The sequence below is a fragment of the Chlorocebus sabaeus genome, chromosome 16 (genome assembly GCF_047675955.1).
Source record: "Chlorocebus sabaeus isolate Y175 chromosome 16, mChlSab1.0.hap1, whole genome shotgun sequence".
NCBI classification, from domain to species: domain Eukaryota; kingdom Metazoa; phylum Chordata; class Mammalia; order Primates; family Cercopithecidae; genus Chlorocebus; species Chlorocebus sabaeus.
The window spans coordinates 44,742,938-44,815,026 of record NC_132919.1 but is presented as its reverse complement, the minus strand read 5'-3'; positions in this window follow the sequence as shown (position 1 = coordinate 44,815,026).

The following is a 72,089-nucleotide window of genomic DNA, read 5'->3' as shown; positions in this document are numbered from 1 at the left end:
ATGGGGTATCACTGTGTTAGCCGGGATGGTCTCCATGTCCTGACCTCCTGATCCACCCACTACTTTGGCCTCCCAAAGTGCTGGGATTACAGGCGTGAGCCACGGTGCCCGGCCAATCTGTACCCTTTTTAAAAATGAATAGACTTAATCTTTTAGAGCAGCTTTAGGTTTACAGAAAAATTAATTAAAAAGTACAAACTTCCCACAGACTATTCATACTCTCCCCTAAGCACACAGTTTCCATATTATTAGCATTTTGAATTAATGTGGTATATTTGTTACAACTGATGAACCAATGTTGGTACATTATTATTAACTAAAATCTATAGTTTACATTAAGGTTCACATTTTCTATTGTACATTCTATAGGTTTTAACAAATATACCAAACACGTATCCATCATTATAGTGTCATGCAGAATAGATGCACTGTGCAATAAACATCCACTGCTCTGCCATTTGTCCCTCTCTCCTGCCGCATGATTTCTTAACAAGTAGTGATCATTCTTCTGTCCTCACGATTTTATCTTTTTCTTACATTGGTTTTACACAAATCCTTTCTCAGACTCTGCTTTGGGGATAACGTAAAGTAAGTGTATATGTTCAAAAAATATTGGAGAAGAAGATAACTAATTAGTTGCTGGGGTTTTAAATTTTTTTCTGGATACATAGAAGGTGATATATATTGACCCAGTAAATGAGATGTTTTAATACAGGCATGCAAAGCATAATAAACACATCATGGAGAATAGTGTATTCATCCCCTCAATCATTTATCCTTTGTGTTACAAACAGTTAATTATACTCTTAGTTATTTCAAATGCACAATTAAATTATTGACTATAGCCACCCTGTTTTGCTATCAAGTAAGTCTCATTTATTCTTTGTAACTATTTTTGGTACCCACTCACCATCCTCATCTCCCCCCAACTCCAACCCCAACTACCCTTCCCAGCCTCTGGTAACCATTCTTCTCTTCTCCATGTCTTTGATTTCATTTGTTTTTATTTTTAGATCCCATAAATAAATGAGAACATGCAATGTCTTTCAGTGCCTGTCTTATTTTACTTAACGTAATGATCTCCAATTCCATCTATGTTGTTGTAAATGACAACAATTATGTCTTTTTATTGACTGAATAGTACTCGATTGTGTATATGTACCACATTATGTTTATCCATTACTCCGCTGATGGCCTATTAGGTTGTTTCCAAATGTTGGCTAATGAGAATACTGCTGTGACAAACATGGGAGAACAGATATCTCTTCCACGTAGTCATTCCCTTTCTTTTGGGTACATGAGTAGCAGTGCGATTACTCTATCATATAATAACTGTATTTGTAGTTTATAGGGAATCTCCAAACTGTTCTCCACCGTGGTTGTACTCATGTACATCCCCACCAAAGGTGTACATGTATTCCCTTTTCTCCACATTCCCTTCAGCATTTGTTATTGCCTGTCTTTCAGAAATTAAGCCATTTTATTGGCTTTATTGGGGTGAGATGATAGGTCATTGTAGTTTTGATTTGCATTTCTCTGATGAGTAGTGATGTTGAGCACCTTTTCATATACCTGTTTGCTATTTGCATGCCTTCTTTTAGGAAATATCTATTCAAATCTTTTTCCCATTTTTTTCAAATCATTTCTTATTCACATCTTTGCCCAAAAGCTAATAATTGGATTATTAGATTTTTTGTATGAGATTATTTGAGTTCCTTATATATTCTAGTTATTAATCCCTTGTGCAAAGACTCCGAATAACCAAAGCTATGCTAATAAAAAGAAGAAAACTCTTCTTCATGGTATTTAAAAGAACCTCCAAACTGTTCTCCATAGTGGTTGTAGTAATTTGCCTTCCCATCAACAGTGTATGAGGATTCCCTTTTCTCCACATCCTCTCCAGCATTTGCTATTGCCTGTCTTTTGGAAATAAGTCATTATACCTGGGGTAAGATGATACCTCATTGTAGTTCTGATTTGCATTTCTCTGATGGTCATTTATCTGATGACGATAACTACCCTTGTCACAAATATAGTTAGCAAATATTTTCTCCCATTCTTCATTAAGTCCCAGGGGATCTTCAGTCAGCTTGTGGTGAATGCTACCTGGCCTGGGACTCACCCTTCAGAGCAATGGGCTCCCATCCCGCGCAGTACAGGTCTACAAAGGCCATCCGAAAATCAAGTCCTAGAATCAGGGACACCAAGTGTCTGCTCAGTGCTCTAACCACTCCCACCCCCATGGCCAAGCTGGTATCTAAAACCACCAAGTCTCAGAATTTCACCTAAGGTCCTCAGCGTAGTACCTGGCACTGGTTATTCAGGGACTGAGGGCTCTTCAGTTAGCAGGTGGTGAATCCTGCCAGGACTAATTTCTTCCCTCAAGGAAGTGGGTTCCCTTTGAGCCCAGGGAGTGTCTACATATATCCATGAGCTACAGCCTGGAAAGGTGGCCTTATGACTCTGACCTGTGCCCTATCCTGCTGCGACTTAGCTGGTATCCAAGATGCAAAACAAAGTCCTCCTCACTCTTTCACAAGCAGAAGGAAGGGATCTCTTTTGGAACTGCAAGCTGTGCAATCTAGGGTTAGGGGAGGGGTGATACCATCACTCCCTTAGCCACCCCAGTTGGTGTCTCAGTAGGTCAGGTGTCCCCACAGTCCACTGTCTCCCAACCTCGTTCAATAGTAAACACTAGGACTCCCCTAGGATTTGCATTCCTTGTGGCCTAGACCGTCTTTCAAGTTTATTTAGAGCCCCAGCGTACTTTACCATACTTTACCCAGTGATGAGGTTTGCTGCAACTCCAGTTCCGACCTCCGGAATCGGCAATTCCCCGCTGGCCAGGGCTGGTCTAAACCCTCCTTCTGTAGGTGAGTGTCAGCTGGGTTTAGTCCAGTTCTCCTTTCTACTCTGACAGGATAACACTGAGTTCAATGCCTCACAATTACTGAACTCTCCCTTCCCCAGCAACAGAAATAGTCTCCTCACCATGCCTCTGCTTCCAGGGAGCGGGGGAGGGTGGTGTTGGTAATTCAAGAGTGTTTTTTCTACCTCTTCAGTGCATCTTTCAGCAATACCAAGTTAAAGCCAGGTACTATTTGTGCTCACCCAATGTTTGGTTCTTATGAATATAATTTTCTTGTGTGTACATAGCTGTTAAATTGGTATCCTTGTTGGGGAGGGGTACGATTCGTAGAGCCTTCTATTTTACCATCTTGCTTCGCTCTTCTCTACCTAATTACTTTTAAAGAGCAAATCTAACACACACCTTTACTCAGTCTTCTTTCCAAAGATCCCCAAAAATGATTTGTATACATGTCAAATAAGAAAGAAGACAATGTCAACATTTCAGAAACCATAAAACAGCAGGGACAGAGCTAACTGACTTAGCAGTGGGGAAGCAGAAAAGTAACTTCATTTGCAACACATGGCATCAAATATAGCCTGAAAGAATACCTGAGTGATTTCCTGATATTATTCTCTAAAGACTGTAAAACAAAAATCTCTAGATTAGGGTACAGCAGGTATAGTGGAAAGCAAGGGTATAATACTAAAACCAGGTGGCTGAGTGAAAAGTAATATATCAATATTGGGAAATCCAGAATTTTTCTTTACTAGGCTTTTAGAATGCAAGTAAGCATGCTTACATTCCCTAGATAAAATACTGAAAGATAGCATAAGTGGGAGAAAATATTCAAGAGATAGGTTTGAAGAAAATCTTGACAGAATCTCTCAGGATAGTAGACAAAGCGGCAAAGAGATGGGAAATAAGAGAAATGATGAGAACATTGGAAGTTTAGGAGAGGCAATATCTAATTAATTGTTTAGCAAGTGATATGGTTTGGCTGTGTCCCCACCCAAATCTCATCTTGAATTGTAGTTCCCATAATCCGCACATGTCATGGAAGGTACCCTGTGGAAGGTAATTGAATCATGGTGTGGTTACCCTCTTTCTGTTCTCATGACAGTGAGTGCTCACAAGATCTGATGGTTTTATAAAGGGCTTTTCCCCCTTGGCTTGGCACTTATCCTTCCTGCTGCCATGCAAAGGACATGTTTGCTTCCCTTCCTGCCATGATTGTAAATTTCCGGAGGCCTCCCCAGCCATGCTGAATTGTGAGTCAACTAAACCTCTTTACAAATTACCCAGTCTAGGGTATGTCTTTATTAGTAGCGTGAAAATGGGCTAATACAGTAAGTCTCATGGACAAGTTGATATCATTGGAACAGAGGTATATTCCCCAAATGAAATCATCTTAAATCACATACAAGTGGGTGAAGATATAAAATTATTCTACAAGAAGGGGCAAATAATTGGGAATAATAATAACATATCTCACATATTACAAATCAGAAGTTTTGGAATATAGTTAAAGGGATCTTAAAGAAGAAAACGTATCTTTAGAAAGAAGACAGATTAAGAACAAGTAAACTCTACAGGCAAGCAAAAGAGCAGAAGGATAAACTCAAGGAAAGCTAAATCAAACATAAAGGAAAAATAAAGAGAATCAATAAAATCAAATTGTGATACTTTAAAGAACAATTAATTAGTCAAACCTTTGTCAGTACAAAGTTGGGGGAGAGGGGAGCGGCAGGAGGAAGGATTAAAAACAAGTATTGTTGAAAAAGCTGAATATAACTATAACTACAATCCAGATTTTACAAATAATGGAACTATAAATAACTTAATGCCAATAAATTTGACAGCTACATAAAACATATAATTTTGAAAGAAAAGACTTTCAAAGCCAAAATTTAAAAGTTCTGGAGAAAAATAAGCAAAACTAGTAGTTATGGAAAGTCATGATGGGGAAAACGATTCTCATTTTATGATTATATAAACTTTTCTGTAAGTGTAAATATCTTATTTTTATTATTTGAACAAAGCTATATGTTAATGTTAGGCAAATCTTATAGAATAAGTCAAAAGTAGAAGATGTAAGAGTTGGAAGAGAATTTAAACATCTTGATATCTAATACCATATTTTTATGGGTAAAAACTGTAGTCAAAACCGTTAATGCCTTGATTAAATTCATAAATCTAGTTAAAATCAAAGGCAAAATTGCAGCAGTATTCTGTCACCTCCCATTCCTATAATCTTTCCACTGTTTCATGATGCTTCATCCTTTAATTTTGACAGAATTTCACTTAAACCATTTGACCAGATTTGGAAAAGGGGAAGTAAAATTACCTACCTGTTCACAGAGTTGATGATCTCTTACCACACATCACATGACTCAGAGTAAAATTGATGGTTGCTTCTCAGTATTACCAGACTGTGGCATAATCACTTGGACATCATGTGATATGAATGCTACATATGAAAACTAAAGAGAAACACTTTCTTTGAAACCTTGTAAGGTTTTCTTAATAGCATACTTATTCAACAACAGAACAATCATTTGCCACTCACTTTGATAGATGCCCCCTCCCAAATTTACCACATAAATTTGCTAAGATAATTTGCTCACCTGATATTTGCATGATTGTCTATACATTAAAATGAGAATGTATGTTCTAATTCATATATCACCCTACAGAAATAAAGCCATTTTCTTCTTGCCACACCATGCCCCAGTTATCTGATAGAAGTATGACAGCAATTTGCATGCATGATGAATTAAAACTGAACCTCAATGGCAGGCCACCTTAAAATGGTCACTTTTATGACCTTATCACAGGGAACACCTATCCAGTATCTCTTCATACTGACTCCTTCACCCAATTAAAGAGGTAATATCAGCACTTCACCGCATCTATTTAATCAGTATGTCCATAGCCTAGATACTCACTTATTATGTGGAACCAAGGTTGAGATCTACTTTTCTGGGCACCTTTTCTTTTGCTTTTGCTTTTGTTTACAGAATTATTAGAGCTCAATGTGACTAAAAGATGGTAACATTCCTGACTTCTTCCTTTCCCCTTGTTTACTCCTTATTGAAGACAGGCGTGAAGAAAAAACAATAACCTTGGGTCTATCTCTCTTTTGTTTTTGAATCTAGAAGAAAAGGAGGTACTAATTAATAGGATCCTCTAATTTCCAAAAATCTAACCTGTGACCTTTGTCTATCTCATATCAATTATGTTGGCCATTTGAGTGGAACATTCTGATTTCCACATCCTAGCTGATGTTTCTATCCTGGGAATATGCTTCATATGTAAAGCACATGGAACAGGTTCTCCTCGTGAAAGAAAGATTCATTACCACAAGAAATAGAAAGTTATTCTGGCCAGGCAGGGTGGCTCACACCTGCAATTCTAGCACTTTGGGTGGCTAAGGTAGGCAGATCGCTTGAGCTCAGGAGTTCAAGACTAGCTTGGGAAACATGGTAAAATCCTGTAGCTACAAAAATTACAAAGAAAATTTAAAAATAATAGCCAGGAGTGGTGGTGTGCACCTGTAGTCCCAGCTACTTGGGAAGCTGAAATGGGAGGATGGCTTGAGTCTGGGAGGCAGAGATTGCAGGGGGCAGAGATGCTGCCGCTCCACTCCAGCCTGAGTGACAGAGCAAGACCTCTGTCTAAAAAATAAAAAAAGAAAGAAATCTACTCTGAAAATGCTAAATATTTTGAGCATTCTAAATCAATAGACTTCCATTATGATTTCCAATTACTTGTGTGCATGTTTAAGTTATTGCTAGCCATGCTGATATAGGAATGAGTTTCAGAAATTCTACTACTACTCAGTGTGCTGACTCACGCAACTGCATGAAACAAATACAAAATGAGATGTGCAATATGAGCACATCTCATATTAAGCACATCTCATATTAAGGCTCTCAGCATTAAAAATATCTAGATAATGGAAAATAAATTTGCTAAAGTATTACTTTTTTCCCTATTATCTCTATAGCAAACAATTGTTGCCAATAAACAATTATTTTATAGTAAAAAAAAAATTATTGCCATGTGAAAAGTTGCAGCTGAAGTGCAAACTATTCAGCCAAAATATTTTAAAAACAGTATATTACAGATTTATGCCAGGTTGTAAATTAATAAATATAGTATTTTTATTTAGATTTTGTGATTTTTGTGGTATATGATAGCTACTTAAAGTTTATAATTTGCAGGGGTTTATTTCCTCCTTCTAAGTAAATATTCACTTCTTCACTTAATTAGAAGTCACTACTTCGTACTCTTGGGTGTTATATTCATGTCTCTTAAAACCAGATCTGTTCCCACTGCCTAATCAGAAGGATGACAGGAGGACTCTTTTTTAATATTTGTTTGTTTGATTGATTGATTGATTGATTGATTTAATTTCAACGTGAAAGATTATTCTACGAGAACAGTGATTTTTCAAAGAAGGGTAAATTTGCTCTCCAGAAGACATCTGGAAATGTTTGGAGACATTTTGTTTATCACAACCGAGTGGTACTCCGTGTGCTACTATAACAAAGGTGTAGAAGCCACAGATGTCACTAAACATGCTACAATGAAGAGAAGAGCCCCCACAGCAAATAATAATTCATCCCCGATTGTCAAGAGTGTTGAGGTTTGGGAAGCCCTGATTTAGAGCAAATAATTTTAGCAAGCCAGATTTAGTCAGGCTTGATCTCAGGATCCTAACAATATCAATGCATGAATTAAATGAAGATCTATCAGCATTGGTGTTTTTTCTTTTAAAGACTGTGCTAAAGTATGATTGAATTTTCTCCAAGGAAAATTTTCAGTACAATAGCATAATTGAGGGAAGGGAATATCTTCAAAGGCGATACTCATTTTGGCCTGTATATGCCAGCATGTTTTGTAAATCTTGCCATGTTACTTCAAAATGATAACTAATCTAATTGGTCCTGAATAAATTTTGTTTTCTGTATTTGAATATGATTGTTTGTGACAGTCTTGGAGCCTGCTTTCACCAAAGAGCTGACCCTGCTAGTATCCGTGGGTGTTGGCAAGCCATCAAATTTACCCGTCATGCCCTGCCCTACTGAACTCCTCCCAGAATCTTTTGCCTTAGTGAGAATAGACTGTTCTCTCAGCCTAACATAAGTGTTCTACTCTCTACAGCTAGGAAATTAATGGAGTTTTTTTTTGTTGTTTGTTTTGTTTATACAGATTTTCTCTTTATGCAAATAGGAGAGCAAGTTAAGAGGCCAACAGAAAAAGTGTTGAGAGCACTAGATCTCAATAAGGCCAATAGTTTAGGTGTTAATGATTTATACCTATTGCAGTGATCACTTCGATGCCAATAAAATCGTTTGTTAGTTTGTACATCTGCTGGCTTTTCCCCTGTGCCACCATTGCTCACTAAAAACAGTTGCACAATTGGAATTGACCCGGTCTATAACTGAGTCAAGACAATTTAAGCCAGTAAGGATTTTATGATAGTTCTTTCCAACGGGATGTAGAAATACAGAAATAGAAGTCTTCTACCTTAGATTTCAGGGTTAAATCACTTTTATAAGGAAAAACATCAGGTGTTTCCAATATAACAAAGAGGAAGATTCTTAATTCAATCTATGCCAATATTAGTCTTCCTGGAAACTCCTTCTTTCCAGATCTCTGCTCCCTGAACATCTGAGGGCTAGAGCCATGTATAACTTTTTGATAAAGCAGTGATGGAGTCTCTACTGCTATATTAAGTGAATTGTTCTTTATTTTTAGTCTTTCATTCCTTTTTTATTGTCTCTAGCAAACAATGGAGACCAACAGCCATCTGAACACTTGATACCATGCTCCATTCACTCTGATCTCATTATCTCTTACTTTTGAGCCTTAATTCAGAAAAATAAACGTATGTTCTCTGCTCCCTATTTTTCAGTTTCAGCTATCTCTGCCTCCCCAATTCTGGCCTACTATCAATTTTAAACAAAGTAAATACTACTCACACACACATACATACACACAAACACGCCATGGTTGACCAAGAGTCTTTGTTAGCCTGAGATACAGAAGTTTCCCTAAACCTGAACTTTTAATGTTAACACTAGAAAAGTCCCAGACAACCTAAGACATAGTGGTCTTCATATATAAATTTTCAACAAACCTTGTGTAACCATGTTTTATGATGATATTAAACTTAATGATTTATGTATAACTTAATCATAACTGAGCACTGACTGTGTCATTTATAAACTGTATTATATACTGGGAGGTTTGGGATGAAGTATGAACAAATAAGATTCTGTCCTCGGCCGGGCGCGGTGGCTCAAGCCTGTAATCCCAGCACTTTGGGAGGCCGAGACGGGCGGATCACGAGGTCAGGAGATCGAGACCATCCTGGCTAATACAGTGAAACCCCGTCTCTACTAAAAAATACAAAAAAATAGCCGGGTGAGGTGGCGGGCGCCTGTAGTCCCAGCTATAGGGAGGCTGAGGCAGGAGAATGGCACAAACCCGGGAGACGGAGCTTGCAGTGAGCTGCGATCCGGCCACTGCACTCCAGCCTGGGCGAAAGCGCGAGACTCCCTCTCAAAAAAAAAAAAAAAAAAAAAAAGATTCTGTCCTCAAAGTTCCAGAAAAAGTACACTTATTATATCTATTGCTCATGGTCTAGGTAAAATATATGATGCTTTATATTTTAAAATATTTAAATATTCTAAAGATTTATCAGATGAAACATTATATGTGGTTGCAGAAATTCATAGAAGATTTCATGAGCATCTAACAGATAACTGAGCTTTACATGCAAGTAGGAAGGAAGGGTTTATGAAATCTGGAAGAGATGTCTGGAAGTCAGTTGCAAATATGAAGGAAATAGATACCATTATATTGTACATATACAGCTGGTATCTCAGGCAGAGGCTATTGCTAAACAAAGAAAGAAAAAAAGTAAAGGTTAAGAAAAGAACCTTTGGAGCGCTGAGTTTTAGATGGAAAGAGATGAAGAAAATACTAGAAGACAAGACAGAAAGAGAAAAAAGCCAGAGCTATGTAGAGGTAACTCAAGAGAGCAATGTTACAAAGGTCGAAGGATGATGTCCACCTAAAATGGGCACACGATAGTGACAGAAACTCAAGAAAAGTTGGGTTTCTGAACAAGGAGGACATTCAACTGGAATTGATGATAAAGAATTATATACGTCTGCATATAAAGGCTTCCCTCATTTTACATTGATAATTTACTTCTCAAAATCAGAAGTTCTCTATGAAGGCACTAAACAGGAACTTCTATCCCATAATTTTAAATATGAAAGAACATAATGTTTAAACAATAAACAAAAACTTAACAAGTTCTTAAAATGTAACTAAAACACAGTAAAACACACACATGTGTGTATGCATATGTGTGCGTATTGGATACAAAATATAGCATATTATATTGGAAATATTTTATCTTAATCACTGAACAGTTAGTACGATTGTTAGCATACATAACATTTTGTATATGTATAGTTTCTACATTGTTGTCAATGTTGCATTTCTGCTGTGACATGCTAAATAACAAATAACACAAATGTGAGAAATGTGGTAGGATAAACAAAAGTAAAACTTTAATTTGGCAGCTTTTCAGTGCAGTTGTCCTCCATCACAAACTGCAGCCTCCACACATGCCACCGTAGCATGGGAAAGTAGGTAGGCGACACAAACAATTCACTGTCAATCAAATCCTATTGTCTCAAATGAGTCACAAGGCCTGCCAAACTGCAACACAGCTAGGATATCTGGGGAAGCAAATGATTGTATTTTATTAGTAAATGTTCCTTTGCAGAACCAGTATGTGCATGTATACATTTTTCCCATAGATTTATGAGAGTGTGAACCAAATTGAAGATTTATTTAAGAAAAGTAACTTTATATTTATATATTTCAATATCCTTTTGAAAAAAGTTTTCTTCCCAGCTTTTATTTTAGGTTAAAGTGGTACATGTGCAGGTTTGTTACATGAGTAAATCGTGTGTCATGTGGTTTGGCATACAGATTGTTTTGCCACCCAGTTAGTAAACCTAGTACCTGATAGGTTGTTTTTCAATCCTCACTCTCCTCCCACCCTCTACCCTCAAATAGGCCCCACTATTATTGTTCTCTCCCTTGTGTTCATGTATATTTAATGTTTAGCTTCTACTTATAAGTGAGAACATGTAGTATTTGGTTTTCTGTTCCTGCATTAATTCGCTTAGGATAATGGCCTCCAGCAACATCCATGTTGCTACATAGAGCATAATCTCATTATTTTATAGCTGCAGAGTATATAATATATGTACCACATAATATATAATATATGTACCACCTTTCCAGTCCCCCATTGATGGGCATCTAGATTAATTCAATTTCTTTGCTATTGTTAACACTCCTGTGATAAACATACATTTGCATGTGTCTTTATGGGAGAACAATTTTGATTCCTTTGGGTATATACCCAATAATTGGATTTCTGGGTTGAATGGTAGTTGTGTATTAAGTTCATTAAGAAATCACCAAACTGGTTTAACTAATTTACATTCCCACCAGCAGTGTATAAGCATTCCATTTTTCTCTACAACCTCACCAGCATCTGTTATTTTTTTTTTGAATTTTTAATAATAACTATTCTGACTGTTGTGAGATGGTATTTCATTGTGGTCTTGATTTGCATTTCCCTAATGATCATTTCCCTATTGAACATTTTTTAATATGCTTCTGGCCACATGTATATCTTTTTTTGAGAAGTGTCTGTTCACATCCTTTGCCAATTTTTTAATAGGGTGATTTGGTTTTTCACTCATTAATTTTAGTTCTTTATGGATTCTGGATATTAGACATAGTTTGTACATATTTTCTCCCATTCTGTAGATTGTCTGCCTACTGTCGTCACAATTTCTTCCCCAGTGCAGAAGCACTTTAGTTTACTTAGTTTTCACTTGTTAATTTTTGTTTTTGTTGCAATTGCTTTTGGAATCTTTGTCTTGAATTGCTTGCCTGGGCCAATGTCCAGAGTGGTATTTCCTAGATATGCTTCACTAGTTTTTGTAGTTTTAGGCTTAATATTTAAGTCTTTAATCCATCTTGAGTTGATTTTTGCATATGGAGAAAGATGTGGGTCCAATTTTAATCTTCTGTGTATGATTAACCAGTTATCCCAGCAGCATATATTGAACAGAGAGTCTTTTTCCTATTGCTTGTTTTTGTCATCTTTTTTAAAGATCACATGGTTATAGGTGTGTCACCTTACTTCTGGGTTCTCTAACCTATTCACTGGTCTATGTGTTTGTTTTTGGAACAGTACAATGTTGTTTTGGTTACTGTAGCCTTGTACTACAGTTTGAAGTTGGATTGTGTGATGCCTCCAGCTTTGTTCTTTTTACTTAGAGTTGCTCTGCTATTCAGACCCGTTTTGGGTTCCAAACAAATTTTACATTTTTTTTTCTAATTCTGTGAAAAATGTCATTGCTAGTTTGATATAAACAGCATTGAATTTGTAAATAGCTTTGGGCCGTGTAGTATTTTAATAATATTGATTTTTCCTATCCATGAGCATGGAATGCTTTTCCATTTGTTTATGTCATCTCTGATTTCTTTTAGCAGTGTTTTGTAATTTTTGTTGTAGAGATCTTTCACCTCCTAACCTAGCTGTATTTCTAGGTACTTTATTCTTTTTTGTGGCTATTGTGAATGAAATTGCATTATTATTATTATTATTATTATTGCTTTTTTTTCCCCACAAGTTCTCTCTCTTTCACTCAGGCTGAGTGCAATAGCATGATTATAGCTCACTACAGGCAATCCTCCCACCTCAGGGTCCCAAGTCTCTCAAGTAGCTGGGACTACAGGTATACACCACCATGTCCAGCTAATGTTTAATTTCTTTCATATTCTCTGTGAGATGGAGTCTCACTATGTTGCCTAGGCTGGTCTTGCACTTCTGGATACATGCAGTCCTCTGACTTTGGCCTCCCAAAGTGCTGGGATTACAGACATGAGACACCACGACCATCGGGGTTGCATTTTTAATTTGGATTTTAGCTTGGATGTTACTGATGCATTGAAATGTTACTGATTATTGTAAATTGACTTTGCATTCTGAAACTTTGCTGAAGTTGTTTATCTGATCTAAAAATTTTTGGGCAGAGACTATGAGGTTTTCTAGGTATAGTATCATATCATCTATAAAGAGATATCATTTGACTTCCTCTCTATTTGGATGCCCTCTATTTATTTATCTTTCCTTATTGCTCTGGCTAGGACTTCCATTACTATGTTAAATAGGAGTGGTGAGAGAAGGCATCTTGTATTGTTCTGCTTCTAAAGAAGAATACATCCAGTTTTTGCCCATTCAGTATGATGTTGGCTGTAGGTTTGTTACAGATGGCTCTTATTATTTTAAGTTATCTACCTTCAGTGCCTAGTTTCTTAAGAGATTTCAACAGGAATGGGTGTTGAATTTTATCAAAGCCTTTTCTGGGTCTGTTGAGATGGTCATGTGGTTTTTGTTTAGTTCTCTTCATGTAATGAATCATATAGATTGATTGTCATATATTGAACCAACCTTGCACCAAAGGATAAAGCATACTTGATGATGCTGGATTAGCTTTTTGATGTGCTGCTAAATCTGTTTTGCTGGTATTTTGCTGAGGATTTTTGCATCTATGTTCATCATGAATATTGGTCTTAAGTTTTTCTCTTTTTTTCCTTATTTATTTCTGTAGTTTATTGGGGAACAGATGGTGTTTGGTTACATGACTAAGTTCTTTAGTGGTGATTTGTGAGATTTTGGTGCACCCATCATCTGAACAGTATACGCTGCACCCTATTTGTAGTCTTTAATCCCTCACCCCCTTCCCACCCTTTCCCCATGAGTCCCCAAAGTCCATTGTGTCATTCTTATGCCTTTGCATCTTCATAGCTTAGTTCCTACTTATAAATGAGAACATATAATGTTTGTTTTTCCATTCCTGAGTTACTGCACTTAGAATAATAATCTCCAATGTCATCCAGGTGGCTACAAATGCCATTAATTAATTACTTTATATGGCTGAGTAGTAGCCCATCATATATATATGTATATTAAATATACATATATATGCTATATATATATATCTCTCTCTCTCACAGTTTCTTTATCCACTCATTGATTGATGAGCATTTGTGTTGGTTCCACGTTTTTGCAATTGCAAATTGTGCTGCTTTAAACATGCATGTGCAAGTATCTTTTCCATGTAATGACTTCTTTTTCTCTGGGTAGATAGCCAGTAGTGAAATTGCTGGAGAAATGGTAGTTCTATTTTTAGTTCTTTAAAGACTCTCCACACTGTTTGCCATAGTGGTTGTAGTAGTTGACATTCCGACCAGCAGTGTAGAAGTGTTCCCTGTTTACCACATCCACACCAACATATACTGTTTTTGATTTTTTGATTATGGCCATTCTTGCAGGAGTAAGGTGGTATCTCATTGTGGTTTCGATTTGTATTTCCCTGATAATTAGTTATGTTGAACATTTTCTCATATATTTTATTGGCCATTTGTAGAGCTTCTTTTGAGAATTGTCTATTCATGTACTTAGCCCCCTTTGTGATGTGATTGTTTGTTTTTATCTTGTTGATTTGTTTGAGTTTATTGTAGATTCTGGATAGTAGTCCTCTGTTGGGTAGACTGTTCTGTAGATATCTGTTAGATCTGTCAGGTCAAGTGTCACATTGAGGTCCCAGATATCTTTGTTAGTGTTCTACCTTGATGATCTGTCTAATACTGTAAGTGGGGTATTGAAGCCTCCTACTATTCTTGTGTGGTTATCTAAGTCTCTTCATAGGTCTCTTAGAACTTGTTTTATGAATCTGGGTGCTGCAGTGTTGAGTGCATACGTATTTAGGATAGGTAAGTCTTCTGTTGAATTGAACCCTACATCATTATGTAATGTCCTTCTTTATTCTTTTTGATTATTGTTGGTTTATAGTTGGTTTTGCCTAAGAACATTGACTCCTGCTTCTTTTTGTTTTCTGTTTGCTTGGTTAATCTTTCTCCACTCCTTTACTTTGAGCCTATGAGTGTCCTTGCATGGGAGATGTATCTCTTGAAGACAGCATAGAGTTGGGTCTTGCTTCTTCATTCAACTTGCCAGTCTGTGCCTATTATGTAGGGCATTTAACTTATTCATGTTCAAGGTTAACATCAGTAAGTACAGATTTGATCCTGTCATCATGTTGTTAGCTGGGTGCTATGTAGACTTGGCTTGTGTACTTTATAGTGGTGGTGGTCTGTTGTCTTAAATATGTTTTTGTAATGGTCAGCAGCAGTCTTTAATTTGCAAGTTTAGCCCTCCCTCAATTATCTCTTGAAAGGCAGGTCTGGGGGCAATAAATTATCTTAGCATTTGTTTGTCTACAAAAGATTTTATTTCTCCTTTGCTTATGTAGCTTAGTTTGAAGGATATGAAATTTTTGGTTGTAATTCCTTTTCTTTAAGGATGCTGAATATAAGCCCCCAATCTCTTCTGGCTTGTAAGATTTCTGTTGAAAGTTCCACCGTTAGCCTGGTGGGTTCAATTTATAAGTGACCTGCCCCTTCACTCTAGCTGCACTTAATATTTTTTTCTTTCATTTCAACCTTGGAGAATCTGATGACAATGTGTCTTGGAAATGGTCACATTGTATAGTGTCTAACAGGGGTTCTCTGAATTTTCTCAATTTGTATGTCAACCTCTCAAGTGAGATTGGGGAAATCTTCATGAACAATATTCTCAAATATGTTTCCAAATTTCTTGCTCTCTCTCCCACTTAAGCACCCAGCAGATGGTGCTTAATCATAATCACAGATGAGTAGGCTCTTGCTCAGCATCGCAGATCCTTTGTATTTACTTGCATTTGCAGCCATGCTACCTATCAGTTTTTTTAGGGTGTGAGCTCCTCTGCCACTTGAGTACTGGCTGCAGATAATGGATTTATCCTTTAATTTGCTAAACAACCATATGTGTTTTTTTACTTTAAATAAATCAATAGAATTAATCCAAAAATCAAGAATATAAATATCATTTGTTGCATTTTCTTTAAACATCAATATTTTCCATTATAAATATTTTATTAATGAGTTTTCAGAGTAGAACTAAAAACAGTAAGATTATAAACTTGAAAGCAGGGAAAAATAATTATTTGAGAAATAAACAAATGTGATTAATATAAATTATAAGTTTACAAATTTTAACAGTGAGCTAAAAATAGAGTGATGCTTAAAGGAAAAGGATGATTAAAAAAGAGGTTCTTCCCCTAACCCCCCAAGCATTAGGAGAAATACCTAATGTAGATGACGGTTGATGGGTGCAGCAAACCACCATGGCACGTGTATACTTATATAACAAACTTGCATGTTCTGCACATGTATCACAGAACTTAACGTATTAAAAAAAAAAAAACAAAAAAAAAAACAAGGCTCTTTTTTGGATAGGAGAGATGATACTTAGAAGCAGGAAATAATGTTTTAGTAGAGTGAGTAATTAAAGATTGGAAATATAAAATGATGATGTTTTTATGTTCAAGAAAATAAAATCTTTGACAAGAAATCAGAAACTATAAAAAGTGTTAGAGACAAAAAAAACCTCTAAACAGTAATTAGAAAACCAGGCCAGGTGCAGTGGCTCACACCTGTAATCCCAGCACTTTAGGAGGCTGAGGCAGACAGATGACAAGGTCAGTAGTTTCAGACCAACCTGGCTAACATGGTGAAACCCATTTCTACTAAAAATACAAAAATTTAGCCAAGTGTAGTAATGCATGTCTGTAATCCCAGCCACTTGGGAGGCTGAGGCAGGAAAATCGCTTGAACCCAGGAGGTGGAGGTTGCAGTGAGCCGAGATCAGGACATTGCACTCTATCCTGGGCAACAGAGCAAGACTCCTTCTCGAAAAAACAAACAAACAAACAAACAAAAAAGAAATTAGAAAACTGAAAAAAATGTATTAACAAAATTAACAATTCAGTAGGTGGGTTCAGCAGGAACTTACAGCTAATGTGAAATGAGTGAAGTATAAAATAAGTCAAAATATACGCAAAAGAAACAGAACTACAAAATATGGAGAGTGGAGAAAAAGAGGAAGAGAGTGAGTATGGTAACAAGTGCTTGTGTGTGTGTGTGTGTGTGTCTGTGTGTGTGTGTGAGAGAGAGAGAGTGCAAGAAAGAACAGTGAGAAGTTACAACTGGAATCCCCAAAAAGAAAAAAGATAAATTCTTTTGCAGGAAGAATATTCGAAAGGATAAAGGCAGAGATTTTCCAGGAAATGTGGGAAATACTAACCGACAGATTTAGATGACTCAACAATCCCAGGTAAATGAGAAAATAAATCCACACTCAGATATAGCATAGTGAAATTATGAAACAGAAAAATCAAATTAAATAAACTTAAAAGCATACTCAAAAAAAAAAAAAAAAAAACCTCCTTCAAAGGAGAAACAAATGAAACACTTCAAACTACATTTCTATATCCAACTAAAATAACCTTTAAGAATAAAGGTAGGCCAGGCACAGTGGCTCATGCCTGTAATCTCAGAACTCTGGGAAGCCGAGGCAGGCAGATCACCTGAGGTTGGGAGTTCAAAACCAGCTTGGCTAACATGGTGAAACCCAATTTCTACTAAAAATACAAAATATTAGCCGGGCATGGTGGTGCATGCCTGTGATCCCAACTACTCAGGAGGGTGAAGCAGGAGAATCACTTGAACCTGGGAGGCAGAGGTTGCGTTGAGCCAAGACTGTACCATTGCACTCCAGCTTGGGCAACAAGACCAAAACTCTGTCTCAAAAAAAAGGAAAAAAAAAAAAAAAGAATAAAGGTAAATCTTATTTAATCCAAAAAACATATGCACACTTCTTAGCTTTTACTTCTGCCTTCTGTTTATCAGGAATTACTTCTATTTACCTTTCTATAAATCCAAATGTTACTATTCTTTGAAGGCCAGACTTGCAGACTGGCTTATGCCAATTGAGTCATTCTTTCTGATAACTAAATGGCAGAAATTTAAAAGTGTGATAACCATAGGAAAGCAAGTCACATAACAAATTCTGTCACATAAAATTATTTTAAAAACATTTGCTATCAAGTAAGCACAAAACAGTAAGCATAATCTTTCCATGAACGCGATATAATTCTATCTCTTTGTTGCTTTGTTTCTGTTTTTGTTTTTGAGATGGCGTTTTGCTCTGTCGCCCAGGCTGGAGTGCAGTGGCATGATCTTGGCTCACTGCAAACTCTGCCTCCTGGGTTCAAGCAATTATCTGCCTCAGCCTCCCGAGTAGCTGGGATTACAGGTGCCCACCACCACGCCTGGCTAATTTTTTGTATTTTTAGTAGAGACGGGATTTCTCCATCTTGGCCAGGCTGATCTTGAACTCCTGACCTCGTGATCCACCCGCCTTGGCCTCCCACAGTGCTGGGATTACAGACATGAGCCACCGCGCCTGGCTGCTCTTTGTTTTTAGGTTACACAACTACATCAAAAGATTCACTCAAAGCAGATGCAACAATATTCAAGAGGTGATCGTTCTGATTACGGCATTCAAATTCACCTAGAATTTGGTGTAAACTTAACTAATTCATTAACTCATACAGACCATGGCAGTGTCTATATTTAAGTATTTTTAAATAAATTGCATGTGTCTATATGCTAAGGATTCCAATAATTATTAATTTCAAGATGAATTTAACTGAAACTCCCCTGGATTTCAAATTAATATGTACAAATGGATATTTGTAAATTACTGATTTCTGAAAGACACAGGGAAGATGAAAGCGCTGGAGGAAGAGATCAGCTGGTCTGTGAGTCATTACTTCATATACACAGATGAACACAGTTCCCAGAAGGATTTCACTAAACCTCCCTTTTTCCAAGAGGCAGGGGCCAGAGATGAAAATAGCCTATTAAACAATATTGTAGAAAACAAATCTCAATCTTAATAACGATTTCAGGGTTCAAATTCTGACTGGGGAAGCATGAAAAGCTTTAGGCTAACTTACACTTATCATTAATTCTAAGCTAAGCCCAAGGACTTTGGTAAGAGAAGTTGTACTTAGTCATCACACTGTAACAGAGTTTTCTCATGTTTCTAAGAGATAGAGAATGAGGGTTTTTAAAATTATTTGTTTGACTTTTCTTTTTTCTCCTTTTGCTTTGTTCCCCACTTCATACTTAGCTCTTTACAAATGCAAATATAACCTTTTAACCTACCAGACACTCCCTACAAGGCAAATTCATCTAACTAGGAGCTTAGAAGCTCCAGAGCAGAACTGCTTCCCACCAGGAGATTCCCTTGAGAGACAACAGTCAATTTACAACCCAAAATATGCTCGCCATCAAATGCTCTCCCATCTGGAGAGTTTCGGCCACTTTTACAACCTAGTTCTGCCCGTGAAGGCGCCAGCTCGACCACCTGGTAGATAAAGCACCAAACAGAGTTACATGAACCCCCTACTTGCTTGTTCCTTCCACTGCGTGCCATGCATTCCAAGCCCCCTTACAAAATCCTCACTTTCTGCTCCAAAGGCAAAGTGGTAACCTTAAGTCAGGAATTCTGTACTTCTTCTCTTAAGCTAGTTTTGGAATAAAAAGTCACTTTCTTTCTAACAGTCCTGACTCTTGTCAATTAGACTCTGAAAGTGGAGAGTAGCTGAACCTGTGTTTCAGTTACAAGACCAAGAACAAATATTTATTCAATGTAATAAATTACTATTCATGGATTAATGCCTGTTTTAAAAGTATTATTGTATCTAGGTTCACAAATAAATTTGGAATATGTCAGGCCTCTGAGCCCAAGCTAAACCATCATATCCCCTGTGACCTGCACATTCACATCCAGATGGCCTGAAGCAACTGGAGATCCACAAACGAAGTGAAAATAGGCAGTTCCTGGCTTAACTGATGACATTCCACCATCGTGATCTGCTCCTGCCCCACCCTAACTGATCAATTGACTTTGTGACAATACACCTACCCCACCCTTGTGATAATGTACTTTGTGATATTCCCCCACCCTTGTGAATGTACTTTGTACGATACACCCTCCCCACCCTTGAGAAGGTACTTTGCAATATCCTCCCTGGCCCTTAAGAAGGTACTTTGTAATACTCTTCCTGCCCTTGAGAATGTACTTTGTGAGAGCCACCCCCTGCCCGCAAAAAAGTTGCTCCTAACTCCACTGCCAAACCTCTAGGAACTAATGATAATCCAACAGCCCTTTACTGACTCTCTTTTCAGACTCAGCCAGCCTGCACCCAGGTGATTAAAAAGCTTTATTGATCACACAAAGCCTGTGTCGTGGTCTCTTCATACAGATGCATGTGACAGAGTACACTTTTCCTTTCTTGTATGGTCTTTGTCTTTGTTATCAAGATTACACTGGACTCACCCAATGAGTTATGAAGTATTCTTTCTTTTCATACTACCTGAAATATTGTGTGTTAAATTGAAGTTTTCTGTCTTCAATGTTTGGAAGTTATTGACTGCAAAACTCTGTAACGATGATGTTCATATGTATATTTTTATGACTAACTTTTTGACTATAGAGTCAATGTCTGTAATGACAGAACTTACATTTAGATTTTCTTTTTCTTGGGCAAGTCATTATCAGTTGTATATTTCCAAGAACATGTGAATTTTATTCAAATTTTGAGAATCATGAAATAAATGTATTTATATATTTTTGTAACTCTCTATAGCTTGGTTTCCTGTTCCCACCCTAATAACATATTCGTGCCTCTTTGTTATTTCATTATGAATCTTAGATATTTGACTATTTTGTGAGTCTATTCAAAGAATCACATTTGGGTTTACTTGATCATCCAAATAGTTTTATTGTTTTCATTTTCAGAATATTTGATATTTGTTTCATTTTTCTTGCCTTATACTTTACACTTGATCATTTTTTAGTTTCCTGATTTAAACAATTAACTCATTCATTTTCAGTCTTTCTGCTTTTCTGCTATAGTTACAGTTATAAATTTTCCTGTTTTTACTGCCTTATTAGTTTCCTCAAATACTTAAATGGGTATCTCTATATTATTCATTTCTAAATATTTAATATCCATAATATTATCTTTTCTAACCCATTGCTGGTTTTAAACTATATATATATATGTATGTATATATGTATGTTAAAGATTTCCAAATATCTAGCATGATTTTTCCTTTGTTATGAAGGAAATCAAAGTTTTGATTTCCTAGAAAGTTTTGAAAATCAAAGTTTTGAAACCCTAGAAAATGTTTATTTGACACTTGATCTTAGCCAAAAGGCTGAGAAGTGATGAATATGTTTATTTGAAATATTTTGAAATAGAAGCAAACAGAAGTGGCTTTGCAAAGCTGTCTTTCGTGGAGGAAATTTGCATCTGTAGATAATCTTCATGAATGCAGCCTGGATGTTCCTTTCCAGGCATTTCCAGGATCTAGGAAAGACTGAGAGTTTGACATCTTTACATGTCTGAAAGGAAATATTTACCATCTATTCTCTTTGAGGGCTACTGCCTGTGAGGCTTCAGTCACATAACAAGGCCACCTTTGCCAGCCAACCCTCTCTGCCTTGGTCATGCTCTGAGTCTGCATTCTTTCTGTAACCTCAGGATGCTATATAAGCTTCTGTACCTTGTTGGGGATTGGGTCTTCATCCAAAGTTTCCCCTGTATACACTTTAAATAAATTTGTATGCTTTTTTTTCTTACTGCCTTGGCAAGTTGATTTTTCAGAGGCCCTTCAGAGGGCCAAGGAGAAAGCCCTTCCTTGGTCCTCACAGTTATATTGCCATTCTTTTTCTAGAAAATATTAGAGGGGAGGGAGCTTTGACACAGGAACTGGTCTGTATGACAGATACTATTTTGTGTTTTTGATATATTATTTTTGGCCTGATGGAAAGCCAACTTTGGTAAATAATCCATGTGTGCTCAGGAAGAATGTACATTTTCTTATTACTGAGTATGTGTGCACTTGTATATATATAATAAAAATATGTATTATAAATATAAAATAAATGTATTATATATATATGCACACACATATGTATGCACGCACACACACACACACATATATATATGTATGCTTATTCAAGCAAGCATAATAGTTCTTTGTTCAAACAGTCAATAATCTTGCAGCCCTCAGAATCACAGCAGATTCAGGGACAATAATTGCTAATTGTTGGTTTTACATATCATTTACTTGGATAAGATTTCCTAGTGTGAGTCCATTGTTTTTATAATTGCAATATTACCAGATTCATTTCCTGTATTTGGATGCAAATTTACATGGTTCTTATTCACTCAGGCTTTAAAAAATTTTGTCAATATAATATATCTTTCATTCAGTTGTAGAAATGTGTGACCATGAGGACCCCATAACCTATGAATGACATGCTGAGACTGGAAACCCTTAAAATGATGGTAACTGAGAGTGGTGCTAGGACCCTATGTTTTGATCACTCTCTCACCTACGTGAGGACCTTAATATAAAGGGGGAATTTTTTAAAACAAAATTATGGAAGGCCATTATTTTGGATTGAGCTCACACACTAGGCCCCAACAGACCACACCAAACAGAAATGGAGTTGCTCGTGCTAAATGTGACGTAATCAAACTAAGACTTTAAGGAAACACATAAGACCTAGTGCAGATTGTTAGGCAGGAATCTAGACCCAACATGGCGGCATTACCCCGCTTAGCAGGCCTTTTGTTAAAGATTTCCTTCACCCTTGTACACACCCGCAGACTTACATGCATCAGAGTTCCGGCTGGGCAACCACACTCCCCCATGACCTGCAGCTCACCTGCATTCCACAAGTTCGTAAACAGCAGTTTCGGTTAACAGTTTCCAAAGACCCCTTACTCAACTCCTGCCCTAGTAGTTTCAAGACCCCCCAGGCCCTGTTTGCATAACCAGCTTCCCTACCTCTCACGCTATAAAAAGCCCCTACACTCCTCCCTCAGCGCGACTTCCTCGACCCACGCCTTTGGACCGAGGAACCTGGCCCACAAGCCCTAATAAAAGCTATTCTCACTGCCATTTGCCTTGTGTCTTCGTTCCGGGTTTGGCTCCAGCCTCAGTTTACCCTTACATAGATCAAGTTTTGTTTTTCTCCTGTAAGTGGGACATTCCAGCAAGGAGATACCTTCTACTCAGTCCTGTTTCCTACCTTTGCAAAACTCACTGTTCTGCTGTTTCCTATTGGGTTTCAATAACAAGTAAGTATATTTACAATGGTAGTAGTGACATCAATGACTAAAACTTCTCAAAGTTGAGAAAATGACCAAAAGAGGGAAATTGTTAATGCAAACTGAAATGGCCTGAGAGGGACTCTCTACTTTTATATTAGAGTCTTTGCGGATGAACTACAACCTAACTTAGTAGGTAGACAAGATTGAAAACCTAACTTAGGTGTGTACACCTGCAACAATAGCTGAGTCTTGGCCAATCTCAGCAGCCATAGTTCACCCACTCATACACTGCTGAGTGTTCAAATAAGGCAAATACCATGCTGTAACCAATCCAGTTGTTTCTGTAGCTCATTTCCGATTTATGTACGTCACTTCCCTTGTTTTGTCTATAAATCTTTTTCCACCACATGGCTGCACTGGAGTCTCTCTGAATCTGCTGTAATTTCTGGGGACTGCCCAGTTAGCAAATTGTTCATTGCTCAAACTACTTTAAATTTAAATCAGCTGAAGTTTTTCTTTTAACAATATCTTTTCCTATAAATTTACTTTCAGCTTTTATTTCTTTAGGTTTGAAAATTGTCTCTTCCAAGGAGCATGTAACAAGATTTTATTTGTTTTTGTATAACTTGAAAATTTATGGTCATTAATTAACATGTTTACTTATTGATATACATGAATTTTTTTTTTACCTTCTGTTTTTTCACTTTTAGTTTACTGTGCTTTTTCTTTACTTTTTTTATTTTCATTTTTTATTGTTCTCATTTTCTCCCTTTATTCAATTACATTTTATTTTCCCATTCATTTTCTATTACATTAGTTGTTTGCTGTACTTTTGTTGTTGTTACTGATTATTTTAATAAGCCTATTTGTCTTAACAGGGTCCAAAGTTAATCACTAACTTCACCCTCTTGTTCCTGGAACATACAGTAGTGAATTTGAAATACAAATCTCTGTAGGGATTAGACCTGTGGGTGCGACTTCTCTGAGAGGATTTTGTTGTATGCAAAAACGTGGTTAATGCAAATAAATAAGCAACTGAGTTTTTTTACTTTTCTTGCTGCTGACAGATCGTTATTAGTGTATCTCTTTACTTCATGTGTTCTAGCTAGGTGTAAGGGCCTTAATTCCCAGACTCAAACTCTTTTATACTTGAGATTAACACAATCTCTTTCCCTCACAACACACACACACACACACACACACACAGAGCAACTGCAGCGTGTACTCAGTTTTACAATTCAATTTGTGATTCAGTTTCATTGCCATGACTTCTAGATACTTCCAGCATCATACTTTCTTGGAACTCACATTTGTATTTTAATTACTTTTGTAATATTTTATGTAGTAATTTCATGCATTAACAGGAAGAGTGTTTTAAAATTATCTAGTATATAACATAGATAGAACTAAAAGTGCTTAGTCACTAGGATTATGCGTATTAGTGATGTTAATCTCAATCCCTATGGTGTTAAATCTGATCAGGGGCTACTCTGTAATCTTTTCACATGAGCTATCAACAGCATTCAAAGGCCTTGACTTTCTTTTGTCCCTTCCTGAAACATTCCTTTCTTCATGTTTATGAAAATGCTCTCTCCTAATTTTCCTTCTCCACTGGTACCTTTTTCTCAGTATCTTTTGTCAATGTCGCTTCTTTCTCTACATTCTTACCCAAGTTGATAATATTCATTTTCATACTTTAATGTCTTCTGAATGCAGATAACTACCAAATTTACATGTTCAACACATTTGTCTTCTATGAGGCCAGACTCCTAATACTACTTCTCACTTTATTTCATAGGTCCTTCTACCTGAGGACCTATTGTCACCACTCAGTTTAGACTTCCCCTTTCTAGTGAGTGATATTACTATCAATGCACTTCATTAAATCAGAGACCTGGGATTCATACATGGTTTCCTTTCCACTTCATCTGTGTTTAGGTGATAAGTATGCCCGTACTTATCCATTCGTTTCATTCACATTACTTCTAAGTCCATCATTTAGACTTTTGTAATTTGAGGCAAAGTTTTTTGAAAAATGCAACATAATCTACAAATACATTACTTATGTCATAAAACATAGCATTATACACAGACATGCATAGGTTAAAAAAAAATGGCAAGTAAAATTATAATCTTAGTGATTAGACTTCCAGATGATTTGTATTTTCTTTTTGGGTTTTTTAATCATTATATAATTATAATCAAGAAAGCAAGTGATTAAAACAAATTCAAAACTTTTCTTGATACCACATATGCCAAGGATCATTTTCCTTGATAATTTAACCAATTTCACATAAGTTCTCTGGCTCAATTGGGCTAATGACTAGGCACATATAAGGAGAAAAAAATCATTTTTTATTTTCACATGTGAATTGAATATGAAAAGAGATCTAATAATAATTTTCAAAATTTGGGTTTAGTAGTGTAGACAAAAAAAGGTTATTTGAAAATCAGCATTGTGACTTATATGTGATTGGCTACATACATGTGACTAAAACATTGAGAATCATGAAATTGAATGAATTACAAAATCAGATGCGCTTTGTGCATTGCTTTGTGCTTCAGTTATGTCGCTAAGATTGCATTCCCATCTGGTAGTGGTCTGTCTTACTTATATTTATGCATGTTAAGTTTGAAGGGCCAATGTTGATTCTTTCTATTGCCTATAATGGTTTTTTAATGAGATACATTAGTTTGAATTATGAGCAATCTAATATATATTTTGGAACGTGTTGCTTTAAATAACTGCTAATAATTCTGTGAAAGTTTACCTCAAAGACTAAAATATATGACAGTTATGTTACAATTGAGCAATATTGCAGGCACTTTATAAGTTTATTAAAAATATAAAAGCTTGGATACTAAGTTATTGATTAAATAATTCACTGAAAGGGGTGAGCCAGTGTTGAAGAATGAAACACACAAAGACTTTGGCAAAAGACAAGTCTGAATTTTAATCTTACCACATACTGTCTGTGTAACCTGAAGCAGTTTACTGAACCTCTCTGAGCTATCTATACAACTTGGAAAATCTTACTTTGCAGGATTGTTGTAAGAATCAAAGAAAATTCATATAAAATGCCTAGCTTAGAGTAATTTATATCTTCCTGACTACTGCTGCCTTGTAAACTTAAATGATGTGATACTTGCAAGTCTGCTGCTCCAAAATCACCTACTTCATTGTTAGATGAGCATAATGGTTGGTTAGTCAGCATCATCGGCTACGTTGACACCTGACTCTCCTGGGGGCTCTAATACTGCTGTTCAAATAAAGATTGTACTGTATATTTGAGAGAGGGAAAACAGAGAAGTACACACATAAACATACTCAGCCCAGTTAATCAGGGGAAAGCCCAGTGTAATCAGGGCGAAACTTGTGTGTACTCAGGATCCTTTCTACAAATCCTTCACCAATCTGTAGAGTTATATAACCTTGTCTCTGCTCATAAAGATAATACCAAGCATGCCCTCTAGAGCAACCTGACTTGGCCTTGTTAGTCTCATCTGTCTCATACCTGCTGCCTCCCCCTAAAACAGAAAAATCAGTCTTTTCCTATTTCCCAAAGCAACACCTATTCTTGCATTGGCATTGCAATCATTTTTCTTTCACGACATTTAATGCACTCATTTTCTTATTTATAACTGCCTTTGTAATCACTCCCCCAAATAACGGTGATCTCAGAAAGCAATGTGTCTAGGCAAAATGATAGTGACAATTTTTTATACACTTTACAAGAATTTAAATACCTTTATGATTTTAGAAGAAACAAATTATTCCACCCCACCCTAAATTACAAGTTTCTTCAATTCTTTTTTGTAAAGATGACAATTTACAGACTAGATTATCTGCAGTGATTCTAACCACTCCGGAGGTAGTAAAATGTCATCTTTACTATAATGTGCTGGGGGTAGCCAGGGTGGAAAGGAGGGAGTGGGAGGGGGCTATATGTAAATCTAATAGAAAGCATGTAAATATTTCACTAAAATATGCTGCTCAATTAGGAAATAATAATGGGGTAATAAGTAAAGTGAATGCAATTTTAACTATCTTGGGCTTCTTAGTTGTTATGTAAATGGTGGGTTGCAGATAGTTAGCCCAGAGACCAGTATCAGTTCTTCTTATGACAGCTTCAGTCCCTCTCCGAATGATCAAGCTAAACAAGGAGATCAGCACAAAAAATCTGCATTGGAAACACAGGAAGAAGAATCTGAAATAATTATTGATCAGGCAAATATTCATCATAGTTATTTCAAAGTACTTCAAAACATTTGAGAATGTAAATTATTCCATTTCATTATGAAGGTATACAATCCAATCAATAATATACAGAGATTTCTCATTTGCTGGTAAAACCTTAAACATAATGGGAAATTTTTAAAATGGAACCAGAAGAGGCATTTAAATGGTGAATATCATTTTTGTTATTCCCCTGCTACAGGACTGACTTAAGTCAATTTACATAGATCATTATTGATTCTAGTTCCACAAAATGGGAATGAAAAAATTAGATCTGACATATTTTAAAGTCCACAAAATGCCAATATTTTTTCTCCTCTATATAACCTTAATCTGTGGAAATGCAAGAATGTTTTGTTTCAGTCTATATTAGACACTTCAAATTAAGTTACAATCAATAGTATTATATAAAATCCAGGGTAAAAATGTATTTTCAAGCTTCAACTTAGGACTGACTAATAATAACAATATGGGTTATATTAATATTCTACCCCAAGCAATGCATAAACAATTTATTGGAGTTCTTTGGAAATTCCTCATAGCACTGTCTAGAGGTAATCATTATTTATATTTTTATTATGTATTCTTCCAGAGCTTTCCCTATGCTGTATTTGGTTTTCATACATTTTATAGAATGTATACTGTATTTATTACTTAAACTTGTTTATAGCAGTGGTGCTAAAACTCAGTATGCATACATTGTCACAAAATAATAAACCTATTTAAAAGCCTATTAAAAAAGTATATCTCTATGAGCTTTACACCTGCTCAGCGACTCATTGTCATCCATCCCAAAGATTCTGATTCTACAGAAGTAGGATGGAGGCTAGGAATATAAATTTTAAAAATAAAACTTAATGTAGTTCTGGGGAAAGTAGATTGTAGTATTAAAAAACACAGGCCTATAATTTCCTTTTTGTGTTAATCTTATGAGGAGAGTGCATCAAGATTACCCTAGTTTGTGATGATACTTTGTTAAGAGATTCATCTTTTTCAGAGTTTGAAAGAATCTCAATGACAGAAACTATCTGCTTGATAGAGCTTTCAGAGGAAATCAGCATTATTTGGAGACTTTTGAAGGACATGAATAATTTACTAACTTTTCAATTCCTTCCACAATTATTTTTGTATCCAGGTTTTCTACCTTTCCTTAGACAATTTTTATAGGTAATGTTTTTCTAGAAAATTGACCATTATATTATAAAATGTGTTGGGAATGAAGTTTTTGGTGTCACAAAAAAAGAATGAATGCTGAATTGCTGGAACAAATGATATCTCAGCAAGGCGAGCTTTACTTTCTGCAGAAAGGGTGCTACTCAATAACTGTTCAGCCATGAGAGCACACTGAACAAAACAGACAGAGTTATTTATAAAATGTATATGTATTTTTGTATCTACCCTGCTGCTGTCTCTAGTTTCCATTGACTGGAATAGGATCTCACATTTTACACTTTACCCGATTGGCTATTAGTTTAAAACTTTCTTAATTAGGTAAGGGGAACAGAAGAAAGAAAGAAAAGGAAGTTGCCCAAGGATAGTTAAGGAAGCATCACCAAATAAGGAATGGCATGCACTATGGGTTGGGGCTTGTCTAGTTCTGTCCAGGCATGCCGGAGCAAGCTAGGACAGCTGATTTGGAGTACATATGTACACACACACACACACATCTATATACATACTAATAGTGGATAGCAATCTTACAGTAAGAAATTGTGACTTTTTATAATCTTTGAATAGGAACTTTCCCTTTTCTCACAAATGTATTTGTGTTTGTGAAATGGAGGACATTATATTCAATTAGAACAACTCCAGCTTTTCTCTTTGTCTCTTCTCCTTCCTTTTGTTTATTCCTTTCTATGCTTAGCCTCTTCAATTTCATACTTAATTTTTATTTGACTTAAATTTTATTTTTATAGGTTAATATCTCCTAAACATAGGCAGAATTGAACTCTGTTTTGATTTAGATCTACTTCGATGTCTTTCAACAATGCTTCTTTTTCTTTTTTCTCTTTAGACCTCATTTTCTAACATTTATTTTTAGTTTTCATATATATTTCATTGCTAACATCAATGGAATCATTTCTTAATTTCCTATTTTATTGTTAAATCTTTTTATTATACTGTGAGAATCCGGATTTTTATACACCGATATTTATGTTAGTATTTTGGTTTCATGCCTAGTAACTTAGCTGAATTCTTGTTAATTCCAGTGGTCTGCCAATGTTCTTGGATTTTTTTTTTTATGTAGACAATAATACCATCTAAAAATGATTATATCCTTTTTTTCAAGTTTTATTTTTCTCATTTTATATTTCTTATTATTGTTTTATTCTGGCTAAATCCTCCAGTACAATGCTAGAAAACAGAAGTGAGGAAAGCCAGCAATTTTATCAGGTATCACTAATGGTAAACTTCTAAAGTCTCACTATTAATATTGTATTTGTTGTAGTATATTTTACAAAAAATAACATGGGCTATTTTTCTGAAATGCGTTTATAAAATAAGAATCACCTATTCCATGAAGTTTGAATATATTTGATTTAAATTGCCTTTTAAATCAGCTAGGCTTGGCTCTCTCTGATATTTTGATTACCAATTCAGTGTGTTCTATCTCTTTACTTCCAACTTTTCTGAGTGGTTCTGTATTAAATATATGTCTTTTAACGATGATCTACCTAGATATTTATTTTACTGTAGTGGGATAGGTACTTAGTAAGTCCACATGTGTTTTAATAACTGATACATTTGCATTATATCTACCATTTCATTTCTTTCACCATCCTTTTTCTTAGTTCTATTTTTAGTCTTCCCTTGCTTCTCTTGAACCGATACAATTTGTTTATTTACTTTTTTGTGGTAAGTTGGCAGCAGTATATTAGCTCTTTCTTTTGGAAGCTATCCTTTAAATTGTAATACATCTACCCAACTGTAATTTACTTCTAGAAATGTATAAAGGACTCAGCATTTCTATCTCTTAGACTGTAAGGCCTTAACTTTCTCTTTCAAATGTAAAACTAAACATATTTTCATGTTCAATAATCAATGCATTTTCCCAATATAGCTTATCAATTTTTAGGGCCTTCCATTACTTCTTGGAACCTATGCCTTCTCTGAGTGTATATGTTTTCTGTTTTTATTTTTTATCTGTTTCTTTTTTTTTTTTTTTGAGACAGAGTCTCATTCTGTCACCCAGGCTGGTGTGCAGTGGCATGATCTCGGCTCACTGCAACTTCTGTGTCCTGAATTCAAGCGATTCTTCTGCCTCAGCCTCCCAAGTAGCTGGGACTACAGGCGTGTGTGCCACCACACCCTGCTAATTTCTTGTATTTTTAGTAGAGACGGAGATTCACCGCGTTAGCCAAGATGGTCTCTTGTACTCCTGACCTCGTGATCCCCCTCCCTCGGCCTCCCAAAGTGCTGGGATTACAGGCATGAGCCACCACACCTGGCTCTGTTTTTAAAAATAATTTATTCATTGGGGTTTGTTGAATTCATTTTTTTAGTCTTTGTATGAAGATATCAGGAAAGCTTTTGTATTAACTTATAAATTAGAGTTGCCTGACAGCCAAGTGAAAGAATCTCAGCTCCGCGAAAAAGACAAAACAAACCTCAGTGTAAAATGACAGTTGATAATCTAGCTGTAGGATGATCAGGCATTCTTCCAATTTTGCAAACCCAAGTAATCTGGAGTGCTAGATAGTGGAAAAACAAACAAACAAACAAAAACAAAAACAAAAATATTAGACAGTTTGTTAAGTAGCCAACATTCAACAGGTGAATTCTGTCAACAGGTATCAGGACTCCAGCATCCATTAAGTGGGGGTTTATGGACAGGACTGTTGAAAGCCAGGCAGCGTGTCATACTCAGAAGAGCCTGGGGAACCAGGAAAGCTATCCAAACAGTTCTCAGAAACAGAGATCCATGTTAAAGCTCATTTATCAAAGGAGAGCATAGGTTAATGTTGCTGTAAAACATTGATGAGATGACGTATTTCTAAACTGCAACTACAGAAAGTCTAGGGCATCAAAAAAGATGATCATTTAGGCACCCAAATATGGGAATTAAATAATCTAAGTAAATTAGCTAGGTGCAAGATAAGTTTTGGAACTAAAGACAAATATCCATATGATTCTGTCAAAGGCCGTTTTTAATGTAAAATTTCATTTGTGGAGCACTAAGACATCCACTTTGTGGTACAACTTTACAACTGCAGGAAAGTCTATTAGATTAAAACTGAGTTTTTTAGGCCATTTATGTTCATTGAACATGCTGCATTTGAATTTGCAGCAGTCTCCTGAAGATCTAGCTAAAATACCAATAATCTATTTCCAAGGCAAAGGCCATAATTTAAGATTTTATTTATCTTTTTTCACAAAAAGAATAAATCTAAAAGTGTTTGAACATGTATTTTATTCCTAGCATGGCATAAGGTGCTTTACATATGCGTTTTGAATGTAATTTTTAATGCTAATCTAAGAGAAAGTCTAATTGCTACTAGTCTGCAAATGAAACCAAGATTGAGAATTACCACATAACTTTCCCAAGGCAATGTAACTCATGTCTGACAAACCCTGGAACTCTTATTATTTTTACTCCTCACAAAGTAATAAGCAAACCACATTGACATGTCTGAGCCTTAAGAGTTAAATCCTCTATTTGAAGAGATTTATGTCTTAAACATGAACACAATTATATGAGCCATAAGTAGTTTTAATATTACACTATACTCTTACCTTAAATAAGTTAATTTGCATGTAGAAAAGTTACTATTCACTGCATATGAAAATAACATGCCATTATATATTTTAAGCAGATGTGTAAAGATAATATCCATCTATCTAAAATTGGAACAACTCATTGAAATCAATACGTTTTTCATGTAAATTCTACTTAAACCTGACATGTTGATGGTTAGATGTTAAGACCCTATATTGACTTTTTGAAAAACCATAAGTACCTCTGGGACAAACCAACTGCCTCCAAGAGTTTTCATACAGAATATTGACCATTAACACATGTATCTTCACAGTTGAGAATATTTAAGGCTTTTATCCCCAATTAAATTAAAAATAATATATTCTATAGTATTTGACAGTAACATTGCTTCTAAATTTCAAATCGTAGTAAAAGATGTGGTTTTGTATGAAGAGGATTACTTTGCATTAATATTCTTTTAAACTTCAAAGACATGCGATCTCTTCAAAACAGCACACGATTTAGGTTTAAAAAATTCTTTTTAATCTTCCATAGTTCTGCTAATCAATATCTGTAAACTTAGCATAGTGCAAGAAAACTCAGTGTTTAAAAAGAAGCATGAAAATTAATAAAGTTGATGGTATTCTAAAGTTGTGTCCATATCTCCAACTAAAACAAAATCATTAAAATTTGGAGTTAATGTATGAATACAATCTACCACAGTGTATACATATACTTTGAAGGCACTGCTTAAAACATTCTCTTCAGGAAATCATTCTATTTTCACTTTCTTTTTCTTTTTTTCATAATTTCAGTAAAAATTTACTATAATTCTCTGATTTGCTGACAAAAATATATTAGAATGTTGAAGCATTTCTTATTTCTTGAGGAATGAAAATATTGGGGGTCAGTATTTTCATAGTGGGACCTCATTTCTCCAAAATAAAGAAAATTAAGCCAGCTTGGTGGCAGGCAGCTGCAGTCCCAGCTAATTGTGAGGCTGAGGTGGGCAGATGGTTTGAACCCCAGAGGTCGAGGATGCAGTGAGCTGTGATTGTGCCACCACATTCCAGCCTGGTTGACTCACCAAAACTCTCTCAAAACAAACAAACAAAAACTCAAAAAAAATACTGATGGTATGTGTAAAGGTAAACTGAGGCTGGAGTCGAACTGGGAACGAAGACACAAGGCAAATGGCAGTGAGAATAGCCTTTATTAGGACTCGCGGGCAAGGTTCCTCGGTCCACAGGTGTGGGCCGAGGAAGTCGCGCTGAGGGAGGAGGGTAGGGGCTTCTTATAGCCTGAGAGGTAGGGAAGCTAGTTGTGCAAACAGGGCCTGGGGGGTCTTGAAACTACTAGGGCAGGAGTTGAGTAAGGGTCATGAGGAAGGGGTCTTTGGAAACTGTCAACCGAAACTGCTGTTTACAAACTTGTGGAATGCAGGTAAGCTGCAGGTCATGGGGGAGTGTGACTGCCCAGCTGGAACCTCTGGTGTATGTAAGTCTGAGGGTGTGTTCAAAGAGGGAGAGAAGTCTCAAAACAAAGGGCCTGCTCAAACAAAGGGTCTGCTACGCCGAGTGGCGCCGCCATGTCGGGTCCGGGTCCCTGCCTAACAGTATGTTCATTCACAAATTATTTCAGTAATTCAACCATCACATTACACATTAAGTACTATAAATTCAATGATATTTCATTAGGTGTGTGAATGGTTTAAAATATCATAGATATGATCTATGGTTGCAAGTAAGAAAATTCCATTATTTTCAATTTGTCTTAAATAAATTACCGTGTTTAAAGGATTCTAAGATCCCATCAACTGCAAAGAGGATGTCTTTTGCAGGATACTAAAATATGAAAACCTGAACACCTTGGAAATGATGTAATGTGGTGTAATATTGTTAATAATTTGTAGAGTGTAGAGATCTAAAACCAAATCTCACCTAGGTTTTTGCTATCCTCTTATTTTACTTAATGATATACTGCAACAGACCAGGCACAGTGGCTCATGCCTGTAATCCCAGCATTTTGGGAGGCTGAGGTGGGTGGATACTTGAGGTCAGGAGTTTGAGATGAGCCTGGTCAACATGGTGAAACCCCGTCTCTACTAAAAATACAAAAATTAGCTGGGTGTGGTGGTGCACGCCTATAATCCCAGCTACTCAGGAGGCGGAGGCATGAGAAGAGAATGGCTTGAACCAGGGAGGCAAAAGTTGCAGTGCGCCGAGATCACGCCACTGCACTCCAGCCTGGGTGAGAAAGTGAGACTCCACCTCAAACACAAAAACAAAACAAAACAAAAACATATTATACTATAAGACTTTTCCTAGACAAATGAAAAGTCTTTGAAAATATAATATTAATGACTCCATGTTAATCTATGATATGAGCATGCCACGGATTATTAATAAGATTTCTAGCTGTGCACGGTGGCTCACCCGTGTAATCCCAGCACTTTGGGAGGACAAGGCATGTGGATCACCTTAGGTCAGAAGTTCGAAACTAGACTGGCCAACATGGTGAAACTCCTTATCTACTAAAAACACAAAAGTTAGCCATTCGTGGTGGTGCACATTTGTAGTTCCAGCTACTCGGGAGGCTGAGGAAGGAGAATTGCTTGAACCCGGGAGGCAGAGGTTGCAGTGAGCTGAGATCACGCCACTGCACTCCAGCCTGGGCAACAGAGCAAGACTCCATCTCAAAAAAAAAAAAAAAGCCACATGCAGTGGCTCACGTCTGTAATCCTGACACTTTGGGAGGCTGAGGCAGGTGGATCATCTGAGGTAAGGAGTTCGAGATCAGCCTGGCCAACATGGTGAAACCCCATCTCTACTAAAAATAAAAAAAATTAGCCGGGTGTGGTGGCAAGCGCCTGTAATCCCAGCTACTTGGGAGGCTGAGGAAAGAGAATCACTTGAACCTGAAGCAGAGGTTTCAGTGAGCTGAGATCATGCCACTGCAGTCTAGCCTGGGTGACAGAGGGAGACTCTATCTCAAAAACAAAAAACAAAAAAAAAGAAAAGAAAAAAAAGATTTCTAGTCGCTGTTTTTCTTTCTCTATTAAATATTGTTTTCTTGAACATCATTTTCACCACTGAATATTTTCTTATAATGAATTACATTTTTTGCTTATTAATTTTAGGTTACTAGTATCATAACATGATACTCTGAGTTGACACTTACATATTTTTACTCCAAAACATTTTTGTTGGTGTAAATTATATAAAATACTTTTGTGTTTTTTTTTCTTTAGAGAAAGTATTTAGATAAGGCTGAAGTGCATTTAGATGAAATCTGAGCTATTTTACCTACAGAGTTCTTAGGTCATATTTATTTTTCCTCTGTGAATGTTACTCAGTTTTTTTCTGATATTAATCCTTTAGATTTCCCAGGCCAGCACCATTTCTCTTCCTTTTATTTACACGTGGACAATTTTGGGCATTCCTACAGTGCCAGAAGCTGGCAAACAGAACAGCAGCAAAGATGGCTGGGTCATCTCCCACATGGATCTTTCTGTCCCATAGAGTCTAAAATTTTAGACAGTTGCATTTTTCAGCCTATGTGTTTGGAGAAATAGTATTTCCTTGTCTTTTATTCTTAAGTTTTATATTAAATTCTGAATGGTGAGCAGATTTCATCTAATCTTCCAAATTGGATAGATTGCTAATGGCTGCCTCTGAGACTGCGTAGAAGAATACAAAATTGAGTTCTAGTTCTTTGGGAAACAGTTCCATGATGAGTCATAGTAATATCTCTCATGCCCATTGAGTATTTCCAAGTGTAAGTTAAGGAGGGATCTCCTTCTCAGTAGTTTGCCTGGATGTGGGTGATCCATTTCAACTTTCAGGTTCTTTTTTTCTTCAAGTCAGCCCTGCTATTATTTCTTTCACGATCAATTCTTTACATTGGTGTTCTTTCCTTTGGAAATATAGAGTCTAAATATATCAAATGTCTATAATGTGCTCACCATCTATTTCATTTTTTTTTCCTATTTTTATCTCTATCCCCTGCTTATGAGTTTTGGGAAAGATTTCCAAATTATCTTCTATATTCAATGAGTTTTCTTCTCATTGTAGCCATCCACTGCGATGACTTCTGCTTTGTTAGCTTGTTTGTTAATTAAATACTTTGTGTCTTAGTCAGCATTGGCAGAAAATGCATGTTCCTCTCAAGTTAGAGGGACTATATACGTAGATAGGGGCTGCTTATAAGGATGTTACAAAGGAGAGTTGATCACTCTAGAACCACTGATACCAGCATGCTGTTCCCACCCCAAACTTGAAATGAAGCATTAGTTCCCAAAAGCTGGAGAAAGGGACAGCCACATGGAGTGGCCCACCTGATATTAACTAATAGTTAGGAGCAGCAGAAAGCCCATATCAACCCCACAGGGAGACAGTCAGAGAATAATGAAATGCAAAAGTCATTTAGAATACAAATATAATCTTCTCTATTTACCAAGGTAGTACAAAAAAATTTAGAAGGCAAAGAAAACAGGCTAACAGTATGAAATAACTTTATATTAATAAGTAATAAATAATAACATGATATGGCAGAATTGAGACCAAACATATTAACCATCTTAGTAAATCTAAATGGATTCACCTTGCTTATTAAGAGAAGATTGTCTGATTGGAGTATACAAATCAAAACCCAATTCTTTGCTGTGTATATGAGGCACAATTAAAATTAAAGTGATTCAGAATGGCTAAAAAGAAAAGGATACAAAAGCATACCAAGAAAATGCAATAAAAAGAAAGTGAGGATAAGGTTTCTGATATCAAGCAAGGTAGACTTTAGTCCGATAAGCATTAAATAATACAAGGGTAGAATTGCCAGATTTAGCAAATAAAAGTATTGAAGACTCAGTTACATTTGAATTTCAGGCAACCAGTGAATATTTTAACATACTAATACTCAAGCATCATTTGCATCAATATACAAAAATTAGTGACTTTAGATAAAATTGAAATTTAACTAGGATTCGTTTTTTTAATGTGACAACGCTATTCCTTTCCCACTAAATAACGATTATCCTGAGCAAGCAAAATCCATGGAATGTAATTGTAAAGCAACTTTATTTTTGTCTCTCATTGTCCCTGTAAATCTACTGTTTTCTGCCAGGTGTTACTCCTTGTCAATAGCATTTCTAACTTCTCCAGGGTTGCAGCATGGGGAAGAAGGATTTGTAAGGAGAGAAGAAAGTTCTAACTTGATTCATAGTGTTGTGGTTATTCAGAATACCAATCTTCTTGCAATGTGTTCAAAACTCACCATTTCCTTTGACATTTATTTCATGGTTTCTTTGGAGACCCTCTGGCCATCTCTGGGGATGTCTGCCTTACAGTGTTGTTACAGGTGAAGACACCTCACTTTTTGCTGGATGTACCCCTTCCTAGCTTTGTAGCAACACAGCACTACCTTTGGGTTATCTCTGCTGATTTTGCCTTGTTGCTCTAGGTGGTCATTTTGGATAGGACCCCATGTAACCTTGTGTGCAAGGCTGATGTGTATTCACAGGAAGCACTGATACATTCTTTGCTCCTGTTAATTTTGGAAGGTTAGCCCCTGCTACCACCTCTCTTTCCCCAACCATCAAAATAACTCCTTAGCTCATTTCCAGTCCTTTAGATTTTCGAGGGAGAAACATACATTATCTTCTCTGTCTTAAGTTGCAAGGGACACATATTATGCTTTCTGAGGCCATAAGCTTCTAATTCTTTAGAATTCTTCTCTGGTATCTTGCCTATTAAAATATATTTGAAACATATGTAACATTTTTAAAAACCTATACAAAACACTTAAAATACAATATACATTTTAGTAAATTAGCAGGAACGAAATGATACAACCTCAAATTACAAATTCAAAGACATATACTGAATAGCTTATAACATGGTTTGATAATGTGACCCAATATTTCCAATCTTTTGAAAGAAAGACATGCAAAAGATCAAAGCATCCATTACAAAGTTTCAGCTTTCAAGTATTTTTTTTGTTGTGAGTAAAAAATTTGTTGCGAGGTAAAGTGTTATGGGCTATTTTATAAATATTATTTTATTATGAACATTATATATATTTCTTATAGCAATATGAAAATACAAGGAGTATAGAAATATATATACATACATATACTTCTTGTATTTTTTTATTGCTATGAGAAACATTCATAATTTATTCATAATAAAATACACACATATATGTGAAAAATATGGATAAGCAAAGCAGGAAAACAAAAATACACGTACTTAGAGATAACACTTTAGCTTATATATTTCTACTGTTTTTCTAGGTACAATTGTATATATAATTTTATACAAAGGTACACATACAGTATATGTGTTATGGCCTGTACTTTTTTCACTAAATTATATAGCATATTTTCTGTTCCATTAAATATTCTTTTTCATTGTATTACTATTTTAATATATAGCATCCTAAAATGTATTTGCTCATTTCCCTTTGTGGGGACATATTACAAATAATCTTGTAATACACATCTTTATATGTAAATTAATCGTGCAGTTCATCTTGTGGTATACCCGTGTCCAATGCTTAGAAGTTTCAAAACTTCTGACATATATTGCCAAATGGTCTTCCATAAGGATTATGCATAATTGCAGTAGTCATCAGCAATTTATTTTTTGCTACACTACCACCAATATTTGATATGCCCATAAAATAAAAATAAATATTCCTCATTTAATTTTTTAAATAACTGACTCTGTCTAAACATTTTAAAAACTGTGTTCAATGGCACCGGTCTAAAAAAATAGACCTTATGTTTGCTTATAAGAGTTTGGGAAGTGTCCAGTATAACAAAGTGTTTTTTTTTTACTACCAGGTTTGTCAGAGCTTTTAACAGGCTTAACATGCTGAAATAAATCATGACTCATCAAAGGAGAGCTATTGTATCCCCATTCCTAGTAGCCACTGAACTCCTTTATCTTGAAACCACAATCAACACATAGGTGAAAGCCTTAAAAACACACAAAATGTTGCTACGTTTAATTATTACTAAACATCAGACTTCAGATTCTCAACAGGTTTCTTTCTGATAACTGTAATGTTTTCTGTAACGGCACTTTGTGATTTTCTTAAAATTCAAGTTGAGAAACCATATTTTTGGGATGAAAATTTCCTGTCAAGGTATTCATCACTGATCATTGTTCAAACTCTCTTTCCATTAGTTTTGTTTTTCATTTTTATTTTTGTTTCTTTATTTTTTAAAAAACAATTGCCTGGAGATCAGTCTGGTTGTGGAGGAAATAGGGGAAGAAAACCTAGGTTTTGCTAATTTATATGTTATTTGTATGTTTGGTTTTTGACTGGCTATATCATCATCCATGTTTGACTTTAGTAAATATCAATTTGGCTCTAAAGCATTTCTTGAGAATATTCCCAGACACTTTATTGTTAGGTAATTGCAAATCAAACTATAAGAAAAACATAGGTTTGCTTTTTTAAATACCTTTCCCATCTTTCAAATATGCAGTTTTCCTTCACTGATGAAACTAAAGGACCTGGGCATTATTCAAAATGCAATTTGCTATTATCTAAAATAGTATTAGGGGAAATTGAGTAGTCATTTGGACACTCCCAGGATTTCAGTCTGGTTATAAAATTAAGATACACACGTAATGATGTCATGTTTGGAATTCTTTTTAAGTTGCACATTATAAAAAGTATGCAAAATAAAAGTTTAAAAATTCTAAAGTTCTGCTCTTTAACATATTATTGAACTTACCAGTTTGATCAAACTAGCTATGAAACTCAAGTACCACTTCTCGAAATGATGATACTTCTTCATACTCCATCTAGAAACAGGGCAAGACAGATAGAAACCATACTGGATGAATACAAAAAGGTATCAGAGTCCTTTTAAGAAAAAAAGTGCAGAAAAACTACTGTTAAATTAAGAACCTCCAATAGCAACAATGAGGAAATATTTTTGGAAGGTAAGAAAACAAATTGGGAAAAGTCTGCTTTGGCTAATTAGTTTTATGAAAAGAAGCTATATTCTTTTTTCAGAAAAGCCATGCAACTTTCTGCATTTCTGTGAATCTTAGTAAGCATCAGATGCATGCTTAGGATATAATTTACAACTCAATTGCTTGAGTCAATGTTCATTCAGTTCAATTAGCCCCATTTTGTTCTTTGTTTTTTCATAGGTATTATGTATTTTTGGTTTCTCTATTTATGTTTTCTTTTCTGTTAAGTATATATTTTCTAGTACACCATTTTTATTCCGTATTGTTTATTATAATTTTTGAATTATGTTCTTAGTAATTATTCTGGGAGTTAGAATTAACATTATTTTATAATAATCTAGCTCAGTTAAATATAAATTTATTTTCCATAGTATGCACACTCTTTTCTATAACTTCATCTGCTTTATGCTATTGTCATACCAATTGCATCTTTATGTATTATTAACTTACCACAACTGTTTCATTTTTTATTTATTTTTATCTTTAATTCTTTAAATTGACAGATAAAATGATATGTATTTACAATGTACAACATGATGTTTTGAGGTAAATATACATTGCAAAATGACTCACCCTAGGTAATTAACATATGCATTACCTCACACAGTTATCACTTTTGTGGTGAGAACTCTACATCCCCACTCAGCATTTTTCAAGAATACAGTATATTATTAACCACAGTCACCATGTTGTACAATAGAACTTTTGAAGTTATTACTCCTATCTAATTAGAATTTTGTATTTTTGACCAACATCCCCCTAAACCCTTCTCTGTTAACCACCATTCTACCCTCTACTTCTATGAATTCAACATTTTTAGATTCCATGTATAAGTGAGATAACACAGTATTTGTCTTTCTGCTCTGGGCTTATTTCACTTAACATTGTGTCTTTCATGTTTAACCATGTTGTCACAAATGATATTATTTCCTTCTGTTTTAAGGCTGAATATTATTTTATTGCATAGATTAGGTTAGTGCAAAAGTTCACTGGTAGTGGCAAAAACCAAAATTACTTTTGCACCAACTGAATATAAACTCTATTTTCTTTATCCTTTCATTGATTGATAGACATTTAGGTTGATTCCATGTTCTAGCTATCATGAATATTCTAGCTATCATGAATATGCTACAATGAACATGGTAGCATAACAGATAATATGTCTTTAGTACACTAATTTCATTGTTTGAAATATATACCAATTAGTGGAATTCCTGGATTATAATTACTCCTTTATGCTATTTTCTTTTAAATTAGTACAGAGATTTTAAGTTTGGAAGTTAACCAGAACCATTTTTCTAAGGGTAAATGTTTTAGCACGGGCTGTAATAGCAGGCAATCTAGCACATTGCCTCTGTTAAAGAAGTCTTGCCCAAAGGCAACCATTACGGTCTTTCCAAAGATCCAGTTTTTTGGGGATCCAAGTAGGTCACACAAGTCTAGGAAATCAAAGGGAAATCCCAGGCAGAGGACTAGAGCTGCTTGGGTGAATGTGACTAGCCCCAAAAGCTCAGTTTTTCTGGTGCCATGGCTTGGAGGGTCACACCTACAACCATGGGCGGCACATTCAACAGGATGCCGCAACCCGGGAACCAAGGAGGGAAAACAATTGGGGGACGCTCGTACTGTCTTCTTCTCCACCCTGGGTCGCATACTGAAAGGAAGGTGGCTAAAAGGATGCTTTTATTCTCACTTCTTTTTCTAGATGAATAACAGATTGTCTTCAGCTTGCACCCCTCTGGAGTGCGCTCTGAAACACTGGAACTGCTTTAACCTCAGGAGTTTGAAGAGAAAAGTGACTCATTTTATTTTGCACAAGGGTATGGAATTTTTACTAAATCTTTGCAAGCATTGTAAGACCAGCTCTTTTGGCAATCCTATCAAGAAGGCCCAAAGATAATAATTCCTCCAAATTACAAAAACAACTTCCAGGGGAACCATCTGCAGCTCCTTGTTTGGGGCCTCTTCAAGGTCCCTTCTCATTTCAGGACCTTAGGCAAATAAAAGGAGACTTAGGCCAATTTTCTGACAACCCTGATAGATATATAGAAGCTGTACAGAATTTAACGCAGGTGTTTCACCTCACATGAAAGTATGTTACGCTGCTCCTAAACCAAATCCTAACAGCAGCTGAAAAACAGAAGGCTCTGCAGGCAGCAGATAACTCGGGAGATGAGCAACAGATCTTCTATGATACACCCAAAGCAAAGAAAGGTGATAGGGAAAGCAAAGAAATAGCAGACACACCATTCCGAATTGAAAAAGAAGCAAAGAAATAGCAGAAATACCATTCCCAATTGAAAGAGAAGCAGTTCCTCTTCATAACCCTAATTGGGATCCCAGGATCTCTGCAGATGAATGGAAAAGAAAGCACGTTTTAGTATGCATTTTAGAGGGGCTACGAAGAACTAAGGCCAGACCTCTCAATTCTCAACTGTCTATGATAAACCAAAAGCCAGAGAAGAATCCTGTAGCCTTTACGGAAAGGCTGAGGGAGGCCCTGATAGAGTACACCTCCTTAAACCCTGACTCGGTTGAGGGGCTGCTCATTCTAAAAGACAAGGTTACTACACAGGCAGCTCCTGATATTAGAAGGAAACTACGGAAGCAACCTATAGGACCAGATAGTACCTTAGAGAGCCTCCTGAGGGTGGCCACTTCAATCTTTCATAATAGGGACCCGGAGGAGGCTCAAAAGAGGGAATGCTCAGGGGAAGAACAGAGGCTATAGTAGCTGTTTTGCAGACTTGCAAATTCCAGGATCCCCTAGGTGCATCTGCTAGTTGTTATCCGTGTGGCAAGCCAGGGCATTTTAAGAAGGAATGCCCAAACAGCAAGAGGAAGCCACCTCAACCCTGTCCAGCCTGTGGTGGAGGCCACGGGAAATCAAACTACCCCCAGAGACAAAGGTCACTGTGTTTAGAACAATTCTCACAGGTGGTCGGATGGGTCCTGGGGCTAACACACTGGCTCCAGCATCTCAAACTGCCATTATAGCACAGGAGCCCTGGGTGAGGAAGGGAATGAAAGGAAGGAAAGTAAACCACCTTCTAAACACTGGAGCTAGTCTCCCTCTTTTCTCCTGTCTAATCCAGGCCTCCCCTCTTCCCATAGCACAACCTTGTAAGGGGAATCTCAGGAAAAACTCTACTCCAATACTTTTCTAAACCTCTTAGTTGCAGTTAGGAGGATCCATTGTTTCCAAACCACTTCCACAATAGCTCTACTGGTCAGAAAAGCCTCCAAATTAACTTTAACTCTTTACACCCCACATAATGTGGCAAGATTACTGCCTTCTAGGGGAAGCCCTTAGCTAACAGCCAGTAAAGCAAGAAATACATAAGGCAGGATAAACAGTAGTCACTCTAAATAACATCTCTTCCCCAGAAACAAGTGCTCAATTAGCTGAACTAATAACTCTTACAAGAGCACCGAAATTAAGCAAGGGAAAGGTAGCTAGCACTTACACTAACTCCAAGTATGCTTTCTTGGCTCCATGCTCATGCTGCCATTTAGAAGGAAAGATATTTTCTTATCACTAATGAATCTCCTATAACATATCACCAGGGAATTAACAGGTTATTATCTTCAGCTTTTCTTCCATGAGAAATACCAGGATTTGGTGAGGAGCACCAAAAGGAAACAAAGTAACCAAAGGAAATAGGTTAGCTAATCAGGCAGCTAAGTCAAAGGCAAGGAAGCCTCAAGGCATTAACACAAGTCAAGCCCCTTCCAATCTAGGAAGGCTCCGTAAGAGAAATTAAATCTCAGTATTCCCCTGCAGAAGTAGAACAGGCCACTTCTGGAGGGCTTTCTTTCCAGTCTCACCATGGCTTCAGTCAGGATGGTAAACTCCATTTGCCAGCCCCTAGGCAATGGAAAGTCCTTAAAATCCTTCACCAACCTTTTCGCTTAGGAAAGGATACAACTTACCAATATGTTCAGAGATTGTTTTCAGGCAGAAAACCCCTAGTTGGTTAAGGATGTAACCTCACTAGCTCTCTTCCAACAGGAATCGACACAACCAGCAGAAACCCACCCAAGCCCAGGATATAGGATCACCTCTATTTAACTCAGGAAATTTGGTTTTATTGTAAGCTCATCTCTCTCTCTCTCTCCTTCCCTAAACCCAGGGTGGGAAGGGCCCCTCACTGTTCTTCTTTCAACACCCTCGGAAGTAAAACTTACAGGTATCAACTCCTGAATGTATCACACTCAAGTCAAAGCCTGAAAAGCTGAGGGAGCAACCCCTGAAGCCCAGAGGAATGTCCTGAATATCAATACGAAGAAAGAGATCTTAAGCTGAAAATCATAAAAGATGAATAACTGAGCGAGGGCTACTCATCTTACTCGGTCCCTCTTCGACCTCACCAGATGCTTTTTATCATTTCTACGCTTTCCTCTGGATTTCACTGCCAAATATTATAACTTCTTTTTAATGCATATTTGCAGGGAGATTTTAATTATTCATAGAATTGCATTTGTACTTTTGTAGATCCCGCAAAGGGAAATGTTACATCTTGCCAAGTAAAGTTTTTAATGGAAATTATTTACTACACCTCTTGTGGGAATTGTTATAGTCATGCTACTATTTACAATGGAACCATACGCTGTGGCACCCACAATGTGGATTTCTGGTTGTAAAATTCTAATTGCTGTAATATTTTGTCTAATTATCGTCCTTAAAATAGAATTAATAACTGCAGAAAAAATTTAGTCAAGGTTGGTTTGCTTATAGCAGCGGTAATAGTTACAGATAAGAAGTAAGCATGGAAGTTTTACTATCATTAAGTTTGATAAGACTTTTTATTAAAGATTGTTAATATGGTTCACTCTAAGCTATGGAAAGCAGGTTATAAAGAAAGATATTTTATATAAGGAAGGAGCTTGTATGGTAAATTTTTGTCCTAGAAGGAAATGACTGGTTGTTTAAGGGAACGATATTTAGAACAAGTTAGAAAGTTTGTGTATGTTGTATGAAGGCCAGTGAAAACAATGAAATAATTTAATAATTAAAGGAAAGGAACTGGCAAGATTAACACTAAGGTTCTATTAGCCACCCAATGACATATTTCTCCCAGTCATATTGCAAGTTATAAAAATGGCCTAAACCTAAAATTATCCTCTAATGGCAAGTCAAGGGGGAAATGTATGTTTTTCTCAAGGAAAATGTTAATTTTATATTAACATTTCTGGCAATGTACACCGATATCTAGTGGAGGCAAACTGCTATTACAATCCACTGGGATAACTAATATGTATCAAACTCTACTGTCATAGTTATGGTCTATAGGACCCCCACTAACAGTAGTCATCTTAATGCTCATATTCTAACCCTGTATTTCAAACCTCCTTGTAAAATTTATCGCTTTTCACCTAGAAGCAATCAAACTACAAATGGTGCTGCACACCATGCATATACACGCAATTCTTCCTAGAATGCTTTATCAACCTCAAGAGGAGGCCCAACTGCTGTCTCCACCACACGATGACTCTTTTCAGCTGGAAGTAGCCAGAAAGAATCATCATCCAACACCCACCTAACAGCAGTTAGGTTTACATCTCCTGAGGGGACAAATAATACAGGAGTTATTAAGAAATTATTTTAGGCAGCTAGAAAGGGTGAAAGTTCTTGGTGGAATTTTTCCTTTAATAAGCAGCAAACCCCAAAACTATTTTTTCTCTAACAGAAAGTAACCTGAGAAGTCAAGCATAGATATGCAAAGTAGAAGCTTTTATATTTAAATGCCGGCAGCTGTGTCTGTTACATTCAATATGGCGTCTCCCGCCCTCTTTTCCTTGCCACCAGGTGTCATAGCAGCCTCCGGACAAAGCCACGTGAGCAGGACAACACGGTGGCAGGCCAGGTAGGAGCATTTGCGTATTAAAAGGCTAGGGTGGGAGGGTCAGTTTTTTTTGTGGGTTACGTGAATGACACACCTGGTCAAACCAACCCCTGGGCCCTATGCAAATCAGACAAGGCCTCCTCCAGCCTCCCAGTATAACTGACTGCTTTTCTACACTGCAGAGTTTTCCATTCGAAGCCCTCCTCTCTCTGTATAGGGGAGCTGTTTTCTTCTTTTTTGCCTATTAAACTTTCCACTCCTTAAACCACTCCACCGGTGTCCGTGTCACTAATTGTCTTGGCATGAGACCAAGGACCCTGTGTGTTTCTCCAGACAATGGAGCCAGATCACTATCATGTTTTGTCTTTAACTGGCTCAATTATTTAGCCATTTTGTCCAAATTTTCTTTTCTTTTCTTTTTTTTTTTTTTGTCATTGTTGTTCTTTCAGGGCTTTATTTCAAATAAAGCATTCTGGTATCGTTTTTTCTATTATACAGTGCCTATTTAGTTTGTAATTTCAAGTATTTTTTTCCCTTTGTTTAAATTTCGGTAACATTTTTTGAATAAATATTAGATTATTTATTCTGTTTCATTGAATTTGCTTTCTTCCTTGGGAATACTTGTTAAATATATGTTCAATCCACGTAAACTATCCTCTTTATCTGTCATTTTATCTCAATCTTTTTCTCTCTTATTTTTTTTTCCACCTTGCTGTCTTAAGACATTCACTCCTATTTTTTTGTTTTTTTTGTTTTTTACAGTTTAGCGTTCATTTCTACAATGAATATTTTATTTATTTCTTGTTTTTCTTGAGTTTTGTTACCTTATCTAAAGGTTTTTCTAATTAAGATTTGTATTATTATTTAACATTTTAGACCTTTTAATATTTTTTAGCTTGTTTTGAAATATTAGGTTAGAAATTTAACTGTTTTATATGCATACATTTGTTTTTTGATTTGTTGTGTCTGTAGAGACAATAGTCTGCTTCTTAACCTTTACTTTCTTGTAACAACTTTGTGTGAAAATCAGTCCTAATCCTTTTAAGTAGCTTATTTATACATGAAATTCACTTTCTGAAATTTTAGAAGGTTAAAATAGATTTTTGCTTTTTCAGTCTAGCACTAACTTTTTTTGGTTCTGTGATTAGTTTAGAAATATTACCTTGAAATTCTGTAATCTGATATTATTCACTTTCTCTTATCTGTATATTCTTTGTTTTATGAGTTTTCTGTATTTGTTTTCTAATGTTTCCACATCTTACTAGTTTATACTGCTCCCGGCAACTTCTTCCCAATGAATAAGATATCTTTCTACTTAGTTTTGAAACCCCAAAGGACCCAGACTACTCCAGATCCTTCAGATTTTATTCTGGACCAATTGCATTGACCCACGCATTAAAGTATGTAAAAACTGCCACCTAGGTTTACGTGCTCTTCTGAAATTGTCCCACTGTGCTTCCCATGAACTTCTGTTTGGTGTCTGGGGAATTCTTGTCTTCTTGGGTTCCTCAAATGCCCTATTAATTCCCTGAGATCCCATAAGCACAAGCTGTCAGTGCTGTCTTCCAATTCACTTACAGTTTCTAGTTTGGGGGAAAAATTGTCACTTGAATGGTCTGTGTTAAGATGTGGTCTATAAGTTTTTAGGTTTTATTATTAGGGATAATCTGTCTTTCTTATGGAGAAGATTTGGAAATATTCCAAAATATTCTACAATCATCATCACTTTTACAAGATGTACTTGGCATATTGATTTTTTAATGAACTCTGTTCCTCTTAATGCTTTTTAGATTTTGTTCCCATGTTGTCCGGTTTTCGGAGTTATGTATGGAGAGCCTGATGCCATTTTTCCTCTGTCTTAAACACTTTTGTTTGTTTGTTCCTTTGTTTCTGCTTGTAAAATTTATAATTTTTCTTTTTGCCTTAAAGTAAAAATCTCATTTAACTTTTCTCTAAATGTACTTAGTGTGTTTTCATTGAATCTTTTTTCCCCCATTCCTCTCAGGTAAAATTGAGTTCCATGTATTTAAGAAGAACCTAATAGGATAGAAAATAGCAACACAATATCCAAAAGAACTTGCATTAGCTCCCAATACTGCACAGACATAAAACATGTGTATGAATGACAAAAATGTAAATCATTAGAATGTCTTAGCATCTTTCTTTTGCCATTCTGCATGAATCTTGTGTTCATCAATTATTATTCTTTATTGCTTCTGTTTTTATGTGCTCTCTTCTCTAATTGTGCAATTCATTTTATACATATACTGCATCATTTGGCACTTTTTGTCTCTTATCTCTTCCTTAATCTTCATTTTCATTTAAACCTATACAAAATATCTTGATCTATTCTTCTATTGCTGTGTTTATTATTGTATTTTGCAGTAACCAATGGGTTACTTATTCACTTCATCACATTTTTTATTCAGCAATAATCTTTCTTATTTAATATTGTTTACAGATTGGTTTTTCTAACTCATTGCATTTATGACTTGGATTATTTTTTATATTTTTAACTTTCCTCTTTCTTATTATACGTCTCTTTCAAATGGGGCCATTTGCTCTGAATACTTTCCTGCCCTTTATTTACTGAACTTAACAAATCCCCGTTATTCCTAGTCTGATTCTTTATTTGTAAAAGGTAGTTTGTTTGGGAACTAAGATGGATTTAGTCAAATGCTATATAGTTGCCTGTTCAAAGTATTAAATTCCATACAAAAGAAAACTAGACATTTTCTGAATTTTGCCAGTTCAGAAAGTTTACTTACATGAAAGAAATACAAAGTAAGCTAAAATATTGTAGGGTAAAGTATTTCACTATCAAGGCTAAAGATTTTTCTTCTCAACTTTTATCATTGTTCTGTTGTGTGGCTATGATTAACTGGGACATGACCCCACCTTCCCTAATTGTCAGAAATGCCCTCATTTAGAGCTTGCTGTAGCTCTATTTCATTAAAGTATTTTCTAATCCAGGCATAGGCTGGGCGTGACCACATAGCATCTGATGCACTTCCTTGTCATCACACATACGATTGTACTTTGCTCCAGCAATTGCCTCGTGACCTCCCAACCCATAGTTCTTGTCACTATGAAAGCGTGTGGTAGCCTGAGCTGGAGAACAAGCTGAGGACATAACTGAATAAAATACTAATTACCCAAAGAAGCAGCTAATACAGGACGATTCGATGCTAGATAGAATATCTTTATTACTAAGTTGTGTGGCAGTCAAATTTAACAAAGGCTAGATTTCCCTCTGCAGTTGGCTAAGTATCATTTATGGCAATGCCTTGCCCTTTGTTTAATATACTGGTTCAAACAACTCTTAAATGAAAATCAGCACATGCCACCGTCCAATGAATCTCTTGTAATAATCTGTAAATTTAAGACTTATTAGGTACTGGTACACCATAATTTTTAAAAGCTCAGTTTATAAATCCTGTCTTTATGGAAAATTCCAGAAAAATTTTGTTTTTGGTTTTGATTTTGTTTTTTTTTTCAAAGCTGATGTTCAGCTTCATACCAGACTAATTAAAACAAAATATCTATGGGATTGTTATATGTAAAATCTCCCCCAGGTGATTCTATTGTGTAACCAAGGCTAGGAATCACTGTTAAGAGCCTACATTTGTATCCTTACTTTTCCATTGACAAACTGTGTAACCAATCAGTATACTTTGGATTCTCTATATAAAGGGATAGTAAGAACACATAATTCATGTTAAGAATGATAGACAAGTTAATATACCTAGAGCAGTCTCTGTGTGTGGGAAATTAGGGCTACAGTATATGGAAGGCTAGTTATATTTCCCTTGAAACACATCTATTTTACTAAAAGAAGTTATTAATTTTTTTAATTTAATAGCTATAATTTATTATTAATCTTGATGTCATCCTTACCTTTCATGGAAAAAGTTGCTTTCAGATTATTAAAATACGTCCCTTTTATAGTGACTGTCTTAAAACACAGTCTGTATGGGATTTTGGGATGGGTCAAATGATCCAAAAAATACATAAGTAAATAAAATATGATTCTTGTACTCAAGAATTTTAGAGTCTACTTGAGAAACAAGAAAAAAAATCCATAATCCAACATAATGTATTATGATGATCACAAAGATAAAGGGAAATGCAGAACAAAGTACAACCAAAACAGATTCTGTTTGTGTGTTACAATTGGTTGCGAAGGAAAGAAAGTATGTGTAGGACATCAATGAAGTCTCGGAATAAAGAGCATAATATGGAGAACATTGCAGAATACAAAAGACATGAAATTCAGGTATAACTCAGAAACTTTCTAGTTAAGTAATCCTTCCCAGGTGCTCCAGAATCCCTCGATTACTTTCCTCACATTCAAACTGGAAATACAAAAATTGACATGCATAACTTTTCAAGGATATTATATGAAACACATCACGTGTGTAAAAAGTAGATTGGAAATTATAAAGTGCTATATAAATATCATATACTACCAATGTTACCTATAACTTTATATTTTCTTTAAATATTATGGTAAAAAATATGTTCATAGAACAAAATATAGAAAACATGAAAAAAAAAACTTGCCAATCAAATATAACAGGGAGGATGCATTTTATTTCAGTAAAGGCTAATCACCAAATTCAAACATGTATATCTTGGTTCCAATTTTCAAAATACAGTCAAATTCTCTTTTTTCGGTAATTGATCAGATTATGTTTACTATCATATCCTACATATTTTCTAAAAGGAAAAAATTACTGCTTTTTCAGTCTCCAGGAAGAAAGGGGACCAGAGAAGGATTATTACTGTTTGTTCTCTTTGTTCTGCTCATCTGATCTTCTTATGGAGGAACTCTGAACAGCTGACACAAGTGATGGACAAAGTGAAAAGATGAAACAAAGATACTCTCTGAGTTTTCTCATAATTTATCTTTATTTTTTTTAACCTCACATGCCACCAAGTCTCTACAACAGCCTTAGGCTGGAAAAAATATGCGAGTTTGCATTGCACTATGCCTTGGGCTTCAGAATCATAATTTTGCCTGATTATCATTGCATCCATAATTATAAATCATAAGCAAAACACCAGCTTACACTAGTTACTTCAGGCATAATTGTTGTGGTAAGCAGTAACATCAGTAATCAGTGGTTGACAACAACCAGTGTTTCTTGCTCTTTTTTCAAAAGCTGTATTTTCATTTTGAAGCCAGGCTGAGTAGCTCCAATCTGTGACTGCTATTCTCTTGCCAGTGGTCAAGAATGGGAAAGAGCCTAACCTAACGAAATAAGCATCCTTAAGCTTCCACTTGGTAATGGAAAGCATTATGTGATCTTATATCCCATTGAACAAAGCATGTCTTATAGCCAAGTCCAAAGTCAATGGAGCTGGTATGTATACTCCACCTAAATTACACGTGTGCAAGTCACATGACTGTGGACAGCGAGGCATAATTCTAGTACAGGGAAAGGGTGAATAATGGAGGAAAATACTCTGATTTATTCCTGGCCAGGTGGCATTTGCTCCAGATGTTAGAGTTAAAATCTTATCAGGTATGTGAGTGAGGGCCACCTGAATAAAAGTAAACAGGACAACACCTGGGAATAAAGTTTTTAAACATTATTTTTATCTATTAATTAACAAATAAACATTGTATATATTGTGTTCTACATGTGAGTTTTAAACATATGCACTTTTAAATAGCTAAATTGAGATAACATGCTTTTCTTTACATACTTATTTGTGTGTGTGTGTGTGGTGAGAACACCAAAAATCTACTCTTTTAGCAATTTTCAAGAATACAAAACATTATTATTAACTATAGTTGCCATAGTGTTCAATAGATCTTTGGAAATTATTTCTACTATTAAACAGAAATTTTGTATCCTTTGACCAATATATCCTCAATGCCTTACTCTCACCCCCCCAGTCATAGGCAACCGCCATTTAACTCTCTACTTCTCTGTGGTCAACTTTTTAGATCATGCATTATTTGTCTTTCTGTGCCTGGTTTATTTCACTTAACATAATGTTCTCCTGGTTCATCCATGTTGTCACAAATGACAGAATTTCCTTCTGTTTTAGGACTGAATAGTATTCCATTGTGAATATATAACACACTTGCTTTATCCATTCATCATTGAGGGCACTGAGGTCAATTCCATATCTTAGCTATTGTGAGTGATGCTGCAGTGAACACGGGAGTACAGATATCTCTTTGACGTGGTGATTTCGTTTCTTTTGGATATATATACCCAATATTGGGATTTCTTCATCACATAGTAATTTGATTTTTAATATTTTGAGGAATCTCTGCACTGTTTTTCACAATGGTTGTAGTAATTTACCTTCCCACCAACAGTGTGCAAGGGTTCCATTTTCTCCATATCCTCTTTAACACTCATTATTTTTTGTCTTTTTGATAATAGCCATTCTAACAGGTGTGAGGTAATAGTTCGTTGTGGTTTTTTATTTCTCTGATGATTAAAGTTGTTGAACTTTTTTTCATATATCTGTGGGCCATTTATATGCCTTAGACAATCAATAATTTTAAACTTAATTTTTACAGATTCAAATGGGATTTTAATTTGAATTTTTACTTTTCTCTGTGAAATTATTATTAGGAGAGATTCCGTATTATTTGAAATGAAGTGGTCTATTGTAATGCACATTAGTGACCTTAGCTGCATCACCACTGGTCCCAGGAAGATATACTAAATAGCTACATATGCTGTTGGGGGAGCGCTTGAATGAAGGCAGGAATAAGGTTGCTTGAGTCCAGTATTAACTCCTTCCTTGGTGAAATTAACTAATTCCTGGTTGATCTTGGCTTAGCTATTGATCAGGAAATTTAATGGGTTAAGAAACAAAAATGAAAAAAGACAGTGGAGGGTAGAAAGAAAATGCACTTACTTGCATCTGTATCACATTTGTAGTATGGAATGGGGATTTTTGCTCCACTCCTCTGGAGGAATGACATTGAAAAATTAGAAAACTCGGCTTTAAGAAATGTCCTGTCTTCTTTTGACATCTCCTGTGTTTTGTTTCCTGACTTAAGGAGCGGTAGGATCTCATGCATTTTCTTCTCTTTCATGCAGTAAATAGACATGGAGGCTTTTTTGCCAAGATGCAAGGGAGGTCTGAAATGTAGTTTCTGTTCTTCTCCTTGCTCTGTTAAATGTTCCTTCTTTAGAGGAGCGCATTATCTGTTTAACTTCTTTGCATGATACCATCTCTAACTTTCTCTTGGATTAGCAAGCTGAAAAACAGGCTATGGCTCTTAGGCAATGGGCTAATGAGAGTGCCTAGACTTTGGCCTACAGATCCAGAGGCCTCCTCTTAAGTCTAGAGCAGAGCTTTCCAACAAAAGTAAAATGTGAGCTGCATATGTAATTTTAAATACTCTAGTAGCCATGTTAAAAAAGTAAAAAAGTGCAGGTAAAGTTAAATGAATAGTATATTTTATTCAGCATTGTATTTTCAAACATCATTTCAGCATGTAATCAATTAAAAATGGTCAAAGAGTTTTTCTTTTTTGTATTAAATTTTTAAAAACTGATGTTCATTTTATACTTAGAGTGTATCTCAATTCAGACTAACCACATTTCACAGGCCCAGGAGTTACACGTTACTAGTGGGTGTCTACTGAGCTGTGCAGATGTGGAGTTTTGTTTTAGTTTCCATTACAGTTTGAAAAGGGTTGCAAATTCTTGGACTGCTTCCTTAACCAAAGCAATCCTGAAGTGCGTATTACAAAATAGCATACCGGAAGAACTTTATTCTGCTATTTATGAAAGGGTAGCTTATATTCTGTTTGATCCTCATCTGCTTATTTGTACCTACTCTCACTTAGTTCAGCACATCAGTTATTAAAATTGAGATGCCTGACTTATTTTTTTAACCTGGATGAGAAACATCCTATCTTAAAAAGGCCAGTAGAGCCATAGGTTAACATGATTTTTAACTTCCAGGCTTGTAAACTGTAATGAATCACAAGTAGACAAGTTGATTACTCATAGATAAAGCTAATGACATTTTTAGGGACATGGAAAATTTTGAAACAATTTAATAATTATTGTATTTTTAATTTTTGTGGGTACACAGTAGATGTATATATTTATGGAGTACATAAGATGTTTTAATACAGGCATGCAATGTAAAATAAGAGACTGGTGTACCTATCCCCTCCAGCATTTATCCTTTGAGTTATTTCAAAATGTACAATTATTATTGACTATAGTCACCCTGTTTTGCTATCAAACAGTAGGTCTTATTCATCTTTTCTAACTAATTTGTTTTGTATCCATTAATAATTCCCACCTCCTCACCAGCCCCCACATACCTTTCCCAGTCTCTGGTAACCATCCTTCTACTTTCTGTGTGCATGAGTTCAATTGTTTTGATTTTTTAGATCTCACAAATAAGTGAGAACATGTGATGTTTGCCTTTATGTGCCTGGTTTATTTCATTTAACATAATAACCTCCAGTTCTGTCCATGGTACTACAAATAACTGGATCTCATTTTTTTATGGCTAAATAGCAATCCATTTTGTGTATGTACCACATTTTCTTTATCTTTTCATCTGTTTATGGATACTTAGGTTACTTCTACATCTTAGCTGTTGTAAACGGTGCTGCAATAAACATAGGAGTGCAGTTATCTCTTTGATGTATTGATTTCCTTTCTTTTCGCTGTATACCTAGCAGTGGGATTGCTGGATCCCATGGTAATTCAGATTTTAGTTTCTTTTTCTTTTTTTCTTTTTTTTTTGAGATGGTGTCTTACTCTCTAGCCCAGGCTGGAGTGCAATGGCATGATCTCAGTTCACTGCAACCTCCGCCTCCCAGGTTCAAGTGATTCTTCTGCCTCAGCCTCCTGAGTAGCTGGGATTTCACAGGCACCTGGCCTCATGCTCGGCTACTTTTTGTCCTTTCGTGGAGAAGGGGTTTCACCATGTTGGCCAGGATGGTCTTGAACCCCTGACCTCAGGTGATCCGCCTGCCTGGGCCTCCCAAAGTGCTGCGATTACAGGTGTGAGCCACCGCGCCTGGCCCAGTTTTTAGTTTCTTAAGGAATCTTCAAACTGTTCTCCATAGTGGTTGTAAAACAATGTACAAGGGTTCCCTTTTCTGCACATCCTTGCCATTATTGTTATTACCTGTCTTTCGGATATAAGCCATTTTGACTGTGGTGAGATGACATCTTATTTTAGTTTTGATTTGCATTACTCTAGTGATCAATGATGTTGAGCACCTTTTAACGTGTATGTCTTCTCTTGAGAAATGTCTGTTTGCCACTTGTATGTCTTCTTTTGGGAAATGTCTATTTAGATCATTTGCCCATTTTTAAATTGGATTATTAGATTTGTTTCCTATAGGGTTGTTTGAGCTCCTTATATGTTATAGTTATTAATCCTTTTCCAGATGGGCAGTTTGAAAATACCTTTTTTTCCATTTTGTGGGTTGTCTCTTCACTTTGTTGATTGTTTCCTTTGCTACACAGAAGCCTTTTAACTTGATGTGATCCCATTTGTCCACTTTTGCTCTGGTTGCCTGTGCTTGTGAGGTATTGCTGGAAAAATTCTTTCCCAGATCAATGTCCTGGAGATTTTCCTCAATGTTTTCTGAAGGGGTGGCCTGCCCCTCCACACCTGTGGGTGTTTCTCGTAAGGTGGAACGAGAGACTTGAGAAAAGAAATAAGACACAGAGACAAAGTATAGAGAAAGAGAAAGTGGGCCCAGGGGACGGGCGCTCAGCATACAGAGGACCCACGCCTGCCCCGGTCTCTGAGTTCCCTTAGTATTTATTGATAATTATCTTTACCATCTTAAAGGCAAGGGAGTGGCAGGACAATAGGATCAAAGAAAAGGAGGAAATCGGCAGTAAGACATAGGAACAAAAACCTCTGTGACATGAATAAGTTTAAAGGAAAATGCTATGCCTTGAGATGCATATGCAAACATTTCCATAAACCTTTTAGCAGCATGTTTTCAGTCTATCACATGGGGAGAAACCTTGGACAATACCTAGCTTTCTTAGGCAGAGGTCCCTGCGACCTTTGGCCCTGTACGTGTCCCTGGGTAGTTGAAATTAAGAGAATGGTGATGACTTTTAACCAGCAAGCTGCCTTCAGGCATTTGTTTAACAAAGACACATCCTGCACAGCCCAAAATCCATTAAACCTTGAGTCACGGCAGCACATGTCTCTTGCAAGGACAAGGTTGGGGGTAGGGTCACAGATGAACAGTATCTCAAATGCAGAACAAAATGGAGTCTCTTATGTCTACTTCTTTCTATATAGACACAGTAACAGGCTGATCTCTCTTTCTTTTCTCCACATTTTCTTGTAGGAGTTTCATAATTTGAGGTATTAGATATAAGTCTTCAACCCATTTTGAATTGATTTTTGTATATGGTCAGAGATGGGGGTCTGGTTTTATTCTTTTGCATGTGAATATCCAGTTTTCCCAGCACCATTTATTAGAGAGACTATCTTTTCCCCAGTGTGTGTTCTTGGCACCTCTTAAAAAAATGATTTCATCATAGGTGTGCAGATTTGTTTCTGGGTTCTCTATTTTGTTCCATTGGTCTATGTATCTGTTTTTAGGCCAGTACCATGCTGTTTTTGTTACTATATCGCTGTAGTATAATTTAAAGTCAGGTTTTATGATTCTTCCAGTTTTGTTCTTTTTGCCTAGGATAGGTTCAACTATTCTAGGCCTTTTGCGGTTTTGTATACATTTTAGAACTTTTTTCTATTTCTGTCAAGACTGTTATTGGTATTTTGATAGGAATTACATTAAACATATAGATTGCTTTGGGTAGCATAGACCTTTTTATTTTTTATTTTTTATTTATTTTATTTTATTTTTTGAGATGGAGTCTCACTCTGCCACCCAGGCTGGAGTGCAATGGTGCGATCTTGACTCACTACAACTTCCGTCTCCCGTGTTCAAGTGATTCTCCCACCTCAGCCTCCTGAGGTGGCTCACACCTGTAATCTCAGCACTTTGGGAGGCCGAGGCAGGTGGATCACCTGAGGTCAGGGGTTCAAGACCATCCTGGCCAACATGGTGAAACCCCTTCTCCACGAGGACAAAAAGTAGCCGAGCATGAGGCCAGGTGCCTGTGAAATCCCAGCTACTCAGGAGGCTGAGGCAGAAGAATCACTTGAACCTGGGAGACAGAGGTTGCAGTGAACTGAGATCATGCCATTGCACTCATAGCTGGGATTACAGGCACCTGACATCATGCTCGGCTAATTTTTGTATTTTTGTAGAGATGGGATTTCCCCATTTTGGTCAGGCTGGTCTTGAACTCCTGACCTGAGGTGATCCACCTACCTCGGTCTCCCAAAGTACTGAAATTACAGGCATGAGCCACCATACCCAGCCCAGTAGACACATTTTAGCAATATTGATTCTTCCAATCTTTGAACATAAAATATTTATTTTATTTTTTAACATCCTCTTCAATTTTTTTCATTAGTGTTTTATAGTTTTCATGCTAGAAATCTTTCACTTCTTTGGTTAGGTTAATTCCTAGGTATTTAATTTTATTTGTGGCTATTATAATAAATAGAATTACTTTTTTTTTCTTTTTCGGATTGATCACTGTTGGCATATAGAAATGCTACTGATTTTTGTATGTTGATTTTGTTTTCTGCAACTTTACTGAATTTGTTTATCAGTTTTAATAGTTTTCTTGTGGAATCTAGGTTTTTCTAAATATAAGATTATATCAGTGCAAACAAGGATAACTTGACTTCTTTCATTCCCATTTTGATTTCCTTTATTTCTTTCTCTTGTCTGATTGTTCTAGCTAGAACTTCTAGTACTATGTTGAATAACAGTGGTGAAAATGGGAATCCTTGTCATATTCCAAATCTTAGATAAAAGGCATTTAGGTTTTTCCCATTCAGTGTGATAGTAGATGTGGGTCTCTCCTATATGGCTTTTATGGTGTTGAGGTATGTTCCTTCTATACCCAGTTTTTTGAGGGTTTTTATAATGAAGGGACGCTGAGGTTTATCAATGCTTTTTTAGCATCGATTGAAATGATCATATTGTGTTTGTCCTTCATTCTGTTGATATGACATATTATACTGATCGATCTGCGAATGTCAAATCATCTTTGGATTCTAGGGCTGAATCCCACTTGGTCATGATGAATGATTTTTCTAATTTATTCTTGAATTCAGTTTGCTAGTCTTTCATTGAGAATTTTTTGTGTCAGTATCCATCAGAGATACTGGCTTGTAGTTTTCTTCTTTTGATGTGACTTTGTCGAGTATTGATATCAGAGTAATACTAGCTTTGTAGAATTAGTTTAAAAGTATTCCCTACTCCTCTATTTTTCAAAATATTTTTAGGAGACTTGGTAATATGTCTTATTTAAAGGTTTGGTAGAATTCAGCAGTGAAGCCATTGGGTTCTGAGCTTTTCTTTAGTAACAGACTTTTTATTATGGCTTCAATCTTGCTACTTGTTTTTGGTCTGTTTGGGTTTTGGATTTCTTCTTGGTTCAATTTTGGTGAGTTGTATGTGTCAAGAAATTTGTCCATTTTTTCTAGAATTTCCAAATTATTGGCCTGTAGTTATTCATAGTATCCACTAATGATCTTTTGAACTTTTACAGTATCAGTCGTAGTATCATCTTTTTTATTTCTGATCTAATTTATTTGGATCTTCATTTTTGTCTTAGTCTGGCCAAAAGTTTGTCAGTTTTGTTTAACTTTTAAAAAAAACAACTTTTTGTTTTATTTATCTTTTGTATTTTTTCATTTTGATTTAATTTATTTTTGCTCTGATTTTTATTATTTTTTGTTTCTAATTTTAAGTTTGGTTTGCTCTTGTTTTTCTCTAAGGTTCATTATTAGATTGCTTGTTTGAAGTTTTCCTCTTTTTTCATGCAGGCATTTATAATTATAAATTTCTCTTTGAGTACTACTTTCACTGTTTCCCATACAATTTGGTATGTTGTGTTTCTATTATCATTTGTTTCAAGAAATTTTTCAATTTCCTTTTTAATTTCTGTTTTCACTCACTAGTCATTCAGGAGCATATGGTTTAATTTCCATGTATTTGGGTAGTTTCTAAAATTCCTCTTGTTGCTAAATTCTGGTTCTATTCCACTGTGGTCAGAGAAGATATTATGTCAATTTTTTTAATGTTTTAAGACTCGTTTCTTGACCTAACATATATATGGTCTGTTTATGAGAGTGATCCATGTGCTGAGGAAAAGAATGTGTATTATTTAGCCATTGAATGAAATGTTCTGTAAATATATATTAGATACATTCGGTCCATTGTGCAGATTAAGCCCAATGTTTCTTTTTTGATTTTCTTCCTGGAAGATCTGTCCAGTGCTGAAAATGGAATGTTGAAGTCTTCAGCTATCATGGTGTTGGGGCCAATCTCTCTCTTTAGCCTAATAATATTTTCTTTTTACATCTGGGTGCTCCAGTGTTGGGTGTGTCTACATTTAAAATTGTTATATTCTCCTGCTGAATTGATCTCTTTATCATTTTATGGTGCTCTTCTCTGTCTCTTATAGTTTTTACTTTGAAATTCATTTAGTCTAATATAAGTATAGCTACTCTTGCTTTTTCCTTTCCATTGGCTTGGAATATCTTTTTCCATTCCTTTATTTTCCATCTATGTGTGTCTTTATAGGTGAAGTGCATTTTCTTGTGGGCAGCAGATCCATTGGGCCTGGTTTCTTCACCCATTCAGCTACTCTTTGTCTTTTTATTGAAGAGTTCAGTCTATTTATATTCAGTGTTACTATTGATAAGTAAAGACTTACTCTTGCCATTTTGATATTTGTTTTCTAATTGGTCTATGGTCTTTCTTTCTTCTTTCTTTCCTTATTGTCTTCCTTTGGTGAACGTGATTTAATCTGATAATATGATTTTGTTGCTTGCTTTTTATTTTCTGTGTATCCATTTTATGTATTTTGGTTTGAGGTTACCATGAGGTTTGCAAATACTATATTATAATTCATTATGCTAGCCTGATAACAGCTTACTGTTTACATAAACAAAAAAGCAAAAAGAAAATCAATACACATTCTATGCTTAAACTTCACCTGCCCACTTTTTAACTTTTCATTATTTCTATTTATATATTATTGTACTGACCATTTCTTGAAAATTTGTGTAGTTATTATTTTTTATTTGTTCATTGTTTATTCTTTCTACTCAGGATAAGAGCAGTTTACATACCACAGTTAACAGTGTTATCATAGTCTTATGTTTTTCTCTGCACTTACTGTTACCAGTGAGTTTTTTACTTTCAGATGACTTCTTATTGCTCATTAACATCCTTTTCTCTCTGATTAAAGTACTCCCTTTAGTATTTCTTGTAGGACATGTCTGGTGTTGACAAAATCCCTCGGCTTTTGTTTGTCTGGAAAAATATTTATTTCTCCCTCATATTTGATGGATATTTTAGCCAGATATAGTATTCTAGAGTACAAGATTTTTTCCATCAGCACTTTAAATATGCCGTGCCACCTACTCCTGGCCTATAAGGTTTCCATTGAAAAGTCTGCTGCCAGATGTATTGGAGCTCCATTGTATGTTATTTGTTTCTTTTTTCTTGCTGCTTTTAGGATTCTTTCTTTATCTTTGTCCTTTGGGAGCTTGATTATTTAATGCCTCGAGGTAGCCTTCTTTGGGTTACATCTTGTTGGTGTCCTATAACCTTCTTGTATTTGGATATTAATATCTTTCTCTAGGTTTTATAAGTTCTCTATTATTATTCCACTCAATAAACTCTCTACCACCATCTCATTCTCTACCTCTTTAAGGTCAATACTCTTAAATTTGCCCTTTTGAGGCTATTATCTAGATCCTGGAGGAGTGCTTTACTTTTTATTCTTTTTTCTTTCATCTCCTCTGACTGTGTATTTCAAATAACTGGCCTTCAAGTGCAGCAATTCTTTCTTCTGTTTGATCCATACTAGTAAAGGACCCTGATGCATTCTTCAGTATGCCAATTGTATTTTTCAGCTTTAGAATTTACGCCTGATTCTTTCTAATTATTTTAATCTCTTTGATAAAATTATCTGATAAAATTCTGAATTCCTTTTTTTTTGTTGTTGTTCTCTTGAATTTCTTTGATTTTCTTCAACACAACTATTTTGAATTCTGTCTCTGAAAAGTCACATAACTCTGTTTCTCTAGGATTGGTCCCTGGTGTCTTATTTAGTTCATTGGATTAAGTTATGTTTTCCTAGATGGTGCTGTTGCTAGTAAATGTTCTTCAGTGTCTGGGTGTTGAAGAGTTATGTATTTATTGTAGTGTTCATTCTCTGCACTTACCTGTAGCCATCCTTCTTGGGAAGGCTTTCCAGATATTTGAAAGAACTTGGATGATCTAAGCTGTTTCTGCATTAGGGAGCACCCCAAGCCCAATAACACCGTGGTTCTTGCAAACTTGTAGAAGTACCACCTTCATAGCCTTGGAAAGAGAAGACCAGCTATTTGAAAATACAAAGTGGAGTGACACAAGCACCCCTGTGAACACCATCGCTATGACTTGCTGGGTCAGATATGAAGCCAGCACAGTACTGAGTCTCTCCCAAGGCCTCCTGCAACCACTCCCTGGCTACTATTTATGTTCACTCTAAGCCTTGAGACTCTATAATCACCTGGTGGCAAAGCCAGTCAGATCTGTGTCTTTTCCTTCAGGGTGGCAAGGTCTCCCAGGCTTCAAAAGGGTCCAGAAGTGCCATTTGAGAGTCAGGGACTGCAGTCAAAAACCTTAGAAGTTTACCTAGCATTTTATTTAGCTGGCTGTCAAACCACAAGATGTAGTCCTCCCCACTCTTCAGTCCCCTTTCCAAAGGCAGATAAGCTTCATCCCATGTGCATCACTCTTGCCACCCCCACTGGCTACAACGCATACTGTCACACTACCATCGATGTTTCCTTAGGGCCCAAGGGCTCCTAAGTCAGATTGTAATGAATGCTGCCTGACCTAAAACTCACCCTTCAGAGCAGTAGGCTGCCCTCTGGCCCAGAGCAGGTCCAGAAATGCTATCCAAGAGTCAAGTCCTAGAATCATGCACTCCAAGAGCCCACTTGGTGCTCTACCCTCTGTGGCTGTGCTGGTACCTAAGGTATGAGACAAAATCCCCTTTATTTTTCCCTCTGATTTTCCCAAGAAGCAGGAGTTTTGTCCCATAGGCACCACAGCTACTAATGTGCTGAGTCTCACTTGAAGCCAACACTTCTCAGAGGCTCATCCAAGGCCCTTGATGTAGTACCTGGGTATCGCTGCTGGTTATTCAGGGCCCAAGGGTTCTTCAGTTAGCTTTTGATGAATGCTGGCAGAACTAAGTCCTTTCCTTCAAGGCAGCAGTTCTCTTCTGGCTCTGGGTGTGTCTAGAAATATTGTCTGGGAGCTAGGGCCTGGAATGGGGGCCTCAAAACTCTGACCAGTGCCCTATCTTGCTGTAGTTGAGCTAGTATCCAAGATGCAAGACAAAGTCTTCCCCACTCTTCCCTCTCCTCAAACAGAAGAAAGGGGTGTCTTTTGGAGCCATGAGTTGTGCAGCGTGAGGTTAGGGGAGAGGTGATGCCAGCACTCCGTTGGCTACCCTAGCTGGTGTCTCAGTATGTTGCCCCACACCCCACCACCCCCCAGTCCACTGTCTCTGGGCCTAGGTCAACACTAGGGCAGACCTAAGGGTTTCAGTCCTTATGGCTTGCATTGCCTTTCAAGTTTACTTGGAGACAGAGAGCACTGTAGCCCTTGGTGGTGAGGTTTGTGGGAACTCAAGTTTAGACCACAGGGATTAGCGATTTCCCTCTGGCTAGGGCTGGTTTAAATGCTCCCTCCATGGTTGGGTGTCAACTGAGTTTGGTCATTTTTCCTTTCTGCTCTAGCAGGACAGCACTGAGTTCAAACCCTCACAATTGCTGTTTTCTGTCTCCCCCAGTGCCCAGAGACACTCTCTGCACTACACTACCACTGCAGGGGGTGGGCAGAGGGGTGGCATCAGTGATTCAATACTGTTGTTTCTATCTCTTCAGTGCCTATTTTAGTGATATGATGTTAAAACCAGGTACTACGAGTGCTCATCTGATTTTTGGTTCTTATGAAGGTGTTTTTGTTCTTCGTAGATAGTTGTTAAATTGGTGTCCTAGCAGGGGCGACAATTGGTGAAGCCTTCTATTCCACCATTTTGTTTTGCCTACGCAGCTCATAACCATTTAATAGAAAAAAATCTAGATGTATTTCAACTGGGATAGAAATGCGTGGTCTTTATAATTTATGTTTCTGTTATTTTAGCAACAAATTATTTATTATTTTAAATTGTAGCTAAAGTGCAAAGCTCAATTAAAGAGGTATACGACGTAGTGAAATAAAAAGGGGACATTTTAAATTCCAATAACAATGTTTACATACCATAACCTTAAGCTTGATATATTTGATGTTGCCCAATAAAGATAATTACTTTTCAGTTATAATGTAATAATGTCATAGTGTGTGACCATTCACAGTAATAGAGAACTTTAGCTGACTGCTAATAAAACAGCAAAAAAACCTAATTAATGAAGTTCCATGGTGTCATAATAATAATCACCATATCAAAGGGTTCTTTCACTTGATTAAGTCATTATACAGAGATTTAAGCAGCAATTTCAACTATTCTACCAAATGTAAAGAAAAAGAAGGCACTTTGAACATTCATACATGTTTTACATTCTTTATGGACTCATCTAAGTTTCTAAAACACAAAAGACTCATTGTAGGGCTCCATTATGAACGACTCCACAGCAGCATTATGAAACTCAGCTTACATACTCCGTCACTTAAAATTCCCATTTCTACAGTAGACCACAAACTGGTGATCTTATCTTTCTTTTTCCATCCAGCAATCAATTCTAGAAATGTTTGAATAAGATATATGCAAGGTAGTATGAAATAATCATTAAAAATACAAGCTCTATAGCCACAATACATGCATTTCAATTCTAGCTACATTACTTGCTAGCTTTGTGATTTGGGACAATCTATTAAAACGCTGTGTGCCTTGGTGTTCTTGTCTGTAAAAAGGGAGTAATGCTAATTAACCACAGATTTTTGTGAGGATTAAGGTAATTAATATATATGTAAAATGACTCAGAACATTGATGGTATATAGGAAGTACTCAATAAAATTTTTGTGATGGTACTTTATTAGTAGTAGTATTGTCATTACCTACATGTCTGTACACAGAATATTTGAATCATCCTTTAATAAATCAATTAGAATATCTGCATTCCAGAATGAAAAAAAAATCTCAACCTTACTTTTCAAGCTTAAATTTCCTTCCTTTAAGTTTCTATCAAAAATTTCACTACAGAAAAAATAGTTGTTACTCAAAGATGGCTTTAAAAATATGCTGTCGATCCATTCCTTGGTCTATAAGAGTTGTCCAGTAATTATCACCCATTATTATTATTTGATTATTAATTACATACCTACTGACATATTCTGAGCTCTAATGCTTTAATAATTTAGAGATCCATAAAGTTATACACTGGGGTCTATCTTATTTATCCCCACTTTATCCTATGTTGTGATCAACATACATAAAGAACCTTCATTAATTCACTCACCTCATGAACAATATTTGTTTAATACTTACAATAAAACTGGGCAGCAGGCTGAGACGGGCGGATCACGAGGTCAGGAGATCGAGACCATCTTGGCTAACACAGTGAAACCCCGTCTCTACTAAAAAATATAAAAAACTAGCCGGGCGAGGTGGCGGGCGCCTGTAGTCCCAGCTACTCGGGAGGCTGAGGCAGGAGAATGGCGTAAACCTGGAAGGCAGAGCTTGCAGTGAGCCGAGATCCGGCCACTGCACTCCAGCCTGGGCCACAGAGCAAGACTCCGTCTCAAAAAAAAAAACTCGGCAGCATGCTTAGTAGTTTTGTTAAAAACAAGGCTTCTGTTTTCCCAGAGCTTACAGGGTTTACAGGGAGTTTAGACTCTCCAAAATAGGGCTTGACATTGAGATGTAGGATAATATTTTTTTCATTTCCATTTGTATTTCATCTTATCATTTAAAAAATCTATTTTAGGCATATTTTATGTAGTGCATACATATTTATACAGAAACATATGTACATTTCAGAAATGAAAATGTTCATATATTAGAAAAAATTAAAAATTATATCATAAGAGCATGTAATTGTTTAGAGATCATGATATAAACAAGTCTAATAAAGCATAAAAATATGATTATAGAAATGTATAAATTAGGAAGAGACTGGGAAGTGAGCAATTGTCCTAATTTTGAAAGTTTAGAGAAAGCTATATCCTGGTAATGATACTTGTGATTTAAAAAAAATAAATGGGTACTTGTCCAGCTACAGAGTTGAAGAGTAGAAGAAACGAATAACACCAGCAGATTATTTAAGGCTGAGTCTACCAAATGGGGTTATGAGCAACAAAGGTTGTATGATTGATGTGAAGACAATGTAGAAACCATGTACTCTGAACAGTAAGCAGGGCTAAGTCATGCAGAACACCACATGTTAGGGTTGGCAGTCGGGATTTCATTGTGGGCAAATGAGAATTTATTGAGATGATAAAGACTAATGCAAGGACACAAATCTGGGTCTATTGGCCACAAAAGTACGTTCCCTTCATTGTGATAGTAGGGTGGAGTATAGTCTATGACTTAAGACTCTTAATAAGCAATTTTAAACACACCAAGAAGAAATGATGAGAGTTCGGGCTATGGTGCTGAGCCAGTAGTGGGCATTGAGATCACAAATTGAATCAGTTCAGCGAATATTTAAAGTATTTACTGTACAGGCAGGTAGAGTGTTTTGTGTGTGTATGTAAAGTGTTTTCTTTGGGTTCACTGCTTATACTGGCAGCATGCAGCGTAATTACTGGATGTAATGTCTATTATGGCATTTAATATCTCCCTCGTAAAAATATTGATAGATATGTTTCTGTGAACATGTCTGTATTTCTTGATAAAGAAGCAAGATTTTGTTTGTGAGACAATTTGAATTATACAATTTAACAACTTTATCTTTATGTTTCAAGGAGGGATGAAAGCTCATAGTCAATTAATTACTTATATTAGCCTAATTTTGCTATGTTCTTATATTTTATCCTCTGGTGTTTTAAAAATGTATTCTTTGTGATGATTTTGTTATATATAATTCATTAAAACTCATATCAATTTTGAAAGGGATATGCCATACAACATAAATAGTTATGGAATTAAAACTATAATTCAAAAAATAATATCCTATAATTTATGAAAATGTACAATTTTCTCTTTGTGAATGGAGTCACTTTAACCATGTTTTTAAAAAGAGAAAACAATTAGGAAGTTAAAATATTTTCTAATCACATGAGTAGTCTCAAATTGAAAACAATATTAATTACCAAGTCTCATTCGTAAATATATATATTTTTATACTGTGACCTCTATATTTTTATTGGAAGATTAATAACATGTATCTTAGCAACCACACCTGGACTCAAGGCACATGGGAGAGTCTTGGCAGCATTCAAGGTGAAATTTTCTAAGTTTAGATTGAATGCCAATAAACTATATACTACTTTGCTTCTAAAACATATTAATAAATTTATCTAGATAGAAGGAAAAATCTAAGAAAAAAAGATAAAAGAATAAGGAAGAAAGGACAGAAAGAAGGAAGGAAAAATACTCAATGAGTAGATAAATAACCACTCAATATGATGAAGCAGAGTGCTATAATTTAAGGAAATAGGAACTTAAGTGTCCATCTAATGCCGGTAAATAGTAGGCAGATTTTAGGTTTGTGACCATAGCTATGGGAAGATATGAGTTTACATATAATGAACAATTATGGAAGATAAAATAAAAGTAATGTTTCTTAAACTTAAGCAAGCCTTATCAATGTCTGCACACATATCAGAAACAATACCTACATAGACTTTCATGGACTAAGAGATAGGAATCTTACGAGAATTCATATTTTCCGACTGGAGTCAGATACCAATAACCCCAACTGCTGCACTAACAAAGTCATAAGAATAAAGTTAGAGCAAATAAATTGTAACACAGTGATGTGTTATTCTTACTAACATTTTGATACATGTAGAAATAGGTGAATAACTTTAAAAGATGACTTTAAGTCTGTGATGGGTATAACATTCAGAATCTCTAAAAATTCTGTGTGTGGAATTAGACAGAGAATGCATAAAGTGAAATTTCCCCAAGTTTACCGATTGTCCTGCGAAATCAGAAAAGATTAAAGAGGTGAGACATTCTAGAGAATATTGTTGAGACAGGGTGCATGTGCATTTCATTTGCCTTTTGAGCCCTAAGACAGGTTAAAATTAGCAACTCAAATTTAATTATTTTGACTTGGAGCAAAAACTTTAAAATTATAGTAGCTTGCTATATCTATGTGTTTGACTTGGATCCTATTAGAAGAATTATGCAATTTATTTATTTTACTCACAATTTTAATCATTATATTCACATTCTGAGAGTCAGAAAAATAAAATGCTCTAAAATCTTCCAATCAATAAATTTTAATAATCTTGAGAAAACAGCTTACTAAAATACCAAATATTAAAAGTTGAATTACTGTCTCATCTAGGACATGGAGAAATGATTTCATTCTCTAAAGGGGACTCTCAGGACATAATACTCAGGCAGGAATGCTTTGCCATGAGCCGATTTCCTTTTTACTTTCTATTATAATTGCAAGGGTTCCCATCAGCATTTCTGTAAAAACACAGACTCACATACAAACACACAAAACAAGAATTTTCCCCTCAGGAGGAAAAGCTAAGTAGCAGAATAATGCATACCTTATTTCTTCTCCAGAAGAAAGAGATATTAGAAGTCACACAGTTAGGTTCCTTATTTTATAATAAAAACCAATAATACGGATTCAAACATAGTAAGGGATGAGTTGGGACAAAAACCCTTCTCTCTTGATTAGATATGTCAAGTACTACTGTTCTTATCTTCGTATCAGCCAAAGTATATAAAAATAAACTAATAATGTAAGGCATTATTAATGTAATGTAAGTTGATATAAAGTTAGATGAAATTAGTAAGTGCAGAGAGGCCTTGGATGATCAGGGAAGTTTAACAGAGGAGGAGGGACTTGTGCTGGGTCGTGGAGAATGTAGATTACGTAGATTTAAGATGGGAATGGCACTATAGGACGGAGAGCAAGCTTGGGCAGAATGCTTTTACTCCACATGGTAGAGGGCAAATCTTTATGTTTCCCTTAACTGTACTAGGTATACTGTAGGAGAGATACCAGTATCCTGCTAAAGCCAGGTCTTTCTTATATTTTTAAACCAGAATAAATATTTTCTAAGAGATTTTCACATATATCATTTCTCTTGACTAACACAATCACTCTATGAGATAATGTTCACATTTTATCTATGAGTAAATCAAGGCTCAAACATTTTACCTGATTTATCCACAGTCACATAGCTTTTTAGCTACAGAGATGGAATTGAATGTCAGTCTTACGACTCCAAGCCCTGTGTTTTCCAATCACATCACAGCTAAGGCTCACCCAGCTTGACACCGAGTCAGTTCTCTACCAATGGGAAATACTGGAAGAAGGTGCAGACGCATTTTGCAAAGACTTCTGTCGCTTTTTGTCAAAGAGATGATTGCAAATTTAATCTGGATTTAACATTAAGGAATTCTATCTCAATTGTGTCATAAATCTCTTTCCCACATGGCCACTTATGTGTCCTCAGGCTCTGTTGTTGGGAGAAAGCTCAGAGATTAATGTTACTGGGATAGCTCCAATGTCCCACATGCATTATATGGCTCTTATTTATATTATCTAACGCTAACTAGTCAAGGGTAAGGAAAGGATATGACAAGATTTCACTAAGTTTTTTAAAAAGTTCAGTTTACTGATACAGGTTGGGCATCCCTAGTTCTAAAATCCACAGTCCAAAATGCTCCAAAATCTGAAACTTTTTGAGCTCCAACATGATGCCACAGGTGGAACATCAAACACTGTAACAGGTTGCAGTCAAAACTCAGGCACACAACACACAGCTTATTTAGCATCCCCAAGGGAAAAAAAAACACTACCAGCCCAAATTCCCCAGGCTAGCCTGCCCACAGAGGTGCCATAAATCAGGTAAAATGTTTGAACCTAAAAATGACACATGTGTAGGTCAGAGGTGCCAATGGCAGGTTTCCCATGATGCCTTGCATCAGGCCAACACCCACATGCATTACTCACTGTGATTTTTTGCATGTTCTCTGCTCTGTGGTACAAACATATGATTGAAAATGTCAAAAAGGACTGCACATATCCCGACAGGTAACAGTGATAAGAAAAAGGAGCATTTGTGTGTACTGTACGGCGTATAGCAACCTTTTAATCAAAGCACAGCATCATAGTTGGAGACTGAAAGCCTGACATTGTTTGTGGTTGCTGTTGTCTAACAGCTGAATCAGGTCTTCTGATGATGCTACTGTGCTGCTCAGTTACCATGAACATGTTATTTCTTCACTGTATTAGTGGCATGCCATCTTTTTTACTCAGTAGTACTAATGTGTGAATAAATGTAAGAAAATGATGCTGTATCCGTGGCATATAAATTCAGAGTCAGGAATGATGGTGATGACAAACAACCACAGGTTATCCGCATGAGTGCGTGAGATTGTGACACCTTTGCTTTCGGATGGTTCAGTGTACATGAACTTTGTTTCATGCACAAAATTATTAAATATTGTATAACGTTACCTTCAGCCTATGTGTAAAAGGTGTATATAAAATATAAATAAATTTTTTGCTTAGACTTGAGCTCTATACCCAATATATCTTATGTATATGGAAATATTTCAAACTCCAAAATAATCCAAAATAATTTGAAACACTTCTGGTCCCAAGCACTTCACATAGGGGACATGCAACCTGTAATGATATTCTAACTTCATGTCAGCAAAAGTCACAATGCAATGTTTTTATTGTTGAGTGGAAACCTAGTCATCTTATTTCTTTAAGCTCAAATTGATTTAACCAATGACTTCTTAAATTCAAGATAAAATCAATCATGTCACTAAAAACAAAACCAAACAACCAAGCAAAAACAAAAACACTGACTAAACATTTAAAATATAGCCAAGTCGACAATGTTTGAGAGTACATTGTAGACAGTTATTTATATGTTAACAAATTTAATTTCAATGATTGGCAGATTTTGCACTGTAAAGATGTAACTACTCCTTTGATTTAGGCACTGGGGCAGATACGGAACTTCTTCAGGTAAAGACTCACTTTCCAGATGTGGGGAAAGCAGTTAGTAGTGAAGAGCCTGTTAGCTTTTCCAGGCTTGCATCAGCCTCAAGCTACAGTCACATTATTCTTGGGGTGGTCTCTGGCCAGTGACTAAGTGAGGCCGGTAGCTGAAGGCATACCATTATAAAGACATCCCCAGCTAATGACTGAGTAAGGTGGCACTACCAGGATCTCCACATTTTCTTTCATTCAGTGTTGCTCCAGAGTGCCCAGTAGACTGGCAGAGATTTTGTAGGTCTTCAGGGTGCTCTGACAGGTCCCTCTGCCCCAACCTGCTTTCTCCCATTTCCTTTCTCAGGTTTATTTCCCAGTAACTGTAAACTGCAAGATTGTTTTTTTAAACCTAGGTTAGAAATGATCGGGAATTCTTATTAGAATAAAGGCTGAGATTGTTTTTTAAGTTAAAATGTCACATTCTCTATGGCATCTCTGATATCTTTTGGCATATTTATTCAAGTTTTCTGGTACGTTAGCGACACTTTGTTCATCCTCTTTTACAATGCGTATTATAGTGTAATTGTAATTATTCCGTGTGGTTGCCCTCTCTAAATCCACGAAATAAACTAGTGTTTATTTTTCCCAGTGATATCTTTGTTGGATTTATTAGTTGTCTCTATATAAAATACATATTTAGAGAGACATTATTTCTCAGATAAATGTTATTATTTTAGACCAGTAGCTTGCAAGAGATTGGGGAAATTAAGGATGGAGAAAATGCTTGAGAATGGTAATCAATGTCTCTCTGCCAAGCAATCCATCCCTTACTTTATTCTGATAAAGAGATGCTAATAACTAAAATGTGTAGTGACTTTATGCTTAAATCGTGGCACAGAAATTCACATAAAAATGTTATATTCGGTGAGATTTAATAATTCTATGAAGAGTTTAAATTAGAAACCTTTCTTGAATTCTACATTTCTACTACCTTTTCCTGTAAAAGGATAAGAATGCAAAAAAGGGAAACCCTATGATACAATATATTCTGAGAAAATGTGTAAAAGTGAAGCACACACATTTTATTAAAAATTTCCAGCATCGTTAAAATTTGTAAGGAAAGGCAACCGATAAATCAGTTACCTTTGGTTGTGGTTTAGTTTCTGAAAGCCTCTCTAGTGAGATTGATAAGTTAATTCGATAATTATGTTAAACTATTATAATGCATGTCATATATGGAAATCAGTTTTATAAACAAGATCAATTTATTATATAATACTAAACCTCTAGATATAAATGTTAAAACAAAAATACGTGCCCATTTTCTAGAAGGATGCACTGTGCTATTTAAGTCACACTTTGATTGAAACAGCTAATAAGGTACTTTCTTCGGTTCATGACATGAAGATTGAAAGTTATGAAATTCACATATATTTTTGGAGAATAAAAATAATGTCATTTACTGACCGGCAGTAATAATAAGATAAAACACAAACCTGAATTTAAACCTTTCTATGTTTAGGAAGAAAAGAAAAGAAAACTATAATTATGATGTAAATAAAATACCGTTTTTCCCTGTTTGGGCTATTATCCGATTGTTTTGCCTCAATGCTTTGCTAATATTGCACTACATTCATTAAAGAAAAAAGGCAAACATGGCAAACTGCATTTTGCCATCTGGAAATTAAAATAAACTTGTGGCCAGCCAAGAAGACACTTATCCATGGAATATATATCCAGGTTCAGAATCCAAAGGATAAAAATGGGTCATATCAAAATCAAGAAAACACAAATACAAGCTGATCTGTACTTTAAAATCAGACAGCAATGCTGAGTGGAGTCGGAATCTGCAGACAGGAATGTGACTAACAAAGGAAGAGATTCAACTATCCAGAGGAGTTGAGACAGATAAATGAGGACCCAGGGTAGAAATCTAAAGTCGTGGGACAAAGAGTTAGAAATAAGCTGAAGTTGAAGGAAGCATCTAGAAAATAAGTCAGAGGTGAGAGAATGTGCCTAATGAAGTTGTGGAGAATGAGGAAGCTGTTGCTGTGGT